At 53.1% G+C, this 57,590-nt stretch overlaps 2 protein-coding genes across 2 annotated transcripts in view; both read left to right on the top strand.

Moving 5' to 3' along the window:
* The window catches only part of LOC111157584 (patatin like phospholipase domain containing 3), a 15,061-nt gene extending 12,692 nt beyond the window's left edge, over positions 1-2,369 (top strand). The window contains exons 8-9 of the mRNA XM_022519124.1: positions 821-925; positions 1,867-2,369. Of these exons, the coding sequence (XP_022374832.1) occupies positions 821-925; positions 1,867-1,966 (205 nt within the window). The 3' untranslated portion in view covers positions 1,967-2,369. The remainder of the gene's footprint in view (positions 1-820; positions 926-1,866) is intronic.
* A 4,335-nt stretch (positions 2,370-6,704) lies between these two features.
* On the top strand, positions 6,705-40,394 carry LOC111157610 (SAMM50 sorting and assembly machinery component). Its single transcript, XM_022519169.1, has 15 exons — positions 6,705-6,878; positions 11,495-11,605; positions 13,984-14,085; positions 16,141-16,228; positions 18,161-18,267; positions 19,001-19,131; positions 19,563-19,650; positions 21,655-21,783; positions 22,175-22,246; positions 23,052-23,138; positions 25,725-25,795; positions 28,536-28,603; positions 32,876-33,022; positions 33,722-33,863; positions 40,236-40,394. Exons 1-15 carry the CDS (start codon positions 6,858-6,860, stop codon positions 40,279-40,281), a joined length of 1,410 nt encoding a protein of 469 aa, XP_022374877.1. The 5' UTR covers positions 6,705-6,857; the 3' UTR covers positions 40,282-40,394.
* The last annotated feature ends 17,196 nt before the right edge of the window (positions 40,395-57,590 follow it).

Genomic DNA, 57,590 nt, shown 5'->3' with positions numbered 1-57,590 from the left:
TTTTTAAGATTTTATTTATTTATTTATTTGAGAGAGAGAGCATGAGAAGGGGGAGGGTCAGAGGGAGAAGCAGACTCCCTGCAGAGCAGGGAACCTGATGCGGGACTCGATCCGGGAACTCCAGGATCATGACCTGAGCTGAAGGCAGTCTCTTAACCAGCTGAGCCACCCAGGCGTCCCCAACCTCTGCTTTCTTTAGATTTATGTTGGTGTTTACAGTCTTTTTAGTGACTCGGTGGACATGGCCTTTGGTCCATCTTGTAGAGGCCAGACCATCCTTCTGAATGCAGCTCAGTTCTCCTGACCAGACCCCCTCCCCACCCTACTGAATTAGCTGCCTGTTCCTCGACACCCCTGCCCTGGGGTGAGGCCCTGTCAGAACTCAGCACATGGATCCATTTGCGCAGGGGTGGTGGCAGGGGGTGGGGAGTCCGCTGAGCTGGCACATGGCCCAGTGCCGCAGGGCTGTGGGGGCCGGGGAGGTGCCACCTTGACTATGAGATTCTCTACATCCGCTTCAGCGGGTACCGTGCCGCAGAGAAGCCTGGAAAGCCCTCCCCTTTTATTTCCACGCACATCCCTTGAGGTTTCTGGAGCCGCTCGTGACCTAACTTCACTTTCGGGCTTTTAGGGAGGTTTGCCTTTCATGTCAGGTGCCTAATCCGCTTTCTGGGATTGATCAGATTGGGGTTAGATGTGAGTCTGGCAGTTTCGCTGGACAAAGGGCATTATTCTAGGGTCCCTGCCTTTGGGTTTTGGTTGTGCGTGTGTGTTCTGGCTTGTTTTCGTGCATGTCCGTGTGTATATGTCTCTCCTACAGACTGGTGACGTGGCTTCCAGACATGCCAGAGGACATCCGGTGGCTGCAGTGGCTCACCTGTCATGTGTGCTCTCGAGCGATGATGCAGCTCCTCCCCCACCCCAGGTCCGGGGCTTTGCGGGGAGGGGGGGTACCTATTTATGCAAATTCTCATCTGACCTCAGCTTGCTGAATCATGGTGTTGGGGGGCCCTGGGGGTGGAACCCCGCATTCTTCTTTGCTAACACGGCCCCTGGGATGCTGCTGCTTCTGAATTCAGAAAACTGATTCGGAGTGAAGAAGGGCTTTGTTGCAGCCGTAAGGGTTGTTGGGTCTAATCTTGAAAATCATGGCCCTTGGCGGCCTCACCTGTTCCGTGTGGGTGATCTTCATCTCCTCGCTGGGCTTCTGTGTGGCTTTTGGAATGGCACAGTGCTGGTCACATGGTGGGCACTCAGGAGATGGGGGCTCAGTGCTATTGGCAGACACAGAAGGGTTCAAACTGGGGCAGTGGAAGGGTCTGGTTTGCAGTGGGCAATGACTCTTGTGGCCATGGGAAGGAGCCCTCATCGCTGGACCACCGGGAGGCAGGTTCACGAGCTAGAGAGCCATTGCACTGGCTCAGGAAAGAATGAGGAGGGCCTGGTCTCACTAGAACCTGCGGGACGGAGCTGTTTGCAGGCTCTAGGGCCAGAAGGAGGTGCCAGTTGCAAACCCTGGGGTCTGCCTGCATCCCGAGGGAGTGGAGCAGCTGGTCAGAAGGAGGCGGCCTGGGGATGGTGCTGTAGGCTGGTGGCTGAGTTGGTCTACGTGGGGCCCGTTGATGGGCTCCATTGTGCCTGCAGACGTCCAGGGGGAGTGGTCCAGTGGCTGGAGGGCCACCAGCTTAGAATCCCAAGATGGTGACATCAGCCCAGCATGGGAGAGCATTGTGGTTTTGGACACCACCCCCCTGCGGTGACCCAAGCATGCATGGAGGGGCTGGTGGTGGCCATCCGTCCTTGCTGAGACTGAAGACCTCGGAGCAGCAGGACAGTGGCTGAGTTAGTATCCTTCACCTGTTTCAGATCGCGGACACCAGCAAACGGCCAACAGCTTTCCCTGAGGGACGTGAAGGTGCTGCTCCTCTACCTGCTGTCCAGCAGGGGCCGGAGCTGCGGCCGCTGAGCAAACTGGTCCTCCTGTCTGGCCTGGCGTTTGGGGGCTGGAGCTGCGAGGGACTCCTCCTTTCCCTCTCACTTTCCTCGTGCAGACGCTTTCCTGAGTCAATCGAGGAGACAAATCTAGGACACTCTTTCGCAAGCGCTTCCCGATCTTTCTGCAGCTATGCCCACACTGGCAGGGATGTGCCCGGGTCTGACACACAGGTCCTGCCTCGGTGCCAAAATTACGGTTTATTGAAACCAAAGGCCGACTACTGTTTTTAGGAAAAGCTAGGAAGCTACTTTTGGTGTACGTGTTGGTCTAGAGCTTAAGGAAGTCTGATATTTAAGCATCTGGGTCTGTTAGCTCACTTGGCTGGGAAATGACACCACGGAGCCCATGGCGGAGGGGCCGCCGCCAACCACCTTGCAGCCTTCCCAGTGCAATGTTCCGGGAGCATCCTGTGTTGTGATGGGCTGGGGGTGTGTGGGGGTGGGGGCGGGGGGGGGGGGGGACTTACCGCTGGGGGTTGGGCTGCCCTTTGTGCAGTCTTGGGGTTTAGAAGGAAGGGTAACATGACCCCTTTTCCCCAGACAGGAAGTGGTTGGTGTGGCGGGGGTGGGGGGGGAGATGCAGCGTTCCCCAGGGAGAGCACTGACCATGGTGGACCGGTAAAAGATGCTCACTTATTTACATTTGGGAATACTTCTTTGACCTGGCCTAAATATTTGATAGAGTTTTGTATAAACTATAGAGAGTCTTATTATCTGTTGCATTGTTCGTTATGTGAATCAGGGAGGTGTTACTAAGCCTTACCAAAAAAAAAAAAAAACAAAAAAAAAAAAAAAAACTGCAGTGCACAGCACAGATAGGCATCCTGGGCTCCCAGGCCGTTACCAGCACAGCAGAAGGGCTTGTGGTCTGTGCCCCTTTTTTCTCAATAGCCCCTGCCCATACTCCTAGAGCCTTAATAGAAACAAGCAAGAGACGGGCACCTACGTTCTCTCCAGGTGGGATGGGTTGGCAAGCACAGAGTAATGTCACTGCAGGTGAAATGTGCTATTTTTCTGATTTATGCATTTGAGTGTAACCAAAAGACAACAGCGATAAACTCGAAATCCTCAACATTGGCAAAACAGGCTACATCTCTCCCCTGTACTGAATCAGTACACTGGGAGTTGAAGAACCAGAAGGTTCCAATACAGCACTTTCTTACAAAGACAAGACCTTGAAAAGAGGAATGTGGTTCTCGGGGCAGCCTTCATGCGAGCCTGTCCCTTGAGCTGCCATGAGACTGTGGACACCTTGAGGCAGGCTCCTTGTAGGCATACGGAGCCACCGCCCAGCACTCAGAATCCCCACCTTGGGGCTCCTTGCTGCGTCCTTGTGTCTTGGGGACGTGGGTACGGAGGCTCTCGTTCTGATGGCGCTCCCCTCCGAAGGGAGGCAAGAGGGGAGAGAGACAGGCTCTCCCAGCTGCTTGGAGACCCCAGAACAGAGCACTGCCCCTTGCTTGCTGTGCTGGTCGGGGTTGGGGGGAGGCCAGGCCTGACACCCACCGGGCCCCTCAGAGCACTCTGTCACATGTCCCCCTGAGCCCCTGGTTCTCAGGTTCCCCGATGAGCTGTCTTCCTTCAGGAGCGCTGCAGGGCCCCGCAGCGGACAGGAGCACACTTGAGCCGTATTTTCAATAACCGCTGTATTTCTGCATAGACCATATATAGGCTAGTTCCTCTGATTGTTCTAAGGAAGGAATTATGTTAACAGCTGATAGGATCACATGCAGCTGATTTTCTTGCTATGTTTTGAACTGTTTCAGCTTCTCACAGTGAGCAGGTTTTATGATTGTTTTAAAAACGTGTGCTAACACAAAGAGGTCTCCACTCCCCACCTGTGCCTTATTGCCACCCTAGCCCCACACCTCTCCCGCTCGGCTGAAGTTTCTGATCAGCACGGATCAACATTCTTTGAGTTCCTACCACCTTATCAAACAAAACTCCTTCTTTATATGGCACACCTACGCTCTGGTGTACATTCCACGGGAAGAGTCAGGGATGATGACTGTGTGGTCTAGCAAATGCCAAGGAACAACGGTCTTTGTTTGGTGAACAGGTAACAAAACTTGGTGCAGAGCGTGAGCCCCATTTTGTTTAAAAAACAAAACAAAACAAAACAAATTGTGGGTGTGTATGTGTATACAGAGGAAAGGTAGAGAACGTATCCCCCAGGACTGACGGTGGTTGTCATTATGCCATTATCTATAACTGCAGTCCATTTGTTGTGCTTGTATGTGGTTTTCGAATTTCTGTGGTCAACGTTTCTTTCATTGGAAAATAACTCACAATAAATGGGACTTTGAAACCGTTTTCCGTCGTCTCTACATCCTCTCGGGAGACCTGCTTTGGTTTTCCTTTCCTCACAGACAAGTTCCTTCAAATGTTGCCCTCCTCCCCCAGATTTAGGACCCCCCCAGCCAGGTGATCTCCTCAACATGCTCTGTCCTGGATGCTGGACCAAGAGTCCCTCCCCCTAGAGTCCTTCTCCTTCCTCTGGGACACCAGGCTGTCCTGAGTGCTGGGCTCGTCCCCAAGGCTCAGCCTTGCCTCCTGTACTCGGAGTTCACAGCTGCTCCTGGGGAGGGTTCACTCTGAGGACCCCCAGTCTCTGGCTCAGGTGAGGGGCGAGCCCACCCAGCCACCTCCACCAGGCTACTCCTTGGCATAACCCAGCACCTCAACATAATCCTTCCTGTGTCCAGCTGCCCTGTATCTGTCAACTTCCAAGTCACCTGAGCCAGGACCCAGAAACTCACTGAGCCCCTTCTTCCTGCCTGACCCTGCCCCTCCAGCTGGTCCCCTCCTGCTGTGTCCACTTCCACTTAAGGCCTTTGGAATCTAACCTCTTGTCCCCCCGCCCATTCCCTGGAGCCCATACCCCACGGTGTCCCAAACTAAGAGGTGAGTGACCTCTATGGGCATCTGTGGGAAGTCCCAGGGTCCCTTCCTTATGACCTCTGAGCCTGAGGTTTCATGTTATTAAAGGAGCCAGTGTGGTCACTGAACGGTGTTTCTACTACTCTTGGGGCCAGGTCAACACGGTGTAAGCCAAGTTTTCTCAAAAAGCTGGCGTCCTTGCAGGTCTACTGGGTGATTTGACCAGTTAGGATAGGCTGGGTTATGCTGCATTTAACAAAGACTCCCCCAGAAGATTTATTTCTCATGCTATTTGCCCATCAGTCTTGGCTGGCCCAGCCTGAAACTGTCCCCCCATTTGGAAGGTCACGGATGGGGAGAAGGAGGGTCACAGCGATGGGGAGAAAGGAATATGGTGCTCTAAGGTTGTCATCCAGATACACCTATTTCTTCTGTCTACAACCTGCAGACCAAAGCAAGTCACATGGATGGGGACAGGGAAATACAACCCTACCTTTTGCCCAGAAGAGGAGCCCCAGAATTACTGGTGAACACCACTGAGGGCCAAAGAGCCTCAAAAGCCAAAACCCAAAGTCTCTTATGACCCAATCAGTTTAGGAAATACGGGGTTCAAGAAAGTGAGCGACGTATAGGTGCTGCAGGACTTCTCAGAGCCTTTATTTTTTAAAAAGATTTTATTTATTTATTTATTTGGCAGAGAGAGAGAGAGATATCACAAGTAGGCAGAGAGACAGGCAGAGGGAGAGGGGGAAGAAGGCTCCCTGCTGAGCAGAGAGCCCGATGTGGGGCTCGATCCCAGGACCCTGAGATCATGACCTCGCCCGAAGGCAGAGGCTTAACCCACTGAGCCACCCAGGCGCCCCTGCTCAGAGCCTTTAATATGTTATTATGCATTTTGACTGTCAGAGATGGTGTTCGAGGATGAAGCTGTGACTGTGTTTCTGATATGTCTTCTGTCACCTTGTCACCAGTGCCTTGTACCCAACAGACTCTCAAATATTTGGCACAGGGGCCTTGTTACAATCTGCAGGTCAACCTCACGGCTTATCTTTGAGAAGAGGCTTACTCAAGAGAATACTGAAGGAGAAAATCAGGAAGATCTAGTTTATTCAGCGTTTACGGTGAGCCAGGCACCTTTCCCCATCGCGTCAGATCCTCAGTATACCACCATGCCTTAGCAACTGCTGTGTTCGCCACCAAAATGAAGCCCCGTGGCCTCTCGTTCTCCGCCCCCAGCCCATCCCTCGGACCACTTCGCTAGTCCTCGCTGGCCGCAGCTCAACGGAGATGCCACTGATCTCCCCACGGCTCACCGAGGGCCCTGCGATGTGCCGGGCGTTGTCACACTCCCTCTTATTCCAATCCCGTGACGTAGTATGACCCTCGCCTTCCCTTTACCAACGAGGGGACCACCCTCGGGGCCTTCCGCAACTATGACAACCCGGCGCTCAGCAGGAGGGTAGCAGGTGCCATCCCGGATCTGTGCTGCCCCTGACGCTGGGGGAGGCGAGCCTGGACGCTTCGCGGGGGCGTGAGGCCCGCACAGCACCCGCCCGGCCGGGGCGCCAGGAGGGTTCAGGGAGGGCCTTGGGTGAAGCCTTGGCGAACCCACCAACCCATGGCTCTCTCCCGGGGGCGACACCGGACGCCGGCTCCCAGCCGGTCCTCACACTGACTCGCGCCCACCGCGCCAGCAGCTGTGCGGGCGTCACTGGACGCTCTGCGCTTGAGCGGCCTCCAGGCAACGGGGCTTCCCGGCATCCGTGTGAACATCCGGGTCACAAGCCCTTAAGGACCAATGAGAGGAAGTATCGTGAGCTAAGGGGCGGGGCATCATGGCTGCCCCCAGTGCGCCGCGTCCGGGGTCTGGTGGATGTTACACTGATTGACAGCTCCGTCACCGCGGGCCCGCCCTCTGCCCTCACCAGCGGAGAGCTGGTCACCCCGGGAACCTCTACGAGGCGGCGGCCGGAGAGGGAGCCATGGGGACAGTGCACGCCCGGGTAAGAGGCCCAGCGACCCGCGGGCCGCGTGACCTCTGGGCGAACGCCGCGGGGAGACGCTCTCGAGGCTGCGCCCGGGGTTCCCTCGGTAAGGGGGTTCCGAGGGCTGCAGGGCCTGGACGCCTCGTGGTGGAGGCCGCACAGACGCTGCCAGCGGGTCCCGCAGACCTCGGAGCAGGAGACCGGTTCCCAGAGGAGGGGCGTGACTTGCTCAAGGTCACTCGGCGAGGAGGTGGCTCAGAAAGGACTAGCGAACTTTGCGTGGTGACCCGGGGCAGAGTAACAAGTTTTCCTCTTGGAGAGTTGACTTTTCTGGCCTCCGCCGTTTCGGGCGTCTTCTCTTCTTACGGGTCATCTTCTGCAGTCTCCCGCTCAGCCCCAGCTGGGGTCCTGGTGGACCCCTAGAGCACCCAGTATCCTTTGAAGACCCAGACCCATCTAGGAGCCCTCATTTCTCCTGCTTATGGTGCAGAGACAGAAGCTGCCCCTGCTGTAGTTACCACTTTTAAAGTGGAGGCGGGAAAAGCCCTTAACCAGTTTGTTGCCAGAGTTACACAGTGGGTGAAAGTACTTGGGTGCTCGGTGCGTCCCCCACTGCTTGCCAAACTGCTCGCCTTTATCGTAATCTTAACTGAGAGCCAGAGAATATGTGTGAATATTTGTCCAAGGCCCCATTTGTTAGAGCCTCAGAATGTTCCAAAACTGAGACCTCCTGAGTCCCAGGCCTCCGCATTACTTTTCTACTGCAACATGGACTGTTTTCACTTGTCCTGCTCAGGAGTTTTCCATACTTTCCGGTTGCTTCCCAAAGAATTTAGCACAGACCCCTCAGCTTGGTGTGGGTGGTCGGACTTCACTCCCCTTCACAGATATTCATTCAGATGAAACACAGCAGCTCTTCTGACATGGTCCTTGGGCATGTCCAGCAGCTCCTCACTCACCCATCCCCAGGCCCATCGTCAGCCATGGCCATAGTCCCATCTCTTAGAGCTCGGTTCGGGTCACTTCCTCCATCAGCCTCCTCCTTATCTGCCCTCGTTTGGACATGCTGATAACTTCCTTGATGTGTTTTCCTTTGGCGCCTGTCTTAGCTCCTTTTAGATTTTTCTCTTGCTGTCTTCCGGTGTAAGTTTCTAGATGTTACAGTAGGAGCTGGATCTTACTTGGTTTGCATCCCTTGTAACATCTTCAACAAAGTAAGCATTCATTCATCTTTTTCCGTAACATTTACCAGTGGTCTACTAGGCACCCGGCACGGCTGCTAGGGTTACAGAAAAAAAAGAACAACAAAAGTCTTTGTTGTTATTGAGCTCTTTTGGTACTAAAATCGCTGCTTTGATTAATATGTTGGTAAAAAATATTCTTCAATGTGGGGGCACCTGGGTGGCTCAGTCATTAAGTGGCTGCCTTCAGCTCAGGTCATGATCCCATGGTCCTGGGATCGAGCCCCGCATCAGGCTCCCTGCTTAGCGGGAAGCCTGCTTCTCCCTCTCCCACTCCCCCTGCTTGTATTCCCTCTCTCGCTGTCTGTCTGTGTCAAATAAAAAATCAAATTGTTTAAAACCATATTCTTTAATTTGAACTTACAGCCCACTGGCCAGCATCACTTGAATGCTTTGGTCAGGATTCACAGTAAGAAAACATTTTACGTTTGCCATCTAGTACCCTAACGCATATGGGAAACAAAAATTTTGTGAAACAGCATTTACCATGAATATCTGTTATGCTTTCTTAAATTTCCTATTTGACTTGAGCCTGTATCACTTTAAAGATGCTGTTCATAACTCGCTAAATTGATTGCATGTTCTGTCCCTTCAGTTAGCACTGCCTTGCGCAGTACCTGGCACATGGTGTTCAAGAAAACTTGCTGGGGGCGCCTGGGCGGCTCCGTCGGTGAAGCATCTGCCTTCAGCTCAGGTCAAGATCCTAGGGTCCTGGGATGGAGCCCTAGTCAGGCTCCCTGCTCAGTGGGGAGTCTGCTACTCCCTCTCCCTCTTCTGTTCCTTTCCGCCTGGTGCACACACGCACGCTCTCTCTCTCTCACATCTCAAATAAATAAAATCTTTAAAAAAAGAAAAGAAAAGAAAACTTGCCAGCTGGTAAGCTGAGCTGCTGAAAGAATAGAGCTAGATCCAAATATTTATTTTAATTCATTTCACCAAATACTTAACCCGTGCCTGCTGTCTGTTATATTCCAGACACTGGAATGTAAGTTTGTGAGGGTGAGGAGCTTGTATGTGCTTGCCACTTGATGGGTTCTTAATATTTGGTGAATGAATGCTTCTCTATTAGTAAGGCCGTTATTTTAGGGCATTAAGCTTTGATGGAACTATGGAATCATAAAGACATCATCTCTTAAAGTTTGAATTTCTGACTAAAATATACAGGTGGGCATGGCACATCTTTACTGAGCCTTATTTCATGCTTTGAAATTTTAGGAACTGTAATGGAAGTTTTTTTTGTGTCGTGGAATGTAAACCTTGTGCCCAGACAAAGCATATTTGCTAAACATTCAGATCAAGTAGAATGAATATGGGCATATGTTCCTAACCATAGTATACACTCTGCATACAGAATCAGCACAAATTTAATATCCTTTTTTACACTATGTAAACTTAAACACAGGAAGCATATTTGTGAAATGGTGCAGATAAAAAGTTGCTTTTTTTGTTAATATTTTGAGAGATTATAGTAATGATTCCGTTTTATAATATTACACCACAGAAATGAAAAGATGATATGAAACAAATGATATATTCTTTGCCCAGCATTATTTTCCCCATTTACTTAACGTAAATATTCCGCTTCAACTACCACGAGGCCGTGGTCTGTCTCCCGACTGCTGTCAGCCCAGCGCCCGGCATGCGGCAGAGTGAACGGCCAGCGTCAAGAGATGTGCCGCTGCAGTAGGGACTGCTTCTGCCTGAAGAACCCAAGGATGGCTCACAGAGACGACATTTCAGGCAGAGCATTTCAGGGAGGAGAGGAAGAGGTCTGCACCAACATGCACATGAGGGTCGGGGGAGTGCTGGAGGTTGAACTTGGAGTCGCAGATGTGGGCCTTATGGAGAGGTTCTTCGTGTGCCCTGCTACAGAAGCTGGTTGCATTCTATACCTCCGGGCACACTCGAGGGCCGTCGCAGTCTTTCAGAGCGGGAGTGGGAAAGAGGACACGTCAGGTCGTCACCTTTCCAGACAACCAGGGACATGGAGGAAATATGACGAGTCTGTCGAGTGTATCTGGGGAAAGGGGTAGCGTCCCAGGGTCTCCACTGCCACACATACTGCGGATGCCAAACACAGCCGCACTTGAAAGCACTTATTTGCTGAGAACTGGTGGAGTAAGGAAGCAGCCAGATGTTGGTTAGGACAGTTTTCCCCAAACTTGCGTAACTGTACATTTGCCTGGTGCCACACTAGACCTTCTGAATCCCTTTCCAGGAATGTCTGGGAATCCCTGTATTTAAGCAGGCATGTACGTAACATGTAATATCATACGCGTGAGTAATTATAAATCCTATCACGTTATCATGTCGTCCGGAAGTACTAGACCAGCTACAGCTTGTGGAATCCTTATTCAGAAGTTGCCTTAATGCTTTTGAGACGAGAGGTCAGTTCGGGTTGTAGAAAGTGACAGCTCTCTGGTACATTTTAGGAACATAGGCAGTTCCTTTTAATGTGGGAATGAGACTTTCAGGCTACAGAGAAATATGGTTTAGAAATTTGACTTGTCAGTGTCATTATTCTAAAATGTATCCAATTTTGATAAAAAAAATGAGGGGGCGCCTGGGTGGCTCAGTGGGTTAAGCCGCTGCCTTCGGCTCAGGTCATGATCTCAGGGTCCTGGGATCGAGTCCCGCATCGGGCTCTCTGCTCAGCAGGGAGCCTGCTTCCCCCCCCCTCTCTCTGTCTACTTGTGATCTCTCTCTGTCAAATAAACAAATAAAATCTTTAAAAAAAAAAAAAAAATGAGGATACTTTCTAAAACAAAATGCTTTTTTTCCTTTCTTTGATGTTTTAAAAAAAAAGATTTATGTATTTATTTGGAGGGTGGGAGAGAGCGTGTCCACGCGTGTGGGCCCACCTGAGCAGGGGGAGGGACGGAGGGAGAGGGAGAGAGGATGTCAAGCAGACCCCCCGCTGAGAGCAGAATCCAACACCCGGCTTGATCTCATGACCTGAGATCATGACCTGAGCCAAAACCAAGAGTCAGATGCTTCATCAGCTGAGCCACCCAGTTGACCCCTTTGATAAATGTCTTTTTGGCACCTTATTTTGTAACTATTTTTTTCTTCAGATGGGCCTTAGGTGTACAGGCCCAAATAGCCATAGCCCCAGAGGCCTCCATTCGTGACACAGTCATCATAGGTTCGTGCCTGTCCCTTTCAGTTATGTTTCATCCTTATTTTATTTATTAATAATACACTGGACACCAGGGAGCTCACAACCAGTGCAGGACTTGTATATCAATAATGCTTAGGTCTGTCCTTTGCTTCCCAGCCTCCACTCCACAGAGGGAAACACAGTACTTAGCTTTCTGGATCACCATCTGAAGACGAAATGCAAAGATTTTTGTTTTTTCGTAAGTTTTTTAATCCCCGTTTTCTCCCTTTCAGAGTTTGGAGCCTCTTCCACCTAATGGACCTGATTTCGGCGCATTAGGAGAGGAAGCTGAGTTTGTTGAAGTCGAACCTGAAGCCAAACAGGAGATTCTTGAAAACAAAGATGTGAGTTTCTGCCGAAGGGCTTGATGCGGCTCCTGCTGGAGCCGTTCGCTTCCCCAGACCCCCAGGGAGACGGAAGGATTAACCTGTCCCATTGCCTTCATTCAAGAAGACCTGGTAGCCAGCTACGTTTTAGAAAGGCTGGTGACTTTTACTACAAAAGTAGCTTCTGGTTTTAGAGTAATTGTTTATTTATTTATTTATTTATTTTTTTGAGATTTTATTTATTTGACAGAGAGATTGCAAGTAGGCAGAGAGGTGGGCAAAGGGGGAGGGGGAAGCAGGCCCCCTGCTGAGCAGAGAGCCCGATATGGGGCTCAATCCCAGGACCCTGAGATCATGACCTGAGCCGAAGGCAGAGGCTTAACCCACTGAGCTACCCAGGCGCCCCAGAAATCATCTCTCTATGTGGGAAGTTTAAACAAATGTATTTTTGTATTTATGTTATAAGAAAAGAAGCATTTCAAGGACATACTCAAGTTATAATTAAGTGTATACTGTGTCCAGAAGAAAGAGTGAAACTTTTCCTAAACTTTGTTGCCTTTGAAATTTAAATCCAGCGGAAAGAAGTGTAAGCAGATGTTCAGGGACTGTGTAGTTAAGGTCTTCTGCAGTCTTCTGATTACTTTCAGATATGCATTTCCCTAATATTCCCTGTTATCCCTGCTTTATTTTTCTCTGTTACTCATTACCATCCACTAAGCTCCATTGAGTCAGGAATTTTTTCCTGGTCACTGCTGTGTCCTCAGTGTTTAGAATGATGCCTGGTGTTAGGTGATCGGTACGTTGTTGAATGAATGAATGAAGTAAGTAAGGCTTTATGACAGTGAGGTAAGAGGCTCTGAGCCAGCATTTATCGTGCTTACTGATACACGCACGAGCTCTCTAGCAAGATGCACAGTTATTAAATTGGGGGTCACAGCTTCGGCCCGGGGCCAGTGCTCTGGGCGCATGCTGGGAAGGCTACCTGGGGCCTCTGTGGCCTACTTGGAATGAGGACTGTTGTGGTCCTTGGTCATCCAGCTACAGAACCCTTGGAAGCTCAGGCACAGGAAATACAGACCTGGCAAAGAATAAGTTCGGGTAACCAGATTTCTAAAAAGGCCGGAAAATAAATAAAGTCTGGAATTAAGAAGTATGGATCATTGAACTTAAAAAAAATCCTTGAATTAACTTTGAGACGTTTGTCTTTAGCCTTGACGCCTGCTCTCTTGTCCCGCATCGTACTTAATAGTCCGTGTCCCTGCCAAAGAATGAACCTGGAGCACTTTCCTCCACTGTACACAAAACATTAACTCAGAATGCACTAAGGACTGAAATGAGTCCTGAAGCCGTTAAAGTCCTAGAGTAGGGCACAGGCAGTAATGTCTCTGACGTCGGCCGTAACGGCTCTTTTCCAGATAGGTCCCCTGAAGCAGGAGAAACAAAAGCAAACTAAACTCTTGGGTCTGCGTCAAAATAAAAAGCTTCTGCGCAGCAAAGGAAACAGTCAACAAACCTAAAAGGCAACCTAGGGAATGGGAGAGGATATTTGCAAATGACGTCTCCAATAACGCATTAGTGTCCAAAATACATAAAGAAATTACACGACTTAACACCAAGAAAACAAATAATCCAATTAGAAAATGGGCAGAAGACAGGTATAGACAGTTCTCCGAAGAAGACATACAGATGGCTGATGGACGTAAGAAAAGATGCTCCACATCACTCATCATTATGTAACTGCAGATCCGAGCCACAGTGAGCTGTCACCTCACACCTGTCAGAACGGCTAAAATCAACAACACGAGAAACAACAGGTGTTGGCGAGGATGCAGAGAAAGGAGAGCCCTTGTGCACTGTGGGCGGGAGTGCAGGCTGGTGCAGCCACTGTGGAACACGGTGTGGAGGGTCGTCAAAGTTAGAACTGACGAATGGAGAAAGATGTGGTGTAGATGTGTAATGGAGCGCTCCTCAGTCTCGAAAAAGAACGAAATCGTGCCGTTGGCAGTGACATGGATGGAGCTGAGAGTGGGATGCTGAGTGGAATCAGTCGGAGAAAGACAAACACTGTATGATCTCACTCATATGCTGAACTTAAGAAACAAAACACGTGGACAAAGAAAAAAGGACAAAGCGAGATCAGAGAACAAACTGGTGGTCACCACCCCAGAGGCCGGTGGGGGGTGGAGGGAGCAGGTGACGGGGCGGAAGGGTGCACTTGTCCTGATGAGCGCGGGGTAAGGTGCAGAACCGTGGGCTCACTGTGTTGTACACCTGAAACTGAAAACACTGTGTTAAACAAAAAATAAAAACACCGAATTAAACAAAAAATAAAAACAGAAAGACCAGCACTTAAAACCTAAAAAAAATCATAATCCATGTCCCTTCATCACACTTAGGTGGTTGTGCAACACGTTCATTTTGATGGACTTGGAAGAACGAAAGATGATATCATCATATGTGAAATTGGAGACGTTTTTAAGGCGAAAAACCTGATTGAGGCAAGTAGTCTCCCTGCTTGGCATTGTTTGTCGTTCCCTTCTGAAGAACCTACTGATCTCCCATCCCAAAGCCCTGAGCTCCCACCCCGAGCCTCTCTGCACATGACCTTGCCTCCTACCCTGAAGGGATCCTCAGTGCCCCCGAGCCGAGCCCCCCCCCGCCCCTGTGCCCTGGTGCCTCCCGCAAACCTAACCTGTGTTTGCTTCCGCCCTTCCCTCCAGCCTGTCTTGCCGCGGAGGCTGGTCCCGCCGTGTGTTCTTCACAAACGCCCAAGCACGGACCCAAGCCGGTTGCTTGCTGAGTCCCTCTCTGCATGCTCTCGTGTTCGGCCATTCTCATTTTAGAGAGAATTGCTAGTTTTTAAAAAAAAAGATTAAAGTAATTTATAAGCACAATCTTAAAAAAGCATCTAGCCATCTGGTATTAGGGCACTGTACTGCAAGGTAGGCACGTCCCTCCCCCGCCAGCCTCAGTCTCCCTCCCTGGTGGTCCTCGGGCTGGGGCTTCTGTGCAGTGTGAGTAGCCCATGTGTAGACACGATAACTCCATTCCCCACATTTTCCTGCATCTTTCATTTTTGATACTTTATGGAGATCTGTTCACATTAACACGTTTAAAGTTCTCGCCCACCTGTCCGGTGAAATACTCCGTGCCCTTGTTTTCACTGGGGCTTTTTCCCCGTGAATGAGATCGAGCGCCTTTCCCAGGCTTACTAGCCGTGCAAGTATCTTGTGAATTACCTGTTGATGTCTCCCATTTCCCATTGGATTGTTAGGCTTTTATTAATTTGTAAGAGCTCCTGGCATAGGATAGAAGTGATCTCTGTCACTGACACGGAATACGTTTCTCTTGTTCTGTTGGCTTTCGAGGTTGTTTACATCTACTCTCTTTCTCAGCATTTTCTCTCCCCCTGATTTCCGCCGATCCCACGCTCTCCTGGGCCGCCTGCCGCTCTCCCCGTGTTCACGTTAGGCTGCACCGTCAGCTTCTCTCCCGTGACCGTCCTTATGTGTCGCTTTTCTATGAGGATCGTCTCCCAGAGGCTCTCACCCACAGCCTTAGTCTCATTACAGCCTGTGCGGTAGGCCCCTCCATTTCTACTTCTCGCCAGGCCTCCGGGTTGAGCTTTGGCCCCGAATGTGCCCCTGCCTCATGGGATCTCTGCAGACATCTCCAGCCCTGTGTGACTAGAACAGAGCTCATCGTCCCTGACTTCTCTGATGCTACCCAGAGGCGCTTAGCCCAGAGCAGAAAATTGATTCCGCCTCCTCTCTCTCTTGCCCTCCATCCAGTCAGTGACCATCCTCGGGCTCCACGTGTGACATAGTCCGTCCTCCCCTGACACCATGACCCGTGCTTGACAGCTCCCCCCCTCTGCTCCCGGGGCTGCTGTGAGCAGCTTCTCCTGCCTCCCTCCACCGCTTTTGCTTTCTCCATGTTCATCCACACCATCATTGTCTCTGCTGAGGAAATTCTACCCTGGCTGTCCCGTACTAGAAACTCCAGAGTGACTCCCCTATTCCTGCCGGACAAGCTGTAAACCATGCATATTAGGAGTCCTGCCCCACTCTGCTCCCTGAGAGCCTTTCCTGCGCTGTCCTTCTGCCTGTCCGCCCAGCAGGAAAGGACCCCTGGCATCAGAAGGCACTAGTGTCAACGCTGGAGAGAGAAAAAACAGCAAAGCGTGGGTTAGGAAATGGGAGCAACCCAAAAAGGCACAAACGACACAGTGTCTCCTGCGCCAAACACAACCACTGTAACGATGGGTCGTCCCCTCTGCGAGGGCTCCTGCCGGGCGGGGAGCATCTTGACGCATTTTGTTTGTTTCTGTGAAAGATTGTGTTAATGCACCTGCTTCCTGTCCTTGCCCACGGTTTGTGCTTCCGAAGGGGGCTTCACTGTTGCTTCCTGAGTGCTCGTCCGTCCCTTCACCTTTCCGGGCTCCATGGGGCTACTCGGTGACTGAGCAGCAGCGCTGACCCCCCGGCCTGATCAGCCGGCCACCAGTTGCGTTGCTGTCCTAGACGAAGACCTTCTCTCGTGCTCTCTTGCAGGTGATGCGGAAATCTCACGAAGCCCGTGAAAAGCTGCTTCGCCTGGGAATATTCAGACAAGTGGATGTTTTGATCGATACGTGTCAAGGTACCTGCCATCGCGTGGTGTCTCTCTCTACCCTTCCTATCCGTGCGGCAGGTCACAAAAGCTGAACGTGTGGCCAGACATGGCTCCTGGAGGGTTACGAAGCGTGGAGGTCTCGGTAGTTCGCTGTCCCCGGTGGGGGGGGGGTGACTGGACTTTTTCTTTTTCCAGTGTCAGGCTGAGGGGACAGGTGAACTGTGCAGATGCTATGATCTGAACCAGTGGTTGGTGCACATTGTAGGAGGGCTCCGACGGAGGGAGCCCGGCTTCATTGGGATAGCCCCGCCCTGCCCAGGTCCCCGCCTGGGTCCCTTCGGGCTCTCGGCAGAGGGGCTCCATCTGCACGTGTGCTTTTACCCGGAGGGCACCGGGCATAAGATTTCTGTTTTCGGTGTTTGCTCGTTTGCTTGCTTGTTCGCCGGCCTAGTCGACATGTGCTCGGACTGATGGCACCTTCTGCGGGCGGGCCCTGTGCTGCGTACCAGGGAGGGACCAGCAGCGAGCAAGGCATAGGCTGCTTCCCAAGGGGCTTCTGTTCCAGCAGAGCAGGGGCGGTGGGGCGGGACAGCCAGCCTTTCCTGCCCCCTCCGAGAGGGCAGCGACGCAGCTCTGCCGGCAGAGCTCTGGTAAGTGTGTGGGTGTGCAGGATCCCACAGAAGCCTCGCCAGAGCCTGGGGAAGTGATGGGCGTTATTTTAGAACAGGTGTTTGCCCGCTGGGGAAACCGAGGCTCGGTGTTTAACTTGCCCCAGGTCAGACACGTAAGTGACAGAAGTGGCCTGTCCACGACTCGGGAGTGCTTTCCTGGGAGGCATGTCTGGTTGACGGCGTTTCCTCTTGGCACTCTCCTGTCTGCCGTCCCCTGGGGGGGCTTCCGTGGGGTGCCTCGTTCCGGCGGTGGCTGGAATTACCGGGAAACTGGGTAGAAAGAATGGTTGGGAGCTGGAAGTACAGCTCTGCATGATTCTGTGGTGCGGGTGCCTGCCGTCATCCATCCGTCAGACCCTCTATAGTGTATGGCAGCGAGGATGACCTGAGCAGATCCCACTGTGATCCCTACCGAGGCCTCGCTGGGGTTCGTGACTTGGGACAAACGTTACCACATTAATGCAAGATGATCGCAGATGGAAATGTGTGTGTGGGGAGGCTCTGTGGGAATGCTCTATACTTTGTGCTCGATTTTTCTATAAACCTAAAGCTGTTCTCAACAGTAAAGCTTATTAACTAAATTTTTTAAAAAATGGTGCCAGGGCTCTGGCCTGGGCCGAGCCTAAGCATCAAGGAGCCAGGGTTGAGACCACTTCCCACGTGCGGCCGCTGCCCCACCAGGGCTATGAGGTCGGCCCTGCCTCTCTGGGAGAGCCCCCCCCCCCCCGCCGCCGCCACCGTCCTTTGCAGAGCTCCGCCGTGCCCTCCAGCACCCTGGGACCCCTGGGGGGTGCCGAGGCAGCTGCCGCAGACTCGGGCCCTGGTCATCCCGTAGCTCCCGCTCCCCTGGCTCATGGATAGACAGGGGCAGTCACCTCTTAACTGGTGTTGGTGTTTCTTGCTTCTCTTTCAGGGTTCCTAGAGTCCCTCTTGTCCCAGGGATTCTGTTTAGCGGCAGTCGAGTTGCAGCCCCAAGTATTCTCAGGGACTCCCTAGGAGAACAAACGCCCTTGCAGACAGCGGGCGCTTAAAGCACCCCGCTGGTGGCTGCTCCCTGCAGCAGAGGCCGGCTGGTTCGCCCTCTTCCGCCGCGGGAGCTAGAAGCCGGTGTTCACGTGCAGAGGCGTATTGTGATCTTGTGAGGGTCTTCTTGGACTTCCCAGTAGAGGGTGTGTTTGTCAGAGGAAATGAACATCCAAGTGGCTTTTTGTCTTTTTTTAGCAGTGGCACCTAAAATGAAACCGCATGCTCCAGCCGTCTTACTGGTCGATGTTTTTTGTGCACGTAGGTGATGGTGCCCTTCCAAACGGCTTAGACGTCACCTTCGAAGTAACCGAACTGAGGAGACTGACGGGCAGCTATAACACCATGGTTGGGAACAACGAAGGCAGCATGGTATGATCTGCTTCCTCCTGGCGGAGCTTGCGATGACAAGCTCTTAAAACATCGCTGTTCTCAAACCGACGGTCGTTTCGAGACTCTCTCCCACACCGTCATCCATGTAGGCTAGCACGTGGTTGCTCACCGGCCTCCCCAGAACTGATGAGAGCATGTTTTACTTTTCATTTAATTTAAATTCCCGCGGCCACTGGAATTTAACTCCTCCAGTGTTAGAGGAGTTTCGGGTACACAGCAGAGCGAGTCCCTACTTCCACACATCACCCAGGGCTCATCACAACAAGCGTCCCTCCCCCCACACCCCAGCTGCCTCCCCTGCTTCACTCCATCCCGACTGTGGTATGTTTCAGATTGTTTGAAAACAAAGATACCATCAGTGGTTGATTAGGAGTGGTTTGGAGAATGTTTGTATTAACGTTTCTTGCTCAGATGCCCTTGAATTCCAAATCTGTTGATTTTCCTGGCTTTGCAGTTAGCAAGCGAGCCTGCCCCGCGCCTTGAGGCGTGTGTGTGTGTGTGTGTGTGTGTGTGTGTGTGTGTGTGTGTGTGTAGGGCAGGATGTCCACTCAGCAATGGCACGTTTTAGAGAGTAGAAGCAGTGACGGAGGGAAGGCCAGACTGTAGTCCGCGGTTCTGTCCTGGGTTTATGAGGCTCCTTTGCCAGCAAAGTCTTTCTTCACACTTACCCTTCCTACCATGTAAACCGCCGCTGTTTTTCTGTTCCTCCTAGGTGCTTGGCCTCAAACTCCCTAATCTTCTAGGCCGTGCAGAAAAGGTGACTTTTCAGTTTTCGTATGGAACCAAAGAGACTTCGTATGGCCTGTCCTTCTTCAAACCACGGCCCGGAAACTTCGAGAGAAAGTAGGAAGCCAAACAGACCGTTGAGTACAGTGGCCTGGTTCTGAGTTATAGTAGATGCATTGGTTGTGAAAAGACACTTGGCTGGACCAGCTGGCCGTCGTGTGTCGTCACAGCGCGCTGTAGCTTTCCTTGTGACGATGAGCCCCAGAAGTGTATTCTATTTTATTTTATTTTATTATTTATTTGTCAGAGAGACAGATGGCAGAGTGGCAGGCAGAGGCAGAGAGAGAGGCAGGCTCCCCACTGAGCAAGGAGCCCGATGCGGGACTTGATCCCAGGACCCTAGGATCACGACCCGAGCCGAAGGCAGCGGCTCAACCCACTGAGCCACTCAGGCGTCCCATAAGTTTATTTTTAGATCTGTTAATTTAAATGTGTACGAGTTATAATCACTATTGCAGCATCTAAAGCTCTGTCCTGTTGTCTCCTAGTTTCTCTGTAAACTTATATAAAGTTACCGGCCAGTTCCCCTGGAGCTCGCTTCGGGAGACAGACCGAGGAGTGTCCGCCGAGTACAGCGTGAGTGGCCTTTCGTCCTTCCCGTTGTGCCCTTGAGTGTGAACCAGGCAGCTCCTTCGCTGATTGCCCGAGTCAGCAAGCGGGGGTGGGCCCAGGCGGGCGGGCCTGTCTGCGATCTGGAGCCTGGAGCGCGGGCCTTATGGCCGGGGTCACCCTCTACCCTTCGCCCCGCTGTGGGTTCCTTCCGGGCTGGGCGCCTCTCCACAGGCCACGTGCAGACTGCCAGGGCCAGAGGGTCACTCTGCTTCACAGTGGCTGCTCTGCTCCCGCTCCCTGCAAAGCCGTGTGTCTGTCCTTCCTCGTGTGTGCTGAGGTTGATGGTTCTGGTAGCCAGCAAGGTCACTCCGCAGTGACTGGAAGCTTTCCTCATTGGTTGGCACTTGCATACGCCCAGCAGGATCTGACGTAATGCAGGGATGGAATTCCTGCCATTTGACCACCGTTTGGCCTTATGGTGACGCCTGCCCTCCCTCCCTTCCTCTCTACACGGTGCGGCCTGCTCCTCTCCTGTTCCGGGCTGTGGTTCATGAGGGGCGGCCCGGACACGCCATATAACAGTAGTTCCCCAGGCACGGCTTGCTGGCCAGCCGCATGGCCTCACCCAGGAACTGGTTAGAAATGCAAGTTCCTGGGCCCCGCCTGCCTGCTGAACCAGCGTCTTGGGGAGCACACCTGGCATGTTCTCTGCACCCACGCCCTGGCACCAGGGGCATGGAGCCCCCAGCACGGCGGGGATGGCTCGGGGATGCGACGTGAGCACTCGCAGTTCCATTTTCGGTTCTCCATGTGTCCCCCTCTGCTCATCTGCCGGGAGTAGCCCTCAGCGCCTTCCCACCCCGAGCAGGATGGGGCCCACCCAGCTGGCACTACCCTCCCAGCCCCTCCACCCGCAGCTCTCCGGAGGCCATCAGCAGTGAGCCCTGGTGTGCGGGCTCCTCCCCATCTTTCTGCCATATGCCCCTTTTATCACTGTTTTCTAAGTCTTTTTTAAAGAGCAGATCTTCGGAGATCTAGAGCTAGCTGGTTTAGCCCCAGGGCGTCGCAGAGGAGCAAGCCATCTCTGCTGGAAGAGACCGTGGGAGAGGTTCATGGAGGAGGAGAGAGGGGGATGGGAGGGACAGAGGACTGGGAGCTGGTGGCCCTGGGCTTGAGAGATGAGCCCCTGGAGGAAAATGGCACCATCTGGCCCCTGTCCCATCCTTGTAACCAAGAACACTGAGAGATATGTCTCCTCTGGGTGGCCAGTTTCTTCTTAAGGGCCGCCTGTGGGGAAGGAAGCAATGGTTTAGGCCACCGTGCACCTCTCTCAGGCATTTGGGGGAGTAGCTGGGTCTCGAGTGGTTCTCCGTGCGGAAATGGCAGGCGGGCAAGAAAGACTGCTCTGGTCGGGTGACCTGGCTTCCATGTAGCAGTCCCGTCGTCATCGTACTTCCTGAGGCCACCAGCCAGTGTTCACAGTTGCGGAGCAACCCTAGTGTGTCTCTGTGATAGGGACCTGAGAGGGGAGGGCCTGACTGCGGGGCCAGAGGGTCAGGGCAAGAGGCAGGTGCTGCTTGTCTTGGGGTCACGTGACTCGGGCTTCTGGCTCCAGGAAGGATGCCCTTCACTCGTGAGCACCGTCATCTCCTCCCTCTTCCCCGGGGCCTGATGTGGGTCTCTACTGTCACCCATCCTGAGTTTGGACCTGGGACTGGGTGGCGTCGAGCAAACATCAGGTCACAGAACCGGGAAAGCAGCCTGTGGGTTACAGAGCTCTGTGCTGGTCACCCGTCTCCTCGCCCTGAGACTGTTGCTTTGAGCAGGATCGTAGCTTTCTCCCCTTCTGCTTCCCTCCCTCCGTTCCCCGCCTTCCCTTTCCCTCCTTCCCGCCCACCATAAAAAAAAAAATGTATCTTGGGCGTTTAATTGGAACAAGATTTCTATGCCTCGTTCTGAAGCCTGATTGGGGATGACTCCCTGTGGGTACAGCACAGAAAGGCTTATCATCCCCTCGTGTCCTTGCAGTTTCCCATATGGAGGACCAGCCACACCGTCAAGTGGGAGGGCGTGTGGCGGGAGCTGGGCTGCCTCTCCAGGACGGCGTCCTTCGCTGTCCGGAAGGAAAGCGGGCACTCGCTGAAGTCATCTCTTTCGGTAAGTGTTTGACTACGTAGTTCGATGCGTTGGGAGAACAGCCTTCGCCAGCAGTGGGATGGACCCAGCAGGGTCACGGGTTGTGTGGCTGCCGGTGGCTTTGTGAGTTTCTGGGCACGCGCCTCATCTTACTCTGTGGAAGCATCGTCAGTGGAGATGGGAAGATGTGCTTGAAGCCGGCAGGGTTCACTTAGGTCAAGGTCAAGCTCCTTGAGAGGATGGGCCCAGTGACCGTGAATTATCTGCCCCAGCCTCTTCGTTCCCTCACCTGTGAGCTACCTTCCCAGAGGGCTTTTCGGAAGGGGAAGTGCTGTGTGGGGGAGGGGCTGGGCACGGCCTGTGGTCAGCGCCCAGGCGGTGCGTCTTCTTACCTGATGCACTTTTCTTTCAGCACGCAATGGTCATCGACTCGAGGAACTCCTCCATCTTGCCCAGGAGAGGGGCTCTGCTGAAAGTTAACCAGGTAGGACTCCTCCACCTGCATGCGACCTGCTGGCTCGGTGACCCGGGACGGGAGAGAGGCCCGCACGGCATGCACATTTTCTATCTTAAATGCTTTCCTTTAATTATTCTAGATTATTCTAATTATTCGAGATTGTTCTAGAATGGCTTGCAGGGGTGTCGGTCCCGTGTGAGGGTCCTGGCTCTGGAATGGCTCCATGTAGTGCAGTGGTCTGCCCCCACAGAGCGGAGGAGGGAGAAAGTTCTGGCCTCTGGGATGGGGTCTCTCGCTAGGCGGGGAGGAAAGTTCAGAGTAGGCTGAACGAACCCCTTGGTCACCGGTAAGACAGCACCTCCAGGCAGAGAGGGTAACTCGTGCGCCATAGAGTCCCCGGGGTGGAGGCCGGCTGGGGGTGGGGCACAGTGGTGCTCTGTCGGCCCCATCTTCAGGATCGCAGGACCAGTTAGAAATCAGATTTTTGTATCGAATGTGCCCAATTGTGCAAGATTGGCTAATTCTTTTTTTCCAGCACCGAGTAGGCCACACAAGCCGTATCACGCGGCAGAATGTTCCCGTGGCCAGTGTCTCTCACCCACAATGGAAGTAACATATATCCTGCATGGTCTGTGTGTTTGAGGACGCTGTGTGTATGTCAGTCCCCTGGGACCATCTAGAACGACTAGAGTAACAACCAGAACAGAGCCATTTCCTGCCTTTCTAAAAGCAGAAAACAACAAAATTAAGTAGTACTTGGAGTGACGTGGTTTTGGAGCTGGTGCGGTGAGTCTCTCTGCTCTGTTTCAACATGTGGATCGCTTGCCAACAGGAGCTGGCTGGCTACACCGGAGGGGACGTGAGTTTCATAAAGGAAGATTTCGAGCTTCAGTTGAATAAACAACTTATATTCGATTCGGTGAGTATCCAGCCAGCACGCTCACCTGTATTTTTGTCCCTCGTTTTTGGAAACTCAGTTCCTGGAGAGAGAAAGCACCCTCCAGAGGGGAAGCCCAGAACGTTAGTGCCTAAAACTGAAGTGCTCAATCTTTTCAGTTTAGCCGGAATGGAGGATACTCTGGGGAGGAGTGATCGCTTTTCTCTTCAAGAGGAACCTGTCGGTCATTTTACGTGGGACCCCAGGAGAGCCCTTTCCCCATTTGTTAGCTCGGGGCCATTGTGGAAACGTGTCTGGAGGCCAGAGGAATGCACGTCCTTTCCCTCTGAGGTCCCTTCCATAGAAATTCCGAGTCTTCACCTTATTTTGCTGAGTCTACAGGGCTCTGGGCACTTCTGGGAATTTCTTTTTAAATCTTTAATCCAGTTTGGTTTGGTTTCTCCTGATGTGCTCAGGAATGAGGAGTAAGTGATCTGATTCTCACGGAGGCACAGGAGCCCCTGGCTCGTTCTCCAGGCCTCCCAGAGCCGGGATGACTGGGGACAACTCTCTTGCCCTACCACGACACACACACCACCTGTGCCCTTCTCTACCACAAAACTTGGGGTGAGGAGTGAGTTTTAATGAAATGGTACACGTGTCGACTTCTAACGTCACGTGTCACTGGTCCCAGTCAGTCCTGGCATCACCACTCCTTGACTCTGGTTCCTGCCTTTCCCCCACCACTGCTGGTCCAGAGGCTCCAACGTTGTCCAGTCGTCGAGCTCCTCCCGGTCCCCTCCCTGGCCCTCGCCACCATGCTCGATGCTGTCCTCTGGACTCCATCATGACTGTATCCTCCTCCCACGTGTCCACTTCCCCTTCGCGGGGTCCTTTCGCGGCTTGCCACACTCCCACTGTGCGAGCGTCTCCCCTCGATTCTCGTGGGGGTGGCCTGCGCTGCCTCTCTCCCTGGAGGATCTCGCCCCCCCCCGTGGCTGCAGCTTCCGTCCGTGTGCCACGCTCCCAGAGCTCGGCGCAGCTCTCCTCGGTGCCAGAGTCCTGTACTGCCAGCGTTTCTGCTCTGTTCCTCGGGGACACGTCAAATTCAGTGTGTCTAAAACCAACTATTATTTCCCTCGCGAATCCATACCCTGCACCCGGGCTCCCAATTCCACTGGCTTGCACGGCTGTTCCGCCGGCTGCCCTTGACCCCCGGAACTGCTCGGAGGGGTCCTCACTCTGAAGGCCACCAAGCACCCGGCCTTGCGTCTTCTGTCACTCAGACCCCATGCTGCGTTTTCTCACCTTGGTGGTGATGTCCCTTTCTGGTGCATGTCTGCTCCGCCTTCCCCTCCCGCCGCAGACATGCTGGTCTCCGAGGTGCAGGCCTTCGCAATACCGCTCTGCCGCGTGTAGCTGGGGTTACTGGCCTCGCACACGGTCTTGGGTCTCGTCTCTCTCCCCCTCTCCCGTGCTTTGGCTCTGCTAAACTCCTTCTCGTTTCCCGAAAGGACGAGCCTCTCCTACTTCCAGGCACTTGTACTTTGTCCTCTGCTGGCTCTAGGTCCCCTCCTTCCCCTGTTCGCTGGCCCCGCGTTCCCGGCCTCTTTAAGACTTCGGCATCGGTGTGCCTCCTGTAGAACTCCTCTGACCTCCCAGACCAAGATCGGGGTTCCTGCATGTCCTTCCAGTCCCTGTGCTCTTTGGGAACCACTCCTCCCCGTCCGCCCCCTACATCTCCGTCCGCTGTGTGGCCGTGTTTGGGCGTGAGCCCTGCCTCAGTTGGTAAAACACGGTTCCCGCTCCCTCACGTTCTGGTGAAGGGAGACCCACGAGCAAGCTTGAGTGTGCACAGTTGAGCAGGTGGCAAGTGGTAGGAAGACGCTAAAACAGAGTAAAGAGGAAGTGGCCCTGAGGGGGTGCGGGTCTGCTGCAGACAATCAGGGAAGGCATCTTGCTGGGGCCGCGCAGCCCGGAACCCCGTCAGGGAGCCTGAGGTGGGCTGTCCGGGCAGCAGCTACAGCTCATTCCCGGATGAGCCGGGGGGCTGCCCTGACTGGACAGAGTAAGGAGAGGGACAGTTTGAGGCGGGACCGGTTGGTAGAGAGCTTGGGGCCCCTGGTTGAAACTGGCCTCTGTTCGGAGGCAGGCCCAGTGTGGCGTTACCTTTGGGGCCAGTGGTGGGGGCACCTGGAGGGAAGCAGGAAGGGCTACAGGCCGCTCTCTGGCCTGCTGAGGGTCTGGGGCTACGGGACAGTGTTGTTGCCCCCTGGCTGGAAGGTGTGCGTCTCCCCCTGTGCTCAGCCTCACTCTGTGTGGAAGCGGGGGGCTGCCCCGCGTTGGAATGGAAGCCGCGGAAGCCCTGCCTTGCCCGGGCGTGGGGCTGGGTGTGTGCTCGTGTTTGCTGTGTCTTCATAGGAAATTTGAAGTCTCAGGTTTTAAAAATATCCACAAAACACCATCAACCGCAGCTCCTCAGCCACACGGTCCCCCGTTCCCAGCCCATAGCCCCTGCGCTCTGCCCTAGGGTTCTGCACCAGAGAGCCTGCAGCCAGACCTCAGTGCGCTGGCTGGCCGCGGGGCAGGAGCGCCCAAGAACACGGCTGTCTGCTTGTGTCTCCGCAGGTTTTCTCAGCGTCTCTCTGGGGCGGGATGTTGGTGCCCATCGGCGAGAAACCGTCCAGTATTGCAGACAGGTGAGGAGGGGCCAAAGAGTGGGTGACTTGCTGATGCTCACCTTTGGCTCTTTTAGGTTGTTTCCTTATAACTTATTTTAGAGAAACTTCACTGTTTAGGAGAGCAGATATTTCAAATTGTACTTCAGTTTTTCTGTTGCAGGTAACTTCAAAATATCCAATATACTTCATGCTTATGTGTTTTGCTTTTTTGAGGGAGAGGGAATTAACTTCATAATGTGGAAAATCTTACATTCCCTCTTGAGCATGAAGGAATACAGTTCACATGCATTGCAGAAATATAGAGAAACATTTAAGGAAGTAAAAAAAAATCCTGCTCAATGAGAAGCAGAGGTAATATTTGGGACAATTTCCTTTGAGTCTGTTATTTGTGGCTTTGTGCACGTGCATACGTGTAAATTTACACACACGTCTGTATCAAGTTGTTGATGTACTGTAATCTGCATACACTTTTGTGTTCTCTCTGCTTTTGATTTTTTTAGTTTTTTTTTAAAGATTTTATTTTTTCACTTGAGAGATGGAGATCACAAGTAGGCAGAGAGGCAGGCAGAGAGAGAGGAGGAAGCAGGCTCCCCACTGAGCAGAGAGCCCGATGTGGGGCTCGATCCCAGGACCCTGAGATCATGACCCGAGCTGAAGGCAGAGGCTTTAACTCACTGAGCCACCCAGGTGCCCCTGATTTTTTTTTTTAATTTTTTAAAATTTTGTTTTAAAGATTTTATTTTTAAAGTGATCTCTGCATCTAGTGTGGGGCTCAAACCCACAACCCTGAGATCAAGAGTCACATGCTCTACCCACTGAGCCAGCCAGGCGCCCCTTTGTTTTCCCTGCCTTTTAAAAGGTTTTGAAGAAATAAAGAGTAAACCCATTCAGCAAGTCATGAGAAATTGTTCAAAAGCAACATTTTAATTTTTCATTATTTGCATATAAGTAACCCTATAAGCTTGACTCTGTCACGTTTTGTACTTTATTTTCTGAGGGGAGATTCCTAAATGTGGAAGTGCTGTCCCAATATGAACGTTTTTTAAAGCTTATCAAGATGTTGAGGGAGACTACCTTTTAGAAAACCTATAGTAATTTATGCTCTTATCAGGAGAGGATGAAATCGTGTTTGTTGGCTTTGAAATACTAATAATTGTTCTTGAGGGCAAGAAACTTACTCTTTTAACCTTGCATTAATTAAAATGTTTTAGTTTAAACTAAACTAGTTTAGTTTAGCCTCATTCATGGGAGACGGTTTGTAAGTGTAAAAATGTTTAGTTTTTAAGTTCTAGGATCCAACACTTTCAACTCAAAGAATTTAATTTGCAGAAATACATTTATAAACACACAGAGGTTCATGTACAAGGATGTCCATCGTAGCACCGTCGAGAAGAGCAGGAATTTGAAAACTGCTGACACAGGGTTATTAAATTCAAACACAGGCATTCAGAGAGACTGTAATGATGAGCGAGAACAAGGTAGACGTCTACGAGTTAAAACTGTCACGTGCTCACGTTGAGCGAATTGCTTTTGCACCTGGCAGAAGCTCCCCTGCGCGTCTGTGTTTGCGTGGATGGCACCGAGGGGTCTAGAAGGTCAGCCACCGACCCAGTGATAGCCGTCCACTCTGGAGATGGGCAGGCGGTGGGCCGATGAGGGAAGGGGGCGAGGACTTCTTTTTGGCTTCCTGGATCATTTTAATCACTTCCAAAGAATATTGTGTGATTTATCATTTTTTTTAAAAAGTAAATGGAGCTTGCTGTTTGTTTCCATAATGTTAACGGGGCGTTCAGAAAGGCATCGCTTCGAAATCCCAAATGTTAAAAACACATTTATAGACTTTTAAACTCGGGTTCAGACGAATACATTCGTCGAGGCTTTATGTGGTTAGAAAATGGGAGAAATAGTGCCCTATTCCCCCCCGCACTGTTGCGGGAGTGTGGACTGCTCCCTGCAGCCAGCTGTGGCATTGGCCAGGGGGCACCGCTGGGGGGCAGCCCCCCTGGAAAGTACACACCACTTCCCTTGTCATTTGACTTCATTATTCAGTACTCAGCATGGCCTAGGGTCGACTTCCAGTAAGGTGTTAGGTTTCACAGAAAGGGGATGGGCTTTCTAAGTAATTGTTAGTTTATGCCTTTAATTTTGTTCACATACCCTTCTTGAGAGTGTGATAACCCAGTCCATTAGGAATACACAAGGAATTCATTTTTTAATTGTAATATTTTTTTCTAATTATATGCTCACTGTAGAAAATACCAAAAAAAACCATTTAGAGTAACAGTAATTCTATTTTGGTCTGTTTTCTTCTAGTATTATTTTCCTCTTTTTGTAAAATCGGAATCATACTGTTAAATAATTTTTATCTTGCCTTTTTTTAACTTAACATTGCGTGTGAACACATCGGAGGCCGTTTTATAACAGAGCTGTTACATAATGAATTCTCACGGACAGCGGATAATCTTCCTTTGTAGTAGACAGTTCGCATGTCCCTCTTTTCTAAAGAAGGGTCTTTAGTTGTGTCTTTTCTGTCACTTAAATCCCCAGAAGCTTGAAGTGTTTAGATTGTGGTTTAGATTTTTATGAAAGTCCCCTTACTCCAATGCCTCCTCCCAGTCCTTAAAAGTTCTCCTGTGGGACAGTGTCGGCGACAGCCCAGTACCAAACATGAACCTCACTCGTGTGTTTTCTGCACTTTCACTGTATTTTGTAGTTTCCACCTGGTGGCTTTCTTCTGACCTCTGCCATTCCGTTGTAGGTTTTACCTCGGAGGACCGACCAGTGTGCGCGGGTTTAGCATGCACAGCGTGGGGCCGCAGAGCGAAGGTGAGTCTTTCCCCGAAAGCCCGCCATGCCGAGATGAGGGTCACATCTCATTTGTGAAAGCGTGGACCCTAGACCCTTGCACAGCAGAGTGGGGAGAAGGTCAGGGGCGCCTACCAAAAGCCTCACCAGTAACATAAACAGTAAACACGGATTTTGTAGGTTGTGCGGGTCATACTGTGTTCTCATGATGAGGGTGGGGCTGGCGAGAAGAAAGTGTGGTTAAAAAAACCAGAAGGAGAAAACACATTTGCAGAACCGGGCTGATGGAAAGCTCGTGTGTAAGTGCGCTTGCCTGGTTCCCAGCGTCCTCGTCCAGGGTAGCTGTGCGTATTTCAGTTACCACAGTGGCAGACGTCGTGTTTCAGCCCCACGGAATCGGCACCTAAGGCCGCACTTACCACATAGCAGGCGTGGACAGATACCTGTCGAGGAAACTGTAGAGAAATGAAAAAAATAGATCTAAGCAAAGAGTGCCCCGCTCCGACCCGTGACCTCACTGCCCGGCGACAGCAGTGCGGGAGCGTTTGCTGTTTAAGCAGGCTCCCTCTGCGCTTGAGTTTGGTACCTTCCCAGCTGCGTCCTGACCTGCTTCTCCCACCGCCCTCAGTAACGCACACGACAGAGATTTTGACGGGATTGAGTGCTCCATCATCTTTAATGACCATTTATTTCGTCTTCTTGAGCTCCTGTAACTTTGCTGGATTAACAGATGGGTGGTGAGAGCAGCTGTAGGTGTACAGAAAAGCTGGGCCCAAATCACCCGAGTTTCCGTGGATGCCTCCCGAGTGTCCTCCGTGATCGGCGTCTTGCGTTAGGCAGGCCCGCTCGTTGTCACTGTGAGCCGGTATAGGCGTGTGACTACTGAGCGCCCCCACAGTTCCTGCTCGGGCTCTCTGTGCTCTGCGGTTCCATGCGGCCCGGACCCGCCATGCCAGCACCTTCCCGATTCTCCGGCCGCCCTGCCCGCCGTGCTCCATGGATCCTCCCTCCCGCCCCCGCCTCCTGCCTGACAACCCCGAGCTGCTTCCTCTCCCTTTGGTCCTGCCTTTGCCAGAGTATCACATAGCTGGAACCCTACAGTATGTGCCCCTTTCAGATGGCCTCCCTGAGCAGCAGGCGTGTAAGGTTCTCCTCACATGTCAGCAGGAGGGCTCCTGTTTCTAGATCGCTGAACGACACTCCGTCGCGTGACTGTGCTGCTCTCTGCTTACCCATTCACCTCCCAGGGAAGGCCGTCTCGGTTGTGGACATCCAGTTTTTGGCAGTCACGAGTAAGGCTGATACAAACATTCACGTGCAAGTTTTTGTTTGGACATAAAGTTTCAGCTCATTTGGGGAACCGGAAGTTAGAGTGGTTGCTGGATCGCATGATAAAGTTGTATGATCTTTGTAGGAAATTGCCAGGCCGCCTTCCAAAATGGCCCTACCGTTGTGCATTCCCGCCAGCAGCGAATCGGAGAGAGAAAAATTCTGTCATTTTCCATGGCTGCATGTTTCATCTTGTTGCCAAAGTGGCATCTTCTTAAGCCGAACACCAAGTGTCTGACATTTAGGCTTTCTCCTTCCTTATGATTATAAAGCAGTGTTTCTGAATGACCTGTGCTCATCTCTCAGTTTTACTTTATAACGTAACGTTCTAGATGCGGGATCCCTAGATCAAAGGGTTTGCAAGGTTTTAAAGCTTTATGTTGTTCTCTGGAAAGCCTGTTTCAATCATCCCTGTTTCCTGGATCCCTTTCTGACACTTCGCATTCTATCCGAGGCATTTCCACATGTTCTTAAAATCTTCCAGAACATCATTTAAATGTTTGCACGCCATTCCATTATAAAATATCCTACCCTGATTTTCTGAACTATTTTTTTGAACATCTCTGTTGGCTCCACTTTATAATGACTACCCGGTGCATAAATTTTTGTACGTAACACACATTTTTCGTCATTTGTTTTTAGGGTGCTTTTTTAGTTTGTCATTAACTTTTTAAGAGAAGTAACGTCTTAGGGATAGTTTTGTTCTTTTTTCCTTGTAAGGAAGTAGTATACAGTGACTATGTGGAAGTGTAGGAGTCTGCCACGTGCCTGAAAATTAAAACGCGACGATGGTCCACTTAGTACCGTGCTAGGCCATCGGTAAGACACTACGGGCAGGAGCATAAATTACATCCCTTTTCGTGGAAGCAGTTTGACCGTGTGTATCAGGAGCCTGAAATACATGAGCACAATAACAACAGCTCCAGGCTGAACGCTAGAAACCCAAAGGCCCATCAGCCTAGAACGGGCAAATAAATAGCGGCATCTTCACACCGTGGACAGTTCCGTAGTGAGCGGGTGAACAAGGTTAGAGCCGCGGGCTGAACATGGCACGAATGCGCGTCAGAAACGTGTAGGACCAGCAACAGCAAGGCCAGCCCCAGAGGAGGCGTCAGGTGCGACTGGGCCCACATGAAGTTTTGAGACGGGCGAGAATGATCCATGCTGCTGGCCAGCAGGGGAGGGGTTAGCAAGGAGAGCAGAGTCTTTGGGGCTGCGTGTGCCCGAGTCTCAGTCTGGTGCTCGCTGTGCAGATGTGTGGTCTGTGTAGGGAAGTGTACCGAGCAGTGTACTTAGGACGTGCGTGCTTTTCCGTATGTAGATTATACTGCAGGGTAAGGTTTTAAATGTGTGTGTGCAAGGAGACTTATGACAGACTGACGAACGCGCACAAAAAATTAGACACCAATGTGACAGTAGACAGGATTAGGGAAGTGTGGTACCCGTGGAATGATTCAGACATCTCGGTCACACTTCCAGGGACACCTGGGTGGCTGTCGGTTCTAGCATCTGCCTTCGGCTCGGGTCATGATCCCGGGGTCCTAGGATGGAGTTCTACATTGGGCTCCTTGCTCAGCGGGGAGCCTGCTTCCCCCTCTGCCTGCTGCTCCCCCTGCTTGTGCTTGGTCTCTCTCTCTCTGACAAATAAATGAATAAAATCTTTAAAAGAAAATTCAAATCACATTTCCAAATAATAGAAGGTATTAGATGATGGTGTTTATGACATAGGAAGCTATTAAACCAGCTTCTTTAAAGCAGGACTAGAGTATATATCCACGTATGTACATATGCGATGACTCACACTTTTTTATTCTCAGTTATCATCACACTTCATTGGATGAAAGGCACCAGGATGTTAGCTGACGATCTCCGAATAGGAGAAATTGAAGGATACTTTCCTTTTTTTCTACTTTCCTTCACTTACCAGATTTTCTACAATGAGTGTATTGCTTTCATGACCAGAGTAAAATAATTATCTTATTTAATAAGATTATTTAAGAGGTCTGTGGTTCTTGGGAAATGAAAAGCAAACACAGTTGACCTCCTGTTACTTGTCCATTTTTATTCCCTCTAGAACTTTGGTACTAAAACAGGGACTGAGGAGACAGCTGATCTTGAGGTGAACAAGCAGGTTATTCCTTGAGGTCAGTCTTGGAGAAAACTCACTTTTCTTCCTTATGAGCCATCATTTTGTATTAGCGAATACAAAGACACTTTGTAAATAGTATTTTGCAACAAAGTACAAAATATTCAGGGCTATTTTATTTTCTTGTTGCTTCAACATCATCGCTATTCATAGTTAAAATGGACCTCACAGGAGCATTTTTAAAAGAAATAATTCATTTATATACTCTCAGCAGATAGTCTCATTGAATTTTGTCAAAAAGTAACCTTTTGCAAAAACAGATAAACCCTAAGTGGTCATGAACTTTCAAAAACGAGCCTTTTCCCTGGACACATTGAGGGCGGACGCTGCTTCCTTACCCGGCGGGCAGTAGACATTCTGTGCCTTTTGATGAGTAGTGTTTACAGAGCTTTCCAGAAACTGCAGAGGCCCATTCTGCGTGCTGCCTCCTGTCTCGTGGCCCTGAAATGGTTGCGGAGGACGCCATCTGCTCGGCCAGGCGGCCACGATCTGGTCCTCCACAGTTGTGGACAGGGGGACGTCCGTGAGCTCACCTGTTTCATCCCAGCCGTTTTACGGTCCTGATAAATTTCTGACGTCCTTCTTTTACAAGCTACACTAGCATTTTTCTTTCCAGTGAAAGTTTATAAAACAAGCCAGGTGAAAAAGAAAGACTTCAAAGTGAGGCTGACCCTGGGAGTTAGATGGGCCCCCCTCGCGGAGCCCGGGCATGGTGTGATCCACTCACGGCCCGCGTCTCACTGGTGGAGCATGTTGGACTCGCGTGTGGTTCCAAATCCACGAGCCTCTGTCTTATTCTGCACCTGTTCCCTGACTAGGTGACTACCTGGGCGGAGAGGCGTACTGGGCCGGCGGCCTGCACGTGTACACGCCCCTGCCCTTCCGGCCCGGCCAGGGCGGCTTCGGGGAGCTGTTCAGAACGCACTTCTTCCTCAACGCCGGCAACCTGTGCAACCTCAACTACGGTAAGGCCCGGGCTGCCCCGACACCATCCGGCGCTCTTGGCCTCGTGTTCCCAGCGTGGCGCCCGAGCAGCTGCCCGCTGGTTAGATGACGGTGTCGTTACGATCAGAGAATGGGCCTCCCTTTCTCCAACAGCGCCTGATAAGGGGAGCAAAGTTGTTGAATGAAACACACATGAGAAAGCGCCATCAGAGGTGGTCTTGCAAAATCTGCTTACTCGCTCACATGGCAGATGTGTCTGTCTGGGCCGCCTGCTCTCCGTTGGCCATTATGACCCCCGAGCTGAGTTGGGTTTGCCTCTCCCTCAAGGGGCTCGGGGCCGGAGGAGAGTCACGGCCGACGCCTCCAGCTAGGGGGACTTGAAGAGATATCTGGAGCGCTGTGCAAAAGACGAGGGCCCTAGCCTGCAGCGTGGAGCAGGACTTCCCGGGTGGCCGGATGCGGGGGAAATGCCATTCTAGGCAGAGGGGACAGAATGGGCCAGGCCCAGAGATGGCTTCTGGCGCACTGAGTGGGAAGTCAGCTCCCCAGCCCTCCCCTGATTTCGGTCCTAATCCCCCTTCATGGATTCTCCTTGAATGTCCAGGCCCGGCTTTAAATGCCCCTGAAGGCCACACAGCAAGGCGGAGAGCCAGGGCTCTTTGAGGACAGCTCTGCGAGGGGCTCCGCACTCTTGGTCACATCCTCTTCTCTCTCTCCAGGGGAGGGCCCGAAGGCTCACATCCGGAAGCTGGCCGAGTGCATCCGCTGGTCTTACGGTGCCGGGATTGTCCTCAGGCTCGGCAACATCGCCCGGCTGGAGCTGAATTACTGTGTCCCCATGGGCGTGCAGAAGGGGGACAGGTAGGTGCTAGGGGTTCTTCTCCCAGGTGCATTGCACCGTCTAGCAATTCCGTTTTGTTGCAGACATGGTTAATCGTTTTATCAGTGGCTTTAAGAAGCCAGGTTGGAGGAGAAATGGAATAGTCTGCAAAATCATGAAAGCACATTGTTCTCCGTTGGGTTTTTCTCCATCCAGTTTGGAGGGAAAATGTGACGTGTTCCCCTACCTCATTCACGTTGCACTCACTGTCGCCAAGTCATGGGGGCCCCTCCCCAGGTCCGGTCGGAGGAATCGAGGAGGCATTAGATGGATCCTGCTTGTTAAAAATGGAATGAGGTATTTCTGGCGGGTGACTTTACAGGCCAGGAACTCAGAGTTGGAGGGGACAAGGCTTTGCTCCTGGCCACAGAGGTCTCATTCCCCAGAGCCTTTTCTTGGGAGCAGAGGAACCTGCCAGCCTGGCCTTTCTCCCCCAGTCCTCTTACTGAGCAAGATTTGCGAAATATGGCCTGAGGTCATTTACAGTTACAGAAATTCCATTTCTTGGTTTATCTGGCATCCGTTGTATACATTTTGAGAAATGCAGAAGCAGTGTCTCAGTCCGTATCAGGTGGGGCCGCCCTAACAGAACACCGCACACTGGGGGCCCGACCTGCAGACGTGTGTGTCTCACGGTTCTGGAGGCTCCAAGTCCGGGACCAGGGTCCCGGCCAGTTCGGTTCCTGGTGAGGGCTCTCTTCCCGGCTTCTTTCCGTATCCTTACCTGGCGAAGAGAGAGCGAGCTAGCTCTCCGATGTCTCTTCTGATAAGGACCCTTAGAGGCCTTACCTCTGAATACTGTCTCATGGTCAGGGCTTTCACATGCGAGTTCTGGGGGCACGTCAGCATTCTGCCCGTTCGCAGTGTCTGTATTCTCCCTCATTATTTTCACGCTAATGCATTCGGGGCTGTAGGCTGTATTTCTTTCCTTTTGGCGTTCTGTCTACACTTATGTGGCCACCAAGCGGTGGTGCTGGCTGAGTCACAGCCCGAGTCTCAAGCGTGACGTTGGAGTTTGTCCTCACTGAAAGAAGAATGGTGCTGCTTCTCCTCCCGCCGTCTCCTGCTTCGGTGTGGTAGGTGGTGGTGCCTTTTACCGGGTGGCTGCTTCAGCGGGCTTTTAAGGAAGCACCAGCTCTTAGGTGCGGCTCAGGAATCTGTCGTCCAGAATCCTTAGGGTGACGCAGTCCCTGGCACGTGCCCCTCTTTCTAGCCAGGAGGCTGATTCTGGCCGCCGGGCTGCCCTGGCTCCCAGTGACGTCCGCGCCACCGCCCCCAGCTGCTACTCTGATCGCCGTTGACTCCCCTTCACCCCGCGCCTGTTCTCTGCACAGAGCCAGAGCTGAAAAGGGTCTGGGTGCACGGACTGTCTGTGCGGGAGTCCAGCTGTCCACGCGGTGTCTCAGCTCAGCTGCTCTGTGGCTGTGTGACCCAGGGCGAGTGACTCAACCCCTCTGGGTCTCAGTTTTCTTGCCCAGAGAATGGGCACTCATGACCATGCTTGAATGAACCCTCGCATGGGAAGCCCTTAGAACGGTGCGCGGCGTTTTGTCTGTAGATGTTGGTGCCTGCTCGTGTTGTGGCTCCTGGCGGACTCACTGGGGCCCTTTTCACTAAGGAAGCCAAGCGCGTTCCCTTCGGAGACATTGTCCCTCCGCTTCTGCATTGGCTGCCCCTGGCTGTGTTTCAGATGCGCCACAGAGGGGATGTCATTTCCCGATTTCAGAGATAATGAAATGTGAAAACGGGCATTTTTCTCCTAGAGCAAGGTTTGCACATTAGGTAACTTTGTAGCAGATTCCGCACACGTTTACAGTCCCCGGTTAGTGAGCAGAGTTTGGCAGGCTGTGTTCTGTGAGGCCGTGTTCCCACCGCAGGAGACAGTGTGGGTCTCCCTGGCCCACCCCACTGGGTGCTAAGTGGGAGCACCAGAGGGGCGGGTATCTCCAGGGTGAAGTCAGGTGTGGGTGCCGAAGCCCCAGGAGCAGGCGCTTCTCAAATCATAATGTGCCCCTGGCTCCACGGGGGGCTCTGGGAAAGGCAGACCCTCCCGGGTGCGGGGTGACCTGCAGACACCGCATTCCTATTGCGCTCTTCAGGGAGGCTGATGCTTGTGGACCAGCCACCCTCGGAGGGAGACCGACCTGTGTCCCTTCTGAGAGCAGTTACAGCGTTCCTGGGGAGAGACGGCGATCATTCACATTGACTGAATGCGTGCCTCGTGTGAGGCCCCAGCTAAGTCCTTGATGCCGTTCTGGAAGCCTCCCACCCGCTCTGTGCAGGGGAGGGTGTCCCCTCGCACAGACGAGGACGGCAGCCTCGGCAGGTCCGTGGTCAGCTCAGCAGCAGGACCGGGCCTGCCTGAGGCCGGACCTTGTGCCTTTGCCTCCGCACCAAAACCACGCGAGCACCGAGCACCAGCACCAGCACCTCCCTCTCCTGAGAGCCTGGACGTGGGAATGCGGTGCTCCTCGCAGCCCCACGCTGCTTTCTCTGTGCGTCGGGCGTTAACCGCGGAAAGAGAAAAGTCATCTCCTCTGTGCTTATCTTCTTGGAAGATCTTCCTCGGACTTGAATTCTATACGCACTTTCCTGTCTCAGAGATTGTACAGGCTGTTTCCACGACGATTGATCCGTTTGGGTTAACCGTGTCGGTATTAGTGCAAGTTATGTAAGTAAATGCATCCTAAATATTTTTTATTACAAAGAAAACTACAGTGCTTGTGGCTTTACAGCCGAGGCTGTCGTGTCTGTCCTGGAATGATCGTCGACCACGGAGAACTGACTACTCCCCTCTCAGCCAGTTCCCAGAGAGCAGCAGACATGGGGCTGCAGGCCCAGCCCTGCCCTGTCCCTGTGTGTCCCCCCGCCCATGTGACTTGGGGCACGTCCCTGGGGCTATGGGCCTCCTGTCCTTCAGCTCAGCCCGCGGCTGCCGTCCCCATGGCTGCAGTGTTGTTCCAGGCCACTGGATGTCGCTGTGGTCCGAGGATCGCTGCCCCGCTGCGGACGCTGTGGACCCCGCGTCTTTCCCCCATTCACGGAGTCCTTGCGGAGAACGCTTGCTTCTGTTCACCTGTCAGCTTTGCTCTCTCTAAACATGAAGAATCTGTTTCAGAGACGAATTTCAGATGCGGCTTGCTCTGGAAGGGGGAAGCGTGCCGTGCACACGGTATTTAAAGGCCAGAACACAAGGAAGCCCCACTGCCCCTCCAGCCGGGCTCTGCTCTGTGACCCCGACCGTGCTGCTCGCCGCAGATGCGTTTTGTGTCCAGCGTCCCCCGTGCAGGGTCCGCCTAGTTACCCCTGAATGTGGGGCTTGCTTTGACTCTGCGCGGCTGTGTTTGAAGCTTCACCATCAGACTGGGAATTGTGTGAAGTTCGGGTGACATTGTGAGAATTTGATCTTCATTTCGGAAATCAGGCAGTGGCAGAACAGGGTTAGGTGTGTGAGACTCGCCTGGGGATTCCCTCCACTCTTAACGCAGACCCACTCCGATTAGGATTTCAGACCTTTCCACGAGCGGAAAGAGCTCTGGAACGCGGGCTGCATTTTGTGCTGGGGGGGATTGACGGCAGGCACCGGTGTCTGAGACCTGACTGTGTTCTCTTGTCCAGGCTCTCTGACGGCGGCCCTGGAGGCGCAGGGGTGAGCGAGGCGGTTCCTGAGAGCCACTCACTCTAGGAAGCGGGAGATGAGAAAGAGACTCATCTCGCCTGGGGAGGGTGTGTGAGGGCTTCCCGGGGGGAGGTGGTTTCTAGGCTGGGGACTTGCGGGGCGGGCGCTCCAGGCCACAGAGCAGCCCAGCCCAGGCGCATAAGCCCGGAATGCCAGCGACTGTCATTCTGCAGGAGCAGAAGGGAGTTCGGGGAGGGGCCGCTTGGTCCCGGCCGCTGCCCTCTTCCATCCTCTCTGGCCTTTTCACTTTGGGCACACGCCCAAGGCCAGTGAGTTCTGGCCCTCCTCTGCCTTGTCCGCTGCCATGGTCCCTGGCCGGCACCTGGTGTCCCCGTGTGACTGCCGAGGGGCCGTGCTCAGGTCTGAGGGCTCAGCAGTGGGATGGTGCCGGGGGGACCCTCACAGAGACCCCTATGGTGACTGTCACGGTGTGGAGCGGGAGGCAGGGGGCTGCTGGCAGGGGCTCCAGGGTGCACACGGCCAGGCCTGTTGGGACCCTGCTGGAGGGAGGGGACCCGGGGGAGACCCAGATGACCTAACTCTGAGGTGGACCCACGATAGGAGGACACATGTTTTGGTGACGCGGTCTCAGCGGCATCAGCCTCGTATAACTGTGACACGCTGTTGTGTTCTCGGTGGGCGCCTGCTCTTCCCGGCACAGGCAGTGATGCAGGCATGGACCCCTGTTACGGACCCGGTGGTGTAAAATAGAGAAGTCATAGATGCGAGCAGAACCTGTACAAACACAGCGCTGGCTTTAGCTGTAGGTCTTTGCCTGCCGGAGGACATTGGTGGGCTTTGCTGCCAGTCACCGAGGGCCTGCCACCGTCCTGACTGGGGCACTCCTCATGCCGTTGGCCACGGAGCACCTCGGTCCCGCAGGGGGTCCTGGTGATGGGGACATTGGTCCGCCTTAAATCTCTTCATAGATCAGGGGTTTTATTCACTCACTTACAGGGCGAAAAAGAAAAACTTCTTGCAGGTTTTCATACTCTGTATACCCTGAGACTGGGCAAGGGCACAGGGGTTATGCCAACAAAATTATCAAGTTTCCTTTCAACGTAGGAACAATTTTTTTTTTTCTTAATTTTTAAGTAATCTCTACCCCAGTGTGGGGCTTGAACTCACAACCCCCAAGATCAAGATCGCGTGCTCCACTGACTGAGCCAGCCAGGCGCCCCTGAAGGAGCCAGTCTGGCCGTCCAGTTTTTCTGGACATTGTCCCCAGCTCGCACAAACGCTGTTCTGCAGATGCACGGTCAGCTGCTGTTGGGATTCAGAATGGCAGTTTCCATGAAGCTTAGGCCTCCTGGCGCTGATGGCCCCGGGCCAGGCCCCCCCCATCGCACATCCAGCCGCCATGCAGGCCCTGGGCACAGCCTCCAGGCAGGCAGAGGGGCGCTGCCAGGCAGGAGCCTGCCCTCCACCCTGCGCCGTGCTTCTCCGCCTGCCGCGCACCTGCGTTGCTGTGACGTCAGCAGGACGGGTGTCGGCTGCGGCCCGGGGACTCCTAGGGGTGGCCTGGCTGTGGCCTGGGCCTTCATGGGGACAGGAGCCTGCAGGTGCCCTGGTGTCTGGGCACAGGGGCCCGCTGTCGCCCTCCTGCTGGCACAGGAGCCTCACCCCTCTTCCTCCTTGCTCTCTGAACGCGGGCTCGGTGGTTCGTCAGCAGCACGTGGGGGAAAACCCACAGAACAAAACCTGTAGAGCGTCAGCTTGTCACAGGATCGTGAGCAGTGTGACTCCTCTGCACCCTTCCTTTTCCCGGGTCAGGAGCAGCTTCTGAGAAGTGGCAGGGGCACCCCTGCTGGGCTGCGGATGCTGCTGTGGTCTTTAGCCCCGGGACCCGCCTAGGGTCTGGGCTGGCCCGAGCTCTCCACCCTCCCTGCCCCCTTTCCTTCCTCCTCATTTCTCCTGCTCCATCTTCCTCCTCCTGCACCCTCCCTGCTCTGCGTCCTCCCGACCTCCCTGTCCTCCCTGCCCCCACCTTCTCCGTCCTCCCTGCTCCCATTCTCCGTCCTCCCTGCTGCCACCTTCTCTGTCCTCCCTGCCCCCTCCTTCTCTGTCCTCCCATCTCTACTTCCTGTCCTCCTGCTCTCTGTGCCTCCCCGTCCTCCCCAATCCCACTGTGTGCTATACTTTGCCAGGTGCCTTCCACAGCCACCTGTGTTCCTTCCAGCAAGGACACCTCTCTTGTCACCGCTCTGCTCTGCACAGAAAGTCTCTCACAACTTACTCCTTGCCTGGCAGCCTTAGAAACCACACAAAGCTATTTCCCCCTCAGGGCTTTTATTGTTCATGACATTTCTGCCTTGGCTCCTTCGTTTCCTTTTGCCACTTGGGTCAGAACTGGGGGACCGGAAAGGAGGTGGGGAGGGAGCCCCTCCTTCCCCCGGAAAGGAGGTGGGGGAGGGAGCCCCCACCTGAAGGGGGATCTGTGTCCCCACGTGTTACTGTGTTTTTAGCCTCCGGAAGCTGGTTCTTAAGGCAGCAGGGGAGGAGGCTGCAGGGCTCGCGGGCAGGATAGGGCAGCAGGAGAGGAGGGCCAGAGGTGGGGCGCCGCCTAGAGTGGCCGAGTCCACGGCGGCTTTTGCTGGAGGCAGGAAGAGAGGTGCCGGGGATGGCATTGTGATGACGGGGCTGAGCATTGATTGTCTGCCCTTTGCTTTTTTAGGATATGTGACGGTGTCCAGTTTGGAGCCGGGATTAGGTTCCTGTAGCTGCCGCGCACGCTCGGGACCACGCACCTTCTCGCCGAGGAACCATGTCCGCGCCGTTCTTTGCAGCCCTCGTGGGAAACCACACCAATAAATTTTAAAGACAAACACTCAGAGACACCGTGGATATGATTTGCTTTCCGCTGCTCTGTGTCCCACGCCGGCTTTTCTGGAGGACCGCGTGGAGGGGGGACATTCCAAGTTGCCCCGGGCTATTCCACATGGACAGGCCAGCCGGGAGGTCCCGTCGCACGGCGCCCCAGTTGCTTTCCCTCCCAGGCTCCTGGAGCCTCCTCGTCTGGTTCCCTCGCACTAGAAGCCCGCAGCCGAGCCCCAGGGGAAGCCCGGGCGCTGGTGGAGGGCGAGGGCTCTGCTGATGCCAGGGGGGAGCACGCTGGTGGGTGCCGCAGCCACAGTTCCGGGGGCTGGAGCCCTTTAAATGCACGTGGGTGGTGTGGAAAAATCATGTGGCACATTGGGGACACTGAAGCAGAGACAAAATATGTGTTCGTTAGAGGTAATAGCATTAGTGAGATGGGTACACCAGCTGCCCGGCGCTGCTCAAACTACCCCACACCTAGAGCTTAGAACAACATGAACCAACCAGCTTGTGGCCTGGAAGCCCGAGCTCCTGACTGAGCCTCGCAGGAATCCGTGTCCGCACCACCGTGGTCCTTCTGGAGCCTCCAGGGGAGAATCCGTTCCCCGGCCTTCCGGCCTCCAGGGGCTCCCATGTCCGTGGCTCCCAGTCCCGTCCCGTATTTTCTAAGCCAGCTGGGGATCGTCTTCCCGTCTCTGTCTCTGCTTCTTGCCTCCCTGGTGCATTTTCAGACCCTCGTGAGTGTGTTGGGCGCTCCTGGCCGGCCCAGCTCCTCTATTTTAAGTTCAGCAACCTTGGGTCTGTCGGTGACCTCAATTCTCCCTTGTCGAGTTACGTGATGGCCACAGGTTCCAGGAATAAGAACACAGACATCTTGGGGGGGCCTGTTACTCCCCTTGTATCTCTCAAAGTGATATTCTCAGGATATACTTAATTAGTCACATGAAAAAAAATTTTTTTGAAAGTTAAACCGCCTTCAGATTCTTCTGGAGAAATGTCCAGGGCTGCAGACGGTGCCCAGGAGCGTTTTACTAGTGGATTTTTCCGTCTCTGAGCCGGGGCTGAGCTCCCGTCCCTTGCAGTCGTCCCTGTGACTTGTTTCTGTCTCTGCCAAGCGAGCTTGCGTTTCAGGAGCCGCTTGAGACCAAGGCCCCCTCTCGTCCCTGGGCCAAGCTCTCAGGCCCCCAGGGACCGTCTCGCCCCCATTTCCTGTGGGAACTATGGGGATTTTGCAAGAATGTGTAAGAAACAGCAGTTTTGCCGTCCTGGTAAGTTGGGAATGTGGGGAAATACGCTTTTTCCCCTGAGTTATTTTATTGTTTATAGTCTCATATTTATGCCTTGGGCAAAATGAGAGGCCCGTGTCCTAACACTGTCCTGTTCGGACTGTAAATTAAGTAAAACCCGAAGAATTCTCTCCGACACTGTGACCTGTGAGACTCCGTCTCCCGAGCCAGCGGAGAGCCCGAGAAGGAGTGTTGAAAGCCTGCAGGACTCACCCAGCCCTGCCCGGGCTGCCGGCCCCGGCTCTTCCGTTAGATCGCGCCAGGCCCAGCGGTGGCGGCCGCACACCCTCTGCAAGGGGGAGTGGAAGTGGGTGACAGTGGGAAGTCTGCCCGCTCCCAGGTGGGATTCGGTGGGCCAGACGGGAGCATGAGCAAACGCTTCACGGAGTGCTTCCCGGGAAAGGCCAGAAACGAGGTGAGTTCTGTTGCGGGAAGCAGTTTTTCCCAGCTGCCGTTTCAGGCCGTCCGCGATGGTGGAAAAGAAACGTGAGAAGCTAACGAACCCCTCCGGGGAACCTTTGCATCCTCGTGCCGCTCCGTTTTTCTGTGACTCCCTGCGTGTCCGGGACCGGAACCGAGCGGGGTAAGTTTCATGCGGGCCACGAAGCCCCGCTTCTCTGTCCAGACCGAGACCGCAGCTGCTTTCCCCAGAGGGCCGCCTGCCAGGCCTCAGCTGCTGTTTGTAAGGAGGAGACTGACCTCGGAGCCCGATTTTCATGGGAGACAAAGCCACGTCCTCCATGACCATGAGCTAGTGTCTGCGCACACCGCGAATGACCTCTACCGGCAGCTTCCTGGGCAGCCTGCTCGCTGGGCAGGGCCAGCGGCTCCGCGGGGCTGACAGTCCCACCAGGGAGCAGGCTGTCCTGCCAAGTGCCAGCGTTCTGGGCCAGGGGACAGCCGGCAGCCCGCACCGGGGAGGCTCTGCCACCAGCACCTCAGGTCACATGTCCCTTCGCCGCTTCCAGCAGAGGCCCTGCCTTCCTCACACACGTGTCTCCTCCAGCTAAGAATTCTCTTTGGTCTGTGGGTTTGCTTTCTTTTTTTAAAGATCACATAAACTCACCTTTGGGACAGTTAGATGTGTTCAACTACAGCCTACGTCCAGAGGTCCCCAGAGAGGAGAGGATTCCTGAGCCCAGAAAACAGGAGCCAGATAGCTACGCTTTATTATTTTATTTTGATATTTATTTTGTCTAAAGTAGGCTCCGTAATCATCATGGGGCTGGAACCCGTGACCCCAAGATCGAGGGTCACGTGCTCTATCCACTGAGCCAGCCAGGCGCCGCAGGAGAGCTGGGTTTTAAATGAAGTGTTTAAGATCAGGCGGCCGTCCCCAAAATTCGCATCTCTAGCGTCTCTTAAAAAACTGGGTCTAGGGACGCCTGGGTGGCTCAGTTGGTTGAGCAGCTGCCTTCGGCTCAGGTCATGATCCCGGCGTCCTGGGATCGAGTCCCGCATCGGGCTCCTTGCTCATCGGGGAGCCTGCTTCTCCCTCTGCCTCTGCCTGCCATTCTGTCTGCCTGTGCTCGCTCTCTCTCCCTCTCTCTCTCTGACAAATAAATAAATAAAATCTTAAAAAAAAAAAAAAAAAAAACTGGGTCTAACGACACACTCAGGGCGGCAGAGGGCTGGAGCAGGGCGGGGGCCTTCAGCCCGTGTCTGGGCAGCCCCACCCGCCTCCCCCAGGCGGGCCTTCTCTCTCCTCTGCGCTTCCTGCCTTTGGCCCATCAGGAGGGGAAGCAGGGCCGGGGAGGAGGCAAGTCTTCTGGGGGCAACTGTCAGGGTGGACAGACGGTGAGCCCCAGGTCGGGGCCGAGCTCTAGCTGTGCAGGCTGTTCCCCAAATCCCCTTCTGTCCTCCGGGCCTCTGGTTGTGTTCTGTTAAGGAGGGGATTTGGGTGGTTCACCTGTCTGCGACGGAGAGCACGGTCCTAGCCAGCTGCCTGCCGCCCGTGGGTTTTCTCCTGTCCTTCCTCTGCCCCAGCTAAGTGCCCGCCCACGGGTCCTTCCTCTGCCCCCAGCTAGGTGCCCGCCCACGGGCCGCCTCACAGACCGCGTCGTCTGTTCTTGAGTCGTCAGTCCAAGGAGTGTACAGTAGGCACTCGCTGGCCGTTCAGCTCTGCAGATAGCCAGATCTGGCTTCTCAGTACTAGGTGTGACATTGGCAGACTTCTCCAAAGCCATCAGGTCCCACCGCAGGTGGGGACACAGCCGACAAGCTCCACTGTATAACCCCTGAAAGCTTGTTCACAGCATCCAAAATGGGAGCCCTGGGAACGGCACATAAATTCCTCTGTGTCCTTTTTTTTTTCCTTTTTTTTCTTTTGCACTGATCTTGCTGGATGACTGTTAAGTCTAACAGCAGTTCTCAAACTGTTTGGTCTCAGGACCCCTTCACACTGTCAAAAATTGTGGAGGAACCCCAAAGAGATTTTGTTCATGTGGTGGATACTAATACTTAACACACGGGGTATGGAAACTCAGAATTTTATTTTACTTTTTTAAAGGTTTATGTATTTATTTTAGAGAGAGAGAGAGAGAGAGAGAGGACACTTTTAAGCAGGGGGAGGGAGAGAGAGACTGTCAGTCAGACTCCTCCCTGAGCTTTGTGCCTGACACAGGGCTCGATCCCAGGACCCCAAGATCATGACCTGAGCTGAAATCAAGAGTCAGGCGCTCAACCAATGGGGCCACGCAGGCGTCCCTGGAAATTGAGAATTTTAAAAACGTATTATTTCCTTTAACAATAACATACCAGGAGTGCCTGGGAGGGTCATGAGTTCAAACCCACACTCAGCATGGAGCCCACTTAAAAAATAAACACATAAAAATAAAATAAAAAATAAACATATTCCTTGCTAACATAAATAACACTTTATGAAGAATGTATTTCCAGAAGAGATTTGGTGAGGCGAGTGGCACCGTTTAGCAATGCTGCAAACCCCTTGACTATCTGTCTTCAAAACACGGATTCTCACGCCAGCCTCTGCATTCAATGTCTTGCGGGTGAGGTCGTTGAAAGGCCGTGAGGGAATCCGTCCCCCTGCAGGTAGGTGTCTGGAAAAGAGGACAGTATTCTAATAGCCTTTTCAGGGTACTGTCACTATTCTTTGCTATTTCACCAAAACTCAGCAAGTGACAGTTTTTTACAGATTAGTACCAGTTTGGAAGCAAACACCTCAGTGACTTCATAACTTCCCACAGATAGACTAAATCCACGAGTTCACCTGGCGCCGTGACTGGATCTTTTCTCCCCAGGCGTGATTTTATGACAACATCATGCCCTGGTGCTTTGGGAAATCCTGGTTCACCAAGTTAAGCAAATCTTCCAAATACTGGCCCATGTCACGATCGCATGAAATAAAAAGATCACATGTAATTTTTAAAAGATTTTTATTTTGACAGAGACCACAAGCAGGCAGAGAGGCAGGCAGAGAGAGAGAGGGGAGGAAGCAGGCTCCCCGCTGAGCAGAGAGCCGGATGCGGGGCTCGATCCCAGGACCCTGGGATCATGACCTGAGCCGGAGGCAGAGGCTCAACCCACTGAGCCGCCCAGGCGCCCCAAGATCACATGTACCAATGTCACTCCTGCCTTCCTCAGGAAAACCCTCACATGTTGTGAAGCCGCCGAGCCCGCGGTGCTGGATACAAGCCCCCCCCAAGTGGCCAGTTCTCCCGTGGAAGCTCTTGTGTCATCATTGCCCGCAAACAGCTGTCATTGATTTCCCGGAGGAAACCCCCTTCATTCATTTTCAAGGAAGTGTCCACCAGATACCCAAGCCCGAGTCACCCGTCGGTCAGTCTCTCCTTCAAGTCACGGTTCGGCGGGTCCTGCCCGGGCCCCAGCCCCGTAGTACGTTCCCCGAGTGGACGTGCCTCCGCGTGCAAGCTCTCGGCGTGCTCCTGTGTCTTCGCGCGGAAGGACGGGGCTGAGCTCTAAGGGAACCGGCCTTCTCCGCTTTGCTGAGGCCGAGGTCCAGTGAGCCTAACATCTGTGCTTTGCTCGGCGCGCCCAGGCGGGAGCACAGTGACCGCTAGGAGGCGCCCTCCTCCAGCTCCAGGTGATACCCACTGCGGCACAGGCACCAGGAGAGCCAATGTCCCCGAGAGCCAAGTCACTCAGTAATATCTTGGTGGTATGAAAATCCGTTTGACCTCACAGACCCTGGAAGTCTCAGGGACCGCCAGGGGCCCGTGGACCACGCACCCATCTCTCACTGTCCGAAACCTGTGATTTCAGGCTGCGGGGTCCCCCCCAGACAGCATGGTGGTGTCCGCTGTAGCCTAATGCTGGGGACGCCAGGAATGTGAGAGCCTCCAGACGCACCTGAAGAGGAGGGACAGCTGGGAATGACAAACCCTCTTAGCATCAGATAGAAATCATGTCCCCTCCCCGCCCTCAGACTGCTCTTGTGGTGGAAACTGTGTAGGGAAATGGATGTAAGGGGCTTGGTGCACCGTTGGAGCTGAAGGCGGAAGCCCCTGTTGGGTTGGGGGTGGAGTTGGTATGGGAGGGGGTCGGGGATGGGGAAGGGGAGGGGAGGCCGGTGGGCTCTGCCTTGGGCTGTAGATGTGATCCAGAGGACTGTGTGAGCAGGGAGAAAATGGGAGTCTTTTCTGTGTTGGTATTTCCTAGAAGTGCCGTAAAGAGAAAACATAACGGTATGAAGTTGGAATGAAATGTACACGTCTTAACGTCCACACTTAGATGCTCCAGTTTGAGACGTGAGCTGTGGGAAGCTGTCCCAGCCCTGCTGTCCCGGGGTCAAGCCAGCTGTCCCAGCTTGGCAAATGAACCAAGCTTTGCTGGAGTGGGGCTAACGGTCATCCGGACAGCTTGTCCCCACACCCGAGTCGTGACTTTCTACGTGGCATCTTTGCGACAAGTGAATTACTGGATTCCTCTGCCAAATCATTAGATAACTTTAAGAACAAAGAACGTTCGTGCAGAAGATTCAGCATTATCTGGCCGGGAAAATAAATAGTAATCAGTTTTGGAAAAGAAAACACATTCTGTGACTCTGGACAAGCTGAAAATTACAGCCTCTCTGCCCGGTTTTTATTTCTATTTTTTTCTTCCCCTTTTCAATCAATTAGTTTCTAATGGAGGAAGCGTTTCCCACATTCATCACTAGATAGATGCACCGGTCAATTAGAATCACTGACTTGGGATGGTTGCGATAATAGCAAGCCCGCAGCCGTCCATCACTGAGGAAGAGAAGGTGACCTCCTCGTATGGGGTCAGAGACCCAGAGACAATTGCTTCGATCTTATTATCATACCCAGAAATTACTGCTCATTGAAGTATAATTTCCCTGAAATACTAAGCGGACAGAGCTGCTGCTAGAAATACTAGAACAATAAAGAGACCGCGGTACGGCCTTGACATTGAGCATGAGGGATGGAAGCTGACAAGCTATCCTCTCCGGGAGGAAGTGCGGAGTGGAGGGTGGCTTGGAATTTCCCGAGACGTTACCATGGCGGGTAAAGGTTAAACAGGGTTCATCCCTAAGCGGTGGTCCAGATGCCTGGGCACCGGGCACTCGCAGGAACCAGCCGGAGCCGCCCCGCCGGCAAGAACCACCCCAGTCTGCCCTGCCTCAGTGCTTAGTGCTGCCCCAGGGCCTCGGTGCCTCTCTGTCTGAACACAGCCTCCCCCTGCTCCTCTGCACGAGTGCGGGGAACAGCAACCTGGCCCGGACTGGAAGAGCACGGCTTAGGAGTCGGAGCCTAAGCGGTCTGGAAACCTCTCTCCTGTCACTCCTGTTCACTCACTCACACCTTGCACACGCAGGTGCGAGGGCTGGACCAGGTGCCTCCAATTCGAATGTATTCGATCTGTTTCTCGGGAAACTCCTCCTGACACGCAGTCCTTCCCAGCCCTCAGTGTCTGGAGAGGGGCTTATCTCTTTGTATGTCATTCTCCCCTCAGAGAACAGAAGTAAATGAGTCCCCCCCACTTTTCTGGGCCTTGGTAACCAAAAAATCCCAAACAAACAAACAAAACCACAATCAAACTCGATATTGCCCTGGGCGTCTCTATTGGTCACAGAGTGGCAGAGCCAAAGGCACAGGAGAGAGAATGCGTCCAGGGGCTAAGACGCCCCCTGCCGGCCTCGGGCGCCCCGGGAAAGGCGGGAAAGGCGCCGGCCTGCTGGTTTGTTGCAGGAAGCTGGGGGGGTGACCCTCTTGACCTTGCACGTGGCAGCTCCTCTGGGTTCCCCTCAGTTTCCCCTTGCTGAGCTGATGCTGCCCCCGTCTTCTGACTCAACCAGAACAGGCAAAAGGGTTAAGCATTCTGAAATGAATTTTAAGGAAAATGAGGCACCGTTGGCCCAAAAGGATTCTAAAAATAGATGATTGATTCAAAAAGGATCTTGGTGCTGCACCTCACTCATCACACATCCCCCGGCTGACCTCCTCAGGAGCTTTGAAAATTCCGAAAATCTTTATTTGCAATAAAGGTGAAAAAATGCCACAGCTCTTTAAAAATCAATGGTGATATTTTTAAAATAAACTTTCCATTTTACAGTTTTCGATTTATATGTGAATGTGAAAGATCGTGCAGAGTTCCCACTTAGCCCACGCCCAGCTTCTATTATTAACGATTTCTGTTAGTCTGAGTATCTTTGCTACTATTAAGGAACCGATTAACTAGTTAATATATTGTTTTTAACTAAAGTCTCTACTCAGATTTCCTTAGTTTCTTCCTCACATCCTTTTCCGGCCCAGGACCCCATCCAGGATGCCCCGTCACACTGAGCCATCCCGTCCCCTTAGGCTCCTCCTGGCTGTGACAGTTTCCCAGACTTGCCTTGCTTTGGCCGCCCTGACATTTTCAAGGAGCGCTGGGCAGGTAGACGGGGTTTCGAGAAAGACTACAGAGGTCAAGTCCCCTTCCCGTCCTATAGCCCGTGACATGCCCCCAGCCGAGATGTTGACCGCCGTCACCTGCCTGAGGTGTGTCTGCGAGGCAGGCTTCCCAAAGATTACTTTAAAAGGAAAACGGGTAAAACAGGGAAGGTGTGTATTGTCTGGTGATTTAAGTCTCCTTGGAACAGAGACCTCGGGAACGGAAATGCAGGGCAGCCTGGAGAGCAGTGCGTCAGTTTGACCCCAAACAGACCTAAGAGGGTCGGTAGATGTGGGGGTGCACGGGACCCTTTCATCAGTGTGGCCTCCAGACCAGACAGTTCGCAAGTGGGGCTGCTGGTGGCTGTGGGAGCCTAGATGATTCTGGAAGGCCACAGTAATGGCAGCAGGGAGTCGGGAAACAAGATCGTAGGCGCCTGGCGCACCAGGCTGAGCCGGGATGGAGGAAGGCAGGGAGGGTGGTGGTGAGACTGGGTTTTACTGGATATGAGGTCTTACCTGGGGCCAGGTGGGGGATGTGAGGCGCGAACGCAGGCTTTCTGGGGAGGGGGGTGCAGCGAGAGAGATGTGGAGGAGGCAGAGCTGACAGGCTCCAAGCAGGGTCGGGGATCTGGGGACAGAAGCCCCCGGCGACGCCCCACATCCCTGCCCCAGGGGCTGGGCGAATTCACCAAGGATGGCAGGCAGGCCTCCCAGCCGCCCTCCAGACAAGTACAGTCTCCCTCGGGCACTGCTCTGCCCGCTCTGCGCTGGGTGGGAAATGCAGAGTCTCGGGCCCAGCCCTGCCCACCTCCACCAGGACCTGCGCTTCTCGAAGCTCCCGGGTGACCCACATGGGCCTGGAGGGTTTCGTGGACCAGGAGGTTTCAACCACCATCACTGGGCTCTGGGACCAGAAGCCGACTCCCCCACCCACACAGCCGCTGGTGTGCCCCCACGCCCCACGTAGCAGAGGACCCCGGAACGGGGCTGGTGACAGTGAAGCTTTGTCCCTGCTATTTCCATGTCATGCCATCCTCTCCTGTGTCCTTTGTCAGTGAACCTGTCACTGGGGCCGAGTGTACGAGGAGGAACCTTAATTTGCCCCGACCAATAAAAGCTCTTCTGCCTGGGAGCAGACATCCCTGTCACCGCAAGTGGCCAAACCTGCTGTCATCGATCATTTGCTTTAATTAATTCATTCATTCGTTCATTCAGCAAACGCTGAGCTCTTGGTGTGTGCAAGGCTCTGATGTGGGCTGCAAAGGCAGAGACGATGTTGCCCGTGAGGGGAGCAGCAGGGAGCACAGGCGAGTCGGCGGGCAGAAGGCCCTGATGGGACAGCTGCCATGCCCAGGTGAGCTGCGGCGACTTTGCCTAAGGGAGGGTGGTCCTCCCCGGCCTTGCTCTGCAGGTTAGCTGGGAGGGCCCGTCCACGGCTCCTTCCACCACCCCCACTGCAGGCCTCATTTCTGTGGCCTTCCCCGCCTCCGTCCTTCTCCGGTCGTGGTCGCTGGTGCACACATCTTCTGCTCTTTCTTTGCCAAGGGCCAACCCTCTGCTGCCTCCGGGGAACTGTCACTCCCGGTTCTTCCTTCCTTGTCGGCTCTATCCGTCTCGCCTTCCTGTTACCTCCCTCCGCAGGAAAGCCTTAGTCTCATCCACACCTCAAGGCCGTCCTTTTCAGTGTCTTAAATCACCTTTACTTTCAGGACTTGATTTCCTTTAGGTCTTAGGCCCAAGATTTAAAAAATATATATATGGTAAAATAAATAAATAAATAAATAAATAAGCTACGACTTAAAATTGCAACCATGTAAAAGTGTGTGGTTCAGTGGCCTTGAGTCCATCCAGAGTGTTGTGCACCTGTCGCCACCAACGGTCTTGATCCTCCAAAACCGAAACTCTGCCCCCGCTCAACTGTCGGTCCCCAGCCCCCTCCCGCAGGCCCTGGTGACCAGCGTCCCACCTTTCATCTCTCTGACGGTGACTCCCCTGGGGACTCGATGGGAGTGGAAGCACACAGGGCTTGTGCTTTTGTGTCGGGCTCATTTCACGGAGCATGACATCCTCGGGGTTCATCCGTGTCGTGGCACCTGTCCGCATCTCACGTATACACGCCTGGATCGACCACGCTGTGTGTCTCCAGTCACTGGCTGGTGGGTCGCTGGGCTGTTTCCACCTTCAGAGAAAGGCTTCTGGGACTCATCACTGATTCACTGAATATCCACTCTGGGCGGTGCTTCTAGAGCAGCGACGCCCGTTTTGCATTTTTCTTTCAGATTCCACGAAAACGTCAACGTTCCCTTGTCGAACGTTGTTTGCACAGGACAGACTCTGTACCTCATGAACCCCGAGTTCAAGGGCCCGTGCTCTGCTGCCCACCTGGTGCTTCTGGGAAAAATATTAAGATCCGTGATTTAATAGCTCCTTATACGTAAACATTCAACTAGCGCTACAGGCTGAATCGAATTTTCAAGCCTTGCGTCTTCCCGATCTCCCTCCATGCGGAATTTTGACCGTCTTAAGATCCCTTGCCACACAGAGTGGAGCTCCACGTTCTAACACGCTCCGGATTCAAGAGCCTCCTTCGCTCCCAGCTGCTCAGCTCCCACGGCGCTCAGCCTCGAACCGCAGGAGGCGCGGCAGGTGCATAATCTGGGAACACACTTGACCCCGTGAGCTTGAACGAATGGCTGGTGAATGGCCCTGTTTTGAACGGGCGCTCATTCTCCGCCTGAAGACCTGCTTTCTCAATCAAGGCGTATTCTAATTAGTCCTCACATCAGTTTTCTCCTTGCTCTACATAAACATCAATTTGTTGTTTTTACGTACTGCTGGGTAGAAAAGCAAAGTTCCCATCAGTCGTTCCCCCTTTGACAGAGCATTTGGAGATTAAAAGGTGAGCTTCCGAACAGGCTTATTTATACCTAAACTGCATGCATGTCTGCACACATGTATGTAAAATGCACACACACGTATGTGGGTTTTCCATATGTTAATTTGATTCCCTTGCCATTAGAGTGTAAGCGCCACGGGGCAGGTGTTTGGGTCCTTTTCAGTGTTTCACAAAGCCTGGAATTCTGCTTTTCCTCTTAACGCCACACTGCGGACACGCGCGCGCGCGCGCGCACACACACACACACACACACACACACACACACACCAGGAAGACAGCTCCTCCCTGTTCATAAAACGTTGAGTGCGGCTGGACTCTGCCATGATTTACATAATCACAGATGCACATTTTGGTGGTTCCTGTTTTCCAAAAAGGCAAGCCATGTCGCAATGTCCTTCTACCTTACATAATTGTACAGAGAGTTTTATAGAAAAAGATACATAAGAAGTGGGATTGTTACCAACCCACTCTTGGAAGGGCTGTGGTAATAATGCATTTTGAACGCAAGGAAGGATTTTGTAGACTTATTTCCTCCGAGTTCGAAACGACAGGATCTGAATCCCGGTCAGCTTCTAAACGCTGATTTCTGGTGGTCCCATCCTCGTTACCGCTGCTAGGGCTTTCTGGCAAAACGTGCAGTAAAGTGAAATTCAGTTTTTGCACAGTCGGCTCTGAAGTCTGGCCCGATGCCTGTCTTTGGATGGCCTGTGAGCAAAGAAATGGTTTACATTTTAAATGTTTTGAAAAAAAAGATCAAAAGAAGACTCTTGTAACAAGTGAAAGCGATGTGAAATGTAAATTTCTGTGCCCACAAATAAAGTTTTATTGGCACACAGCCACACGCGCCTGCGGATGTGTGTCTTGTCTCTGGCTGCTTTCAGGCTGAAACAGCAAAGCTGAGCAGTCGTGACAGGCTGTATGGCCTGCAAAGTTGAACATGTCCATGGACTGGCCACTTACAGACCCCTGCCTGGCACCACCGTCTTTCCCTGCTCCAGTGATGTCCTCAGGATGGGCTGTGGTGGTTGTGTCTGCTTCCTCCAGCTGCCTGGAGAAGGCTTACTGTGCCAGACGCCCCGTCCTCCCTCCATCGTCCTCCCCACCACCCGAAGCACAGCTCTCATTTCCTCACTGCTCCCAAGATGGGTGGGAAGAGGATAGCAAAGCCTTTTATTGTGCCAGCAGGTGATACATAGATGGCAAATTAATGGTGAAAGAAATTCAGACTAAGGTGTGACTGTCTAACAGGCCTTGCCTCTGCTCTCCCAGCCATATAAAAGGTAACAGCATTTTTCAAGGATCTTGTACTCTAAAAGCTTGGGGGGAAGTCTTGGGGGGCATAATCTCTTAGAGGGCTTCACCAAGTCTCCTCCATGGAAGGTATCAATAACTTGGTGCCAACCTCTCACCCTCATCTATAAAACATTTTTAGGAACAAAGAGCATATGTAGTTTAATTTGCCTACTATGCAAACTGACGACTCAGAGGAGTTGCTAATAAATGGAAACCCAACTTCCCGTGTCTCAAAGTTTGCTGATGTTTCCAAAATCACTGAGTAAGCGGCTGCTGATCACGGCCGTCCGTGATTCATGTTTTGCTCGCATGTGGTATGGGAGAAAGGGTTACCGCCACAATTTTTTAAATTCCAGGCAAGTGTGGTCATCTTTTCACGCTCCTAGCAGCTACAGTGCAGATCACACGTCCATCTCTGGCCAGCTGCTCCAGGAGCAAACTACTTAAATAACATTGTCCACAAGATGACTTTAGACACGATGAGCACAGTGGGTTTGGAAGTGCTGCCCCCGTGTGCTGTAAGATCGCACCCAGAGTAACACCTGGCAGGGGGGAGGGGGGAATACGGCGCTTCCTCATCACTGAATTCATTCTTTCCCTTGCTTTTCCACACACTCCTGACTCTCCCACAGCTGTCGGAGGTTTGAAAATGAGCAACTCACGGAAACATTTCACAGGCTCTGTCCGCACCCTAGGATGAGCTCCCTATCCTCTCCCCAAGAGCTAAGGGCTGTTTTTTTTGTTTGTTTGTTTTATTTTTTTCTGAAAGATATCACTTCTTTAGACATTGGAGAAAGCAGGCAGCTTCAAAACCTTCTCTATGTGCTTATGGAGCCTCGGGCCGTAAGAGGCTCGTTGATAAGGAACAGACCCCAAAGCAGGCAAGGTAAAGAACTCAAATCATCCTGCCGAGAAGTAACATTTCTTTACTTTTTCTTTCTTTCTTGTTTTTTTTTAAAGATTTTATTTATTTACTTGACAGGCAGAGATCACAAGTAGGCAGAGAGGCAGGCAGAGAGAGAGGGGGAAACAGGCTCCCCGCTGAGCAGAGAGCCCAACGCGGGTCTCGATCCCAGGACCCTGATATCATGACCTGAGCCGAAGGCAGAGGCTTTAACCCACTGAGCCACCCAGGTGCCCTTATTTACTTTCTTCTCCCCAAGACTTTACGGAGGTGTCATGGATATACAGGGAAATGCGCAAATGCTCCGCGGACAGGTCTACACCCGAGTGACGAGTGATGTGAAGACCACCTAGGCCAACTCATGGACCATTTGCATCACCCCACGCTTCCTGGTGCCCATACCCAGGCAAGATCCTCTCCTGTTGGGGGGAGCCGCTCTCAACATAAGAAGGAGGTCACCTGTTTTTGAACTTCAAACACATGGATGCACCCCGTGTGTACTCTGGCCTCTTTTTAAGATACGTCCCCTCGGTCATTCTTTTTGATCGCTCAGTAGTATTGCATCATACAAACATACCAACCACTTTCTGCATTCTCCTAACTCGTTACTTTTAAAGCTCTTTGTTGTTAGGACAGATTACATCTGCGTGCATTGCCCAGCGTGCCTGTCCCTTTATGGGAAAGATAGCAAGATCGGCAGGCATGCGCGTGATTGGGTTGATCGAGAGCACGCAGCATGGGGCTCAGTACGCGGCCAGGAATTGCGGCCCATCCTCGTGAGATGTTTATTCCTTGTCCGTCATTAAGTGTATAAGGAACTGGCCTTTTTGGAAGCCATACTTCAAACCCAAAATCAAGTGGTTTTCTTCTATAGGGGCAGCGGCCCATAATCTGATTTTCCTAATTATTCCCCAATGTAAAGTGTGCGCAGAGCGACGGTGTGGGCTATCCTTCTGTAACGTGCTAAGGCGTGGAAGGCGGAGTTGATGAGGACAGGAGCGAAGGTCACACTTCAGCTTCTTGTTAAATTCTCTTTTTAATTAAAAACCAACACTTTCTAATCTTCAAGTGAATATTGATGTTTGCTGCTCTATAAACCGATTTGGAAAGTCGTTTTGGTTAGACAAGCGTGGAGGGAACACTGTGTAAAATCCCCAGGAGCCAGGCCAGTAAGAGAGGAGAATTTGCGGGGGGGGGGGGGGGGTGTATCATTGTCCCTCCTTCATCCAGCCCAGAAAAAAATATAAATCAGTCCACAGCCATCAAGTCAGTGTTTGACCTGCTGTCTGAGATGCACACGAGACAAGCCATTGCAACTCACATAGTAATTTAAGATAATCTTCAGGGGCACCTGGGTGGCTCAGTGGGTTAAAGCTTCTGCCTTAGGCTCAGGTCATGATCTTAGGGTCCTGGGATCGAGCCCCACATCAGGCTCTCTGCTCAGTGGGGAGCCTGCTTCCCCCTCTCTCTCTGCCTGCCTTTCTGCCTACTTGTGATCTTTCTCTCTCTCTGTGTCAAATAAATAAATAAAATCTTTAAAAAAAAAAGATAATCTTCAAAGCTGCCTTTAATAAGAGATCATCCCCTTCTCCAGCTGAGAACGTGCGAGGGACAAACAGCGTGTGTGAATGCACACATCGTCTCTCTGCAGAAAAGGGAGTGATTGTAAACTTAACCGAGAAGTCACTGCTTTGCAGGGATTTCTCGGTAATATATGACCATGTTTCTACACAAACGATTTCTACAGCATGCCAGGAACCCCGCGGTCATGTAAGGCCCAGTGGAGTTCCTCGAGGAACTAGGAATCACTTGGTTGTCGTGAGTTGTCCTGCTTGAAACAGGTGGGCATCGTCAGGCTCAGGTGTGTTCTAGAGAAATTCGTTCATGGTGTAATGATACTTTTAAAAGTAGGATTCCGCACGTCTCTGTGCTGTTCATAGGAGCAGTTAAAAAGGGAAGATTGTAAGTTCTGTGCATTTGCTGGAAAGTTGGACGCACTGATGAACTATTCAAACAACTGATTACTCGTGGGGATGGGCACAGGACTGTCCCTCTGCTGCCAGTTCTGGGGGCCCAGGAGCATGGCTCTGCTCTGTTTTCCTTCCCACGCTACCTTTCCGCCCCCCCGGGGCCTGTGGCTGTGCTGAGGGCAGCTGGAGGGAGAGGGTGTCTGTGGGCCTCCCAAGGCAGTGTGGGACATCTCACGTGTGTCCTTCTTTAAACTGTCGGTTCTGTGCATCAGCTTCTCAAAGGGGCCAGAGACCCCCGCTCTCGATGACAGCATCCCTCCAGGATCGAGAGCACTGTCTAGCCGAACTGTGCCACTTGGGATGTCAATAACCCAGTTCGCAACCTTTCTGTGTTTCCCCCAGTCTGGCTAGACACACCCCCAGTGGGGCCTTCCAAAGCCTCAGAGACCTCTGGCCCTCCGCTGTCCCTGACCCCGGCCTCCAAATATTTTCCAAATGTCGTGGTTTGCAACCCTCAAAGCTCACTGTTGTCTGTCCCTTCCCTCTGGTACCACTTTGGTACTTGGCCTTGGAGACTCAGGGCTGGCCTGTTTCAGGAGCTTCTGAATTGCTCTCTGACACTGGCTTTTGCTTCCATCCACCCTTGGCATCAATCCAACAGGTCAGGCCTCTGCTCAGACCCTCTCAGAGCCTTGGGGTGCTCCGAATGGGGCATGGTCGAGCTCTTCCCCACCCCAGATGCTCAACCACACCAGGCCATGTGCCTTTTTTCTTGTCCCTTCACACCCCCGGGTGCCTGTCTTCACTCAGCGTTCTCTCCCTGTCCCTCTCCCCTCTGTCTGCTGAGTATTCTCTCCCTTTACTGCACAACGGCCAAGGGTGATTTTACCCCATCCCAGGTCAGATGGCTCTACCCCTGCAAGCCTCCTCTCCCCCACCTCACTGGGTTCCTAACTGCATGGCCCGTGAGTCCTGTGTCACCGCAGGTTGCATGTGCTGTCCTGGAGGGCAAGTCTTTGTCCCTGTGGTCTGTGCACCCCCAGCAGGAGGACAGGGCTTGGCACCCACTGGACGACACTGACCTTTGCTGAATGGTGCGGAAGGAGTTAGTGTGGCGGGCCCTGAGCGGGCACAGAGGAGAACGTTCACCCTTGAGCCACATTTGGGACCCAGACTCTCCTGTCCTTCCCAGGGGACCCCCAGTCTCAGCCTGACCCCACCCCTCAGCCCTGGCCCAGCGGGAAACAGCCTTAATTCTTCTGACTCCTAGTCTGGGGCTCCTTCCACTTGCGTCTCCTGGGATCTGTTCACCTCCCTCCTAAGTCACCCAGGGCCTGGAACTGGTACTCCAGGCTCCCGCCTTACTCCTCCACCCACGGTCCTGGTGTCTGCCATATCAATAGGTACACCCAAATCTGATCGCATCATCCCAACTGGAAAATCCTTTCCCCGCTCGGCTTCCAGCATTTACAAGGCCCGCCCGGCCCTCTTTTGCCTTCTGCTCTCCCTGAAGTCTGGGCCCTGTCCCCTCTGGTTTCCCTCTTCTCTCTGCCTGAACACTCGGACCTGAATCCAGGCCAGTCCGGACTCCTGGGCCTTCACATCACCTCTTGGGAAACACCCCGAGCACCCCTGGGACCAGGCAAGTGTTCGCAGGGCGCCCAGGGGCCGGCGGGGCCCACCACACCGCCGCTTCTTAAGGGCGGGGACCGTTCACGGGGGTTACCCCGGCCCCAGGCCCGGTTCTGGGCAGAAGCTCAACAAGTGAAATGACCCTTCCCTGCGGTTCTTTGACGCACGTCGTCGCGCTCCTCGCAGGAGCCTTGGCACCATCACCGGAGCCCGCGGGCGCAGGGCTCAAACGTGTAGGACGAAAGGCCGCAGGGAGCCCGGGGGGACGGTCCCACGCGGCCCTCGGGACCGATCCCCTTCACTTCTCGGGGGGGGGGGGGGAGACGCGCGCCCCCGGGGGGGGGGGCCCGAGGGGGCAGCCCCGGCCGGCGGCG

This window comes from Enhydra lutris, unplaced genomic scaffold, assembly GCF_002288905.1.
Source record: "Enhydra lutris kenyoni isolate GAN:26980312 unplaced genomic scaffold, ASM228890v2 scaffoldscaffold55, whole genome shotgun sequence".
Taxonomy (NCBI): domain Eukaryota; kingdom Metazoa; phylum Chordata; class Mammalia; order Carnivora; family Mustelidae; genus Enhydra; species Enhydra lutris.
The sequence above is the reverse complement of the archived record's forward strand: the minus strand, read 5'-3'. Positions and strand labels throughout refer to the sequence as shown.

Coding starts and splice junctions, on each gene's coding strand:
- LOC111157610 (XM_022519169.1), top strand. CDS start 6,858: ATGGGGACAGTGCACGCCCGG. Junction 11,606..13,983: donor AGATTCTTGAAAACAAAGAT/GTGAGTTTCTGC, acceptor CATCACACTTAG/GTGGTTGTGCAACACGTTCA. Junction 16,229..18,160: donor TTTGATCGATACGTGTCAAG/GTACCTGCCATC, acceptor TTGTGCACGTAG/GTGATGGTGCCCTTCCAAAC.